The 71,445-nt window shown below is 49.3% G+C and overlaps 1 protein-coding gene across 3 annotated transcripts; it reads right to left on the minus strand.

The window, feature by feature from the left end:
• Positions 1-22,377: 22,377 nt before the first annotated feature.
• Positions 22,378-31,965, minus strand: LOC144799552 (SURP and G-patch domain-containing protein 2-like). 3 transcript variants are annotated; one of them, XM_078670920.1, is made up of 11 exons: positions 31,620-31,965; positions 30,960-31,080; positions 29,097-30,488; positions 28,476-28,611; positions 28,189-28,373; positions 27,994-28,105; positions 26,035-26,351; positions 25,636-25,694; positions 23,574-23,623; positions 23,184-23,273; positions 22,378-22,564 (listed from the first exon to the last, which is right to left on the minus strand). In XM_078670920.1, exons 2-10 carry the CDS (start codon positions 31,063-31,065, stop codon positions 23,210-23,212), a joined length of 2,421 nt encoding a protein of 806 aa, XP_078527046.1. In that variant the 5' UTR covers positions 31,066-31,080; positions 31,620-31,965; the 3' UTR covers positions 22,378-22,564; positions 23,184-23,209. The 3 variants fall into 3 exon arrangements, 2 of the variants coding, with proteins under 2 accessions (XP_078527046.1, XP_078527047.1); XM_078670921.1 differs by having other exon boundaries at positions 30,960-31,077; positions 31,620-31,781; XR_013603834.1 differs by lacking the exon at positions 25,636-25,694 and having other exon boundaries at positions 31,620-31,791.
• Between the last annotated feature and the right edge of the window lie 39,480 nt (positions 31,966-71,445).

The following is a 71,445-nucleotide window of genomic DNA, read 5'->3' on the forward strand; positions in this document are numbered from 1 at the left end:
AGTCAGGACTTGATTCACCAACCTCTGGAAGGTGGCAGTGGCATTCTTTAACCCAAAAGGCATCACAGTAAACTGATAGTGCCCATCAGGGGTGGAGAATGCTGTTTTCTCTTTGGCTCCTGGGACCATGCCAATTTGCCAGTACCCTGCAGTTAAGTCAAAGGTGCTTAGGAATTTGGCTGCCCCTAGTTTGTCAATCAACTCATCTGCTCTTGGAATGGGGTGAGCATCTGTCTTGGTGACAGAGTTGATCCCTCTATAGTCCACACAGCACCTCAACTCTCTCTTTCCACCCTGTTGATGAGGTTTGGGGACTAGAACCACTGGGCTATCTCAGGGGCTCTCAGAGGGTTCTATCACCCCTAGCACCAGGATCTTGCTGACTTCAGCTTTGATGCTGTCCTTGACTTGGTCTGATTGTCGATAGATTTTGTTTTTGACAGGGTTACTGTCCCCAGTGTCCACATCATGGGTACACCAGCTGGTCAGACCAGGAGTCAAGGAAAAGATGCTAGCAAACTGTTGCCAGACTTGCTTGCAGTCAGTCTGCTGTTGGGGAGAGAGGGTGTCTGAAAAGACAACTCCATCCACCGACCCATCTTTTGGGCTGGAGGAGAGGAGGTCACGGAGAGGTTCACTCTCTGCTTCCTGTTCCTCATCAGTCACCATCAGCATGGTGAGGTCAGCCCTGTCATTGTAGAGTTTGAGGCAGTTCACATGGATATCCCTCTTGGGTGTCCTGCTGGTGCCCAGGTCCACTAAGTGACCTCACTCTTTTTCTCCAGGATAGGGTAAGGGCCCTCCATCTGTCTTGGAGAGCCCTTGGTGCCACTGGCTCCAAAACCCACATTTGTTGCCCAGGGTGAAATTCAACCATGGCAGCTTTTTGGTCATACCAGTGCTTCTGCAGCTCCTGGCTGGCCTCAAATTCTTAGATACTGTGAGAAGTTGGCCTGATGTGCAGTGCTCACTATTCTAGTGATCACTATATATCAGTCCAAACAACCCTTATTGATGATTGGTTGTAAGTCAACCTTATAGACCAGCTATCCTAGTAGCATGGATACGAGCAGTCTAAGGCTAAGACTCTAGAGGGCGTGTTAAGCCAGCTGTTTTACCATCACATTACCCCTTGAACACCCAGTGAAAGGACACCACACAAGTGTTATGAAAATAAACAATGTATTTATTAGAATCACAACAACCCTGTACTCTTTATGAGGACAGGGTGCTAAGCACACAACAAAACTCTTACGAAAATACTTTTAAGTTAGCACGTTACACGAATGCCCGAGGGGCACGAAAAACCATATACTTTCAAAGTGGAATGCGAATTACTAGCAGGTAAGTAACGATTCTCAGAGGCTTTGGGATCGCTAGGACTGGACTACTGAACCTTTAGATTACTAGCAGGAGGCCTAGGGAACTCGGGTGCAGAGTGTGCACTCTCACGCGGGATGCGGGACAAAGTCTATGGAAGCTAGAAAAAGGCAAAGTTAGTGTTCACGGGCGAACCCGACCGGGTAGGAAGAAAACGACAGTGGATCCTGACCCTAGGATAGTGAGGCTATGCTGGGACACCGAAGTGCCGAAGTTACCTAGCCCAGGGGCTGCAGCTGCATAGGTCTGAAAAGACGTCGGGGATCTCGTTGCCGGACCAGGAGCCTGGAAGAAGGAAGTTGCTGGCAGGCGACCAGTGAAGGAAAGTTCGTTGGATCCAAGCCTGGATCGAGGAAGAAGAAACCTGAAAGCAGAGGGGACCAAGTTCTTGAATCACTAGCCAGTGATTAAGTGGGCACCAGGATGGCACCGGGCGAAGTCACCGCAGTCAGGTGAGTGGGCGCTGCTGGGCTCTGCAGTCTCTCGGACCAGGAGGCGTTGTCGGCGACCAGGATGGAGGTGCGAGCTGTCCCACGGAGGATGAAGTCGTTGGCGTCGAAGTTACCCAGGATTGGGCAACAAGCCTTGGCTAATTCAAGCCCACGCGGTGGACCCAAAATGGCGTCTTGAGTGGACCAGGAGGGTCCGGGGTGCTCCTCTTCTGGGAGGGAGCAAGGGCCAGTCTGGAGCAACCAGACCAGCAGCAGAAATGTCGTCGGGCGTCGTCAGGGAGGCCACAAGCCAACGGGCTAGTAGCCAAACAACGCGGTGAGCAGCGGAAAGCAGAAGGGCCCCACGCAGATCGTGGAGATGCTGGGGGGCTGCTCTTCGGTGCTGGAGCTGCTCAGGGTGGGGGCTTCTCGGACCCCAAAGCACTCACCAGGAATTCACTCGGCGGGCTTGCTGGAAAGAAGTCGTGCAGTCTTGCAGATGGCCGGTCCCTTGAGGTCTCGTCGCACCCACGGTTCTCAGCTGGGCTGTAGAGGTGGGTAGAGGTCAGAGGTGCCAGGGAAGCCGGTTCTCGTCGAGCTGGGCAGTCGGATTCCGGAGGAAGGACTTGCAGCAGACCGCAGTGTTCTTAGATGGTGCCTGCGGATGCAGGGTGACTACTCCTTAGTCACAAGGGAGAAATCTTAGGAAGAAGTCTTGAGTTCCTTTCGCAGAAAGTAGTTTCAGGATTCAAAGATGATCTGATTTGGAAGGGGGCCAGTCTCTACCTTTATCCTGTAAAAAGGGGCTGGCACGCGACTAAGTCCTGCCCTATGGGTGGGACTAGGAGGGGGGTGGTTACACCCACTTCCTTGGCGGGCTTTTCCCCAGCACAGGGTCTGGAGTGACCCTGGAACTGGTTCAAGCCGGCCTATGCACAGTGAGCACCGGGGTGCTACTTGCAGTCACCTTCCTCTAAAGCCCTGCCTACCTACAATACACAAAACCCTGTCTGGGACGGTGCTGGCACCGCCCCTGGCAGGAAACCCTTTGTCCTTGTCTCCTGCTCTGGGAGGACTCCCAGCAGCAGGAGGGCAGACTTGTGTCTCGGTGGCAGCATCCATTTTGTGGATGCTAAGGCTCTGTCTGACTTTTAACCGGGTTATAGGTTACAGGCATGTCGTGTCCCTCTAGAAGGGTGGAATGCTAACCCCGTCGCCAGAATTGGCGAGGGGTTAGTATTCCAATTCGTATGACACCTTACTCGACATGTTTTGATAAAGCGATACCAGAGTTGGCACATAACCGCGAGGATTATAATGCACTTAAGAGTATATGGTATGCGATATCATGGAAACGGCTAAGGGATAGATCCCGAAAGCCGCAGACAGGCTCAGCTCATGCCAGAGCACCATCTCACACGATTCCAAGCACTCTGCCTTCAGGATTGTTAAGGCCTGCCATAGGAGTGACTGATAGGAGATCTGTGTGTCCATTTTAGGGTTAGATATAGGTATACTATATCTAAAGCAAAGGGTGAGTACACCACCTTGCCCCAGCTGTCGTGCAGCCAGTTGTGTCAGTTTTAGTTAGTCAATCCAGGGGTGGCATAATACATGCTTCAGCCCCTGGGAGACTTCTGGGTGCACCTCAGCCCTGGGTACAGGGACTTGGAGAGGGCCCAGTGCCAATTCAGTACCTGAGTACAATTTGGATAGAGAGAACAGCTAGGCTGTGGGTCTGATTAGCAGGCCCACAGCCAGGGAAAGTCGTAAACCAGTGCAGCAAAAAGCAAAAATCTGGGTGATCATAGGATTGCAGACCCTACTCTCCTACATGACCCCCCCCCAAACTTTGGGACAATAAGCTAACCTTGACCAGGTGAGTCTTCTTGCTCTAAGTGGAAATACCTGGAGAGCCCATCAGCATTGCTGTGATCAGTCCCAGGTCTATGCTCCACTGTAAAATCCATCCCCTGTAGGGAAATGGACCACCTAAGCAGTTTGGGGTTTTCACCCTTCATCTGATTTAGCCACAAGAGGGGCTTATGGTCTGTCTGAATGGTGAAGTGAGTGCCAAACAAGTAGGCCCTCAGCTTCTTCAGGGCCCAGACCACAGCAAAGGCCACCCTCTCAATAGCTGACCAATTTTTCTCTCTGGGTGTCAACCTCCTACTAATGAAAGCAATAGGCTGATCATTACCATCAAAATTCAGTTGAGACAGAACAGCTCCCACACCCAACTCAGAAGCATCTGTTTGGACAATGAATGGCTTGGAGTAATCTGGACTCTTGAGGATAGGTGCTGTGCACATGGCCTGCTTTAGGTCATTGAATGCTTTCTGACAGCTTGCTGTCCACTGAACTTTCTTTGGCATCTTTTTGCTTGTCAGGTCATTAAGGGGGGTCACTATGGACCCATAATTTCTGACAAACTTCCTATAGTACCCAGTCAGGCCCAAGAAAGCTCGAACCTGAGTCTGGGTGATTGGAGGAGTCCAGTCCTTGATGGCCTGTATCTTACTCTCCAGTGGCTGAACCTGGCCTCCACCTACAAGGTGGCCCAGGTATACAACCTGTGACTGCCCTATCTGGCACTTGGTGGCCTTGATAGTGAGGCCTGCCTTTTGCAGGGCCTCTAACACTTTCCTCAGGTGGACCAGGTGATCCTCCCAGGTGGAGCTAAAGACAGCAATATCGTCAAGATAAGCTGCACAGAAGTCATCCAGCCCAGTGAGGACTTGATTCACCAACCTTTGGAAGGTGGCAGGTGCATTTTTCAGTCCAAAGGGCATTACCACAAATTGATAATGCCCTCCAGGGGTAGAAAATGCTGTCTTAGGTTTGGCTTCCTCAGCTAACCTGATTTGCCAATACCCAGCTGTCAAATCAAATGTGCTTAAGAAGTTGGCAGAAGCCAATCTATCTATAAGCTCATCTGCTCTTGGTATTGGGTGGGCATCAGTCTTAGTGACTGCATTGAGGCCTCTGTAGTCTACGCAAAACCTCATCTCTCTCTTACCACCCTGGGTGTGAGGCTTTGGCACTAGAACTACTGGGCTAGCCCAAGGGCTATCTGAGGGCTCAATGACTCCCAGTTCCAACATTTTCTGCACTTCAGTTTTTATGCAGTCTCTAACATGATCAGGCTGTCTGTAGATTTTACTCTTGACAGGCAGACTGTCTCCAGTGTCAACATCATGGGTACACCAATCAGTTTGGCTGGGTGTCAGAGAGAACATATGTCGAAAGGATTGCAGAACTTGCCTGCAATCCTGTTGCTGATGTTCAGTGAGGCTGCCACAAAAGACAACACCATCAACTGACCCATCATCAGGATTCTGAGTGAGCAGGTCTGGGAGAGGGTCACTCTCTTCCTCCTGTCCCTCATCTGTGGCCATGAGCAAGCTCATGTCCTTCCTGTCAACATATGCCTTGAGCCTGTTAACATGGAGCACTCTGAGAGGGCTCCTGGGAGTTCCAAGGTCCACCAAGTAGGTAACCTCTCCCTTTTGCTCAATGATGGTGTGGGGCCCAGACCATTTGTCTTTCAGAGCTGCTGGGGCCACTGGCTCCAGCACCCACACCTTCTGTCCTGGCTGGTACACAGTCAGTACAGCCTTTTGGTCATGCCAAGCTTTTTGAAGTTCCTGGCTGGCCTCAAGGTTTTTAGATGCCTTTTCCATATACTCAGCCATCCTGGAGCGGAGACCAAGTACATAGTCCACTATGTTGGTTGCAGGCTTTTTGAGAGGTCTCTCCCATCCTTCCTTCACCAAACACAGGGGTCCCCTTACAGGATGCCCATACAGAAGCTCAAAAGGGCTGTAGCCAACCCCCTTCTGTGGGACCTCTCTGTAAGCAAACAAGAGGCAGGGGATCAGGACATCCCATCTTCTCCTAAGAGGTTCAGGTAGTCCATGAATCATCCCTTTCAGGGTCCTGTTGAATCTCTCAACAAGCCCATTGCATTGTGGATGATAGGGTGTGGTGAACTTGTAGTTCACACCACACTCTTTCCACATGGCAGTCAGATATCCTGACATGAAGTTTGTACCTCTGTCAGAAACGACCTCCTTAGGGAAACCCACTCTGGAGAACACTCCAACTAGGGCTCTTGCCACTACAGGGGCTGTAGTGGTCCTAAGGGGAATAGCCTCAGGATACCTGGTGGCATGGTCCACCACCACCAGTATAAACTTGTGTCCTGATGCTGTCTGGGGTTCCATTGGACCAACAATGTCAATCCCCACTCTTTCAAAGGGAACCCCCACCACAGGTAGTGGTATGAGGGGGGCCTTTGTTGTGCCACCTGACTTACCACTGGCTTGGCAAGTGACACATGAGCGACAAAACTCCTTGGTGTTCTCATTCATATGGGGCCAGTGAAAGTGTGAGACAAGCCTGTCCCAAGTCTTTGTCTGACCTAAATGACCTGCAAGGGGAATCTCATGGGCCAAGGTGAGAAGGAAACCTCTCAGAGACAAGGGGATGACCAGCCTCCTGGTTGCACCAGGCTTGGGGTCTCTTGACTCAGAGTACAGGAGTCCATCTTCCCAGTATACCCTGTGGGCACCTGTGGCATTCCCTGCAGCCTCAGCAGCAGCCTGCTGTCTGAGGGGTTCAAGGGAAGGGCAGCTCAACTGTTCCTTCCCCAGGTCTGCTCTGGAGGGTCCCCCTGAGCCCAGAAACTCAACTTGATCAAGTTCAAGCTCTTTAGGCTCAGTTTCCCTCAGCTCTGCTAGATCAGCCTCCTCAGAGACTTGATCCTCAACCTGGGGCAAGGGGGAAGGCAAAGCCTTACCCTTACTGCTCTTCTTCTTGGGAGGTGTCTGGTCCATAATTTCAGGATCCAGCACCTGTTCAGTGGGGCATCTTCTGGCCTGTGACCTAGTCACAGCAAGCACATGTGCTGGCAAGCCTAACATCTCCATGTGAGTCCTCTGCTCCACTTCTGACCATTGTGATGACTCCAAATCATTGCCCAACAAACAATCAACTGGGAGGTCTGAACTGACTACAACTTTCTTTTGTCCCTTCACTCCACCCCAGGAGAAAGCTACAATTGCCACACTATGACTAGTAGTGACATTGCTGGCATTGGTCACCAGGAAATCAGTACCTGGCATGATCTGTCCAGGGTCCACAAAGTTAGGTGTCACCATGGTGACACTGGCACAAGTGTCCCTATAGGCCTGAGCCATTTTGCCATTAATCAAAGGTGTCTGCCTGTATTTGCCCAAAGTATTGGGACTTATTTCAGGGGACATATCCACATCCCCTGTACAGACAAGGACAGCCTGAGTGAGTGTGCCAACTAAGTTGTCAGACCCCTCAGTACCCAAGGTTAACCCAACTAATGCCTTGGGAGTGACACTACCACTACTGACTGTACTAGGGGGTGCAGTTGCTTTAGGAGCTGTAGTGGTAGGAGTTTGTCCTCCTCCTCTTTTGGTGCACTCACTAAACCAGTGAGATTTACTTTTGCAGTACTGGCACCACCTTTTGGACTGGCCTTCTTGAGCCTTCTTCTTCTGGGAAGCCTGACCCCCACCCTCTTTGGTTTGTTGGGGACCTGGTGAAGACTTCTGGTCATTTTGCTCATTCTTGACATTACCCTTCTGGTCTGCTTTCTTCTGACCACCCTGGTTCTGGTTCTGGTTCTGCTTGATCCTTGTCCTGACCCATTTGTCTGCCTTCTTTCCCAATTCTTGGGGAGAGGTCAGATCTGAATCAACAAGGTGCTGGTGCAGCAACTGGTTCTGACAATTGTTCAAAATTTGTTCTCTCATCATTAGATTATACAATCCTGTGTAATCTGTAACCTTGCTACCCAGCAACCAGCCCTCCAAAGCCTTAGTGGCACAATCCACAAAATCAGACCAGTCCTGAGACTGAGTTTTCTGGGTGTCTCTGAACAGCAACCTGTACTGCTCAGTGGTTAAACCAAACCCATCAACCAGTGTATTCTTCAGGACCTGGTAATTGTTAGCATCCTCCACTCTTGTAGTGAGGAGCTTATCTCTACCTTTACCATCAAAGGAGAGCCACAGTATAGCTGCCCACTGACTCTGGGGAATGTTCTGCACAGTGCAGGCCCTCTCCAGAGCAGCCATCCATTTCTGGATGTCATCCCCTTGCTTAAAGGGGGGCACTATTTTAGTCAGGTGTTTAGTATCTAAACCCTTCTCTCTATCTCTTGGGAGATTGCTGCCACCAGTGGGAGCTAGCCCACTCATCTGCTGCTCTCTTGCCAGGGCAAGCTTCTCTTTGGCCAGGGCAATTTCTTCCCTTTCAATCCTCAGTTCAGCTTGTCTCATCCTAGCCTCATGCTCCTTTCTCTGAGGGGAAGTAAATCTCCTCTGTGGAGGATTCCTTCTCCCCTGAGAAGAGGCATTAGAGTGCAGAGATCTATTGGAGTCCCTAGAAAGAGATCTATCTCTCCTAACTCAGTTAGGCCCACTTCGGGTTAGTACTGGGGGGCCCCCAGATCCTAGCCCAAGTAAGTCTAAGTTGGTCCTAGTTAGCCTTCTGACTACCTCAAGACCCTTGTCTACCTCATCCCCAGAGAGTACCTCCTCATCCTCCTCCTCAACTGCTGAATCAGTGTTGGGGAGGTCTGGATCCCCAGAGGTTCCCTCTAAGGCTGGCATGCTCTCATGTAACTGAGAGAGCTTTCTGGCATCATACGTCTCTAAGAGACCTATCAGAAAGGGAAGGGTGGGGTTAGACCCCTGCTTCAGTTTCCTGGAGACACAGAGTTGCCTCATCTCCTGAAAATTGAGAGCTGCATATCTTGAAGTGACCTGTGGAGGGTCAACACTGACCAGGGGAGTCTCAGTAGAGTCCCCCTGAGTCGACATGCTTTTCTAGTGAGGTGTAAGTGGTGCACTTACCTACACTATATGTTTGCCTACTGATCCCTTGCTAGAGTTGTAGTTTAGGGTGTGCTAGGCCCTAGGAGCTACAACAGCTGGTTCAGTAGAACTCAGAGTATTCTAAGCTAAGTTATATGTACCTTTAGTACTTATGTGATCTTTCACAAGATATTCTTAGGGCATGTGTGGTAAAACAACAGCAAGCTCAAATCCCAACCGCTGCCACCAATGTGAGAAGTTGGCCTGATGTGCAGTGCTCACTATTCTAGTGATCACTATATATCAGTCCAAACAACCCTTATTGATGATTGGTTGTAAGTCAACCTTATAGACCAGCTATCCTAGTAGCATGGATACGAGCAGTCTAAGGCTAAGACTCTAGAGGGCGTGTTAAGCCAGCTGTTTTACCATCACATTACCCCTTGAACACCCAGTGAAAGGACACCACACAAGTGTTATGAAAATAAACAATGTATTTATTAGAATCACAACAACCCTGTACTCTTTATGAGGACAGGGTGCTAAGCACACAACAAAACTCTTACGAAAATACTTTTAAGTTAGCACGTTACACGAATGCCCGAGGGGCACGAAAAACCATATACTTTCAAAGTGGAATGCGAATTACTAGCAGGTAAGTAACGATTCTCAGAGGCTTTGGGATCGCTAGGACTGGACTACTGAACCTTTAGATTACTAGCAGGAGGCCTAGGGAACTCGGGTGCAGAGTGTGCACTCTCACGCGGGATGCGGGACAAAGTCTATGGAAGCTAGAAAAAGGCAAAGTTAGTGTTCACGGGCGAACCCGACCGGGTAGGAAGAAAACGACAGTGGATCCTGACCCTAGGATAGTGAGGCTATGCTGGGACACCGAAGTGCCGAAGTTACCTAGCCCAGGGGCTGCAGCTGCATAGGTCTGAAAAGACGTCGGGGATCTCGTTGCCGGACCAGGAGCCTGGAAGAAGGAAGTTGCTGGCAGGCGACCAGTGAAGGAAAGTTCGTTGGATCCAAGCCTGGATCGAGGAAGAAGAAACCTGAAAGCAGAGGGGACCAAGTTCTTGAATCACTAGCCAGTGATTAAGTGGGCACCAGGATGGCACCGGGCGAAGTCACCGCAGTCAGGTGAGTGGGCGCTGCTGGGCTCTGCAGTCTCTCGGACCAGGAGGCGTTGTCGGCGACCAGGATGGAGGTGCGAGCTGTCCCACGGAGGATGAAGTCGTTGGCGTCGAAGTTACCCAGGATTGGGCAACAAGCCTTGGCTAATTCAAGCCCACGCGGTGGACCCAAAATGGCGTCTTGAGTGGACCAGGAGGGTCCGGGGTGCTCCTCTTCTGGGAGGGAGCAAGGGCCAGTCTGGAGCAACCAGACCAGCAGCAGAAATGTCGTCGGGCGTCGTCAGGGAGGCCACAAGCCAACGGGCTAGTAGCCAAACAACGCGGTGAGCAGCGGAAAGCAGAAGGGCCCCACGCAGATCGTGGAGATGCTGGGGGGCTGCTCTTCGGTGCTGGAGCTGCTCAGGGTGGGGGCTTCTCGGACCCCAAAGCACTCACCAGGAATTCACTCGGCGGGCTTGCTGGAAAGAAGTCGTGCAGTCTTGCAGATGGCCGGTCCCTTGAGGTCTCGTCGCACCCACGGTTCTCAGCTGGGCTGTAGAGGTGGGTAGAGGTCAGAGGTGCCAGGGAAGCCGGTTCTCGTCGAGCTGGGCAGTCGGATTCCGGAGGAAGGACTTGCAGCAGACCGCAGTGTTCTTAGATGGTGCCTGCGGACTACTCCTTAGTCACAAGGGAGAAATCTTAGGAAGAAGTCTTGAGTTCCTTTCGCAGAAAGTAGTTTCAGGATTCAAAGATGATCTGATTTGGAAGGGGGCCAGTCTCTACCTTTATCCTGTAAAAAGGGGCTGGCACGCGACTAAGTCCTGCCCTATGGGTGGGACTAGGAGGGGGGTGGTTACACCCACTTCCTTGGCGGGCTTTTCCCCAGCACAGGGTCTGGAGTGACCCTGGAACTGGTTCAAGCCGGCCTATGCACAGTGAGCACCGGGGTGCTACTTGCAGTCACCTTCCTCTAAAGCCCTGCCTACCTACAATACACAAAACCCTGTCTGGGACGGTGCTGGCACCGCCCCTGGCAGGAAACCCTTTGTCCTTGTCTCCTGCTCTGGGAGGACTCCCAGCAGCAGGAGGGCAGACTTGTGTCTCTGTGGCAGCATCCATTTTGTGGATGCTAAGGCTCTGTCTGACTTTTAACCGGGTTATAGGTTACAGGCATGTCGTGTCCCTCTAGAAGGGTGGAATGCTAACCCCGTCGCCAGAATTGGCGAGGGGTTAGTATTCCAATTCGTATGACACCTTACTCGACATGTTTTGATAAAGCGATACCAGAGTTGGCACATAACCGCGAGGATTATAATGCACTTAAGAGTATATGGTATGCGATATCATGGAAACGGCTAAGGGATAGATCCCGAAAGCCGCAGACAGGCTCAGCTCATGCCAGAGCACCATCTCACACGATTCCAAGCACTCTGCCTTCAGGATTGTTAAGGCCTGCCATAGGAGTGACTGATAGGAGATCTGTGTGTCCATTTTAGGGTTAGATATAGGTATACTATATCTAAAGCAAAGGGTGAGTACACCACCTTGCCCCAGCTGTCGTGCAGCCAGTTGTGTCAGTTTTAGTTAGTCAATCCAGGGGTGGCATAATACATGCTTCAGCCCCTGGGAGACTTCTGGGTGCACCTCAGCCCTGGGTACAGGGACTTGGAGAGGGCCCAGTGCCAATTCAGTACCTGAGTACAATTTGGATAGAGAGAACAGCTAGGCTGTGGGTCTGATTAGCAGGCCCACAGCCAGGGAAAGTCGTAAACCAGTGCAGCAAAAAGCAAAAATCTGGGTGATCATAGGATTGCAGACCCTACTCTCCTACAGATACCTTGTCCATGTACTCAGCCATTCTGGACCTTAGGACAAGCACATAGTTCACAATGTATTGTTTGGGTTCTTGGAGAGGCCTCTCCCAACCCTCCTTTACAAGACAAAGTGGTCCCCTTTCAGGATGATCAAACAGAAGTTCAAAGGGTGAAAACCCCACTCGCTTCTGTGACACCTCCCTATAAGCGAAAAGCAGGCATGGCAACAGGACATCCCATCTCCTTTTGAGTTTTTCAGGGAGCCCCATGATCTTACCTTTCAATGTCTTCTTGAATCTTTCCACAAGACCATTGGTTTGCGGGTGGTATGGAGTAGTGAACTGTACTGCACCCCACACTCCTTCCACATGTGTTTCAGGTAAGCAGACATGAAGTTGGTAACTCTGTCTGAAACCACCTCCTTAGGAAACCCTACCTTGGTGAAGACACCTAGGAGGGCCTTGGCTACTGCAGGGGCTGTAGTAACCCTAAGGGGAATTGCTTCAGGGTACCTAGTAGCATGATCCACTACTACTAGAATTAATTTGTTCCCTGAGGCTGTGGGAAGTTCCAGTGGACCCACAATGTACACACCAACCCTCTCAAAGGGTACCCCTACCACTGGTAGTGGCATCAGGGGGGGGGGGCCTTTGGCTTGCCACCTGTCTTGCCACTGGCCTGACAGGTAACACAGGAGCTCACAAACTCCTTCACTTTTTGGTTCATCTGGGGCCAGTAGAAATGACTAACTAGCCTTTCCCAAGTCTTGGTCTGCCCCAGATGTCCAGCTAGGGGGATGTCATGAGCTTAAGTTAGGAGGAACTCCCTGTACTTCTGTGGCACTACCACCCTCCTGATAGCTCCAGGTTTGGGGTCTCTTGCCTCAGCATACAGTAATCCTTCTTGCCAATAGGCTCTGTGGGTACCACTGACATCTCCCTTTGCTTCTGCAGCTGCTTGCTGCTTCAGGCTCTCAAGAGTAGGGCATTCTCGCTGGCCCTGGCACAGCTCTTCCCTAGTGGGTCCCCCTGGGCCAAGGAGTCCAACCTGGTAAGACTCAAGCTCCATGGGCTCAGTTCCCTCTAGGGTTTCCAAGTCCTCTCCCTGAGGAGAGGGGTCCTGGGAGGTTTGCTGTGTAGAAGCTGGTTCCCCAGTCTTCTTGCTTTTTCTCTTGGTTGGTTGGGCCATATTTTCAGGCTCCAAACCTACTTGTTCACCCTTCTTTTTGCTCTGTGCTCTGCACACACACCAGTCTAGGGATACCCAGCATGGCTGCGTGGGTTACTTGCTCAACCTCAGCCCGTGTTGAGGTTTCCAGATCATTTCCAAGCAGACAGTCAGCTGGCAGTTGTGGAGAGACCACTACCAGTTTCAGGCCAGTAACCTCCCCCCAATTCAATGTCGCCTTAGTGCGCTGGGTGGTAATGCTGTCAGCATTAGTGACTGGGTAAGATTTCCTAATCAGGTATTGCTCTGGGGAAACCAGCATTTCCTTCACCATAGTGATGCTGGCACCTGTATCCCTCAGTGTTTCTACTTTATTTCCATTAATGGAGGGGTATTGTAAATACTTTTTCAAATCAAATCAAATAACTTTATTTCGATTCCACGAAGAAATCATATAAGTATACATCAATATAAAAAATACAAGCAACATTAAAAACCACGGTACATATTTACATGATACTGATTTCCATAAACATTCACAACCGGTTTCTCATAACTAGAGCTGATCTAATAATGGTAGGAGAGTTGATAGAATCCCTTCCTAACAGATAATTGCGTGGGGCTATTGATCTTGGTGAGGGGATAGGTGGGGTACTCGGGTAAAAATCATAAAGATCCAAAACGGCAATGGAGCCATCTTTCTCATGGGGCTGGGAAGATCGTAAATAGGGGACTGTGTGCCTGTCCCTAAATTTAACTAGAATTAGGTCCCCGGGAATTTCTTTAACTGATGACCCCAGCCAGCCCACCCTTCTGACGCTCAGGATGCAACCTTTTTTATTAGGTGGGAGGGGTCTATTTTTTGATAGCCAAAACCAGACTTTGTGAAATAAGTCCTGATGGCTTTCAGGTTTCCCATGGGTAGGTGGAGGTACTCCTGCAAGAACAAGCACAAAGGGTGCTGCTTCTGGAGGTAGATTTATACAAGCTGCTCTATTAAGTTCTGTTCTAGTAGCAGAAGAATTAGATAACACTGGTTTACCAGGAATTTTGGTGGCAATTGGAGATTTTCTCTTAGGTCGTACAGATGTATGGGCGGTTTTAGTAATGGTATTAGGTAAACAGTTGTGGGATTGACTTACAGTTGGCACACTTTTTATAGTGAGAGGCACTTTGGGGACAGTAGGAAAAGTGGAACAGTTAGGTATGACAATCTTTGCAGGTGGAAAAGAATTGGCTTTAATAATAGCCTCTAGGCTTGTCAACCTATCCCCTAAGATGTTGATTTGGTCAAGCATTGGTGATAGTACAGATCTTAACATCAATTCGAAGTGGGGCAGTAGTTGTAGGTGGGGGGATGCAGCTTCGTCCTCCAAAGTTCCAGTGTGCACCTTGGATGGGATAGGATTAATGGCGAGCGATGAGGAATCGGTGCAGAGTTTTTGTATTGTACCTTCTGTTTCGTCGTGCTTCCTTTTTGCACAAAGGCCCTGTGTCAGTCCAAAAACTTGGGTGCTATCCTCCTTGGGTGATGGGGGTGACTCATAAGGTTTGTCTGTGCGGGGGTCAATAGTAGAGCCTTTTACGGGGGAAGGGGCTATAACTGGAATAAAATTTGACCCGCACAAAGCATTTAATTCCTCCCAATAAGACACTTTTTTCTGTCCTGACAGAGGATTGTGGGAGGGTTTGAATTGGATCTAGGAGTTGACGACAGTCATCAGAATCTGTATCACTGATAGTGATTAGGTTCAGATGGCTCTGAGTGAACGTGTCCAATTCCTGGCCTGGGCGACCTTTTTGAAAGAAGATTGGATAGGCCCCCTTGGAAGTCATACTTTATGTAATGTAGCTAAATTAATAAAACAAGATGTCCTTGAATGTTCCACAAACGAGAATGGGCACTGTACCTTCTTTAGCTGAAAAGCCAAGGGGTCTGGCCCGTCCCGGGCCACAGAGGGCCCGCGCTTAGCCCAGACGCTCCCACGCGCGACTCGCGATGCGAGAGGTTCTCCTCAGTTTTACCCGCGCCTCCGGGCGCTCCGCTGACGTCACCCGCCCGCCGGGGCACCTGGGGGATGTAGTCCCTTGCCCTCGCGGCGGTCAGGATACTGGCGCTATGGACACAACAGCCGTTCCCCTCACGGCAATGGGATGCAGCAGCAGGTCCTCCCCAGTGCTTGCCCCTCCTCACTGGCAGCTTTTTTTACAGTTGGGTGGCCACCCAGCTACACTGGCCAACTCCATGTCCCCCAAGGAGACTAGACCAGCTTGAGTGTATTCCCAGATTTGCTCTGGGCATTCTTCTGATCTCATCTGTAGATTTACTGTCCCTGGAGTTTCTGGAATGGGTGTCTTAGGGGCTTTGTTGTAGGGGCAGTTCTTATCTACAGTTATATGTCCCAACTTCTTACAGTTGTTACAATAGGCCATGTTAGGATCAAAGTTGAGGCACATAGGGAGTAGTTGGGGACCCACCCACCTGCACAGGTTTTTGAGGCCCTTTGGAAGACTCAGACTATCTTGGGGATTCTCACCACCTTTCCCCTGGGGAGGTTTTGTGACCACCTTCTTTTGGTCATCCCCAGTGGCTGTCCTTGTCACCCTAGTCTTGACCCAGTGGTCTGCCTTCTTTCCCAATTCTTGGGGAGAAATTAGACCTAGGTCTACCAAATGATGCAACTTTTTATTTATGCAATCACTCAAAATGTGTTCCTTCATAAACAAATTATGAAGTTCAGTAAAATCATGCACATTGTGTCCAGTTAACCAGCCATCCAGTGTCTTTACTGAGTAGTCTAAAAAATCTATCCAGGATTGGGTCTGGGTTTTGTGAGCCCCCCTGAACAGAATTCTATACTCCTCAGTATACCTTCTTCACAAGGTCATAGGACCCTGCATCTGGCCCAGAGAGGGTCAGAAGTCTGTCTCTGCAATTACCAGATAACAGTTCCCACAGAAGTGCCCCCAAGAGAGGTTTCTTTAGTTTTCTGATATCACAAGCCCTCTCAAAGGATCAGAAGATTGCTCTCTGTCCTTGTTATTGGTATTGCTGCCACCAGAGATGGGGGTTAAGCCCATCTCTTTTCTTTCTTTTTCTAGAGCCAGGAGTCTGGTCTCTAGGTCTAATTTCTTCGCCAACTTTGCTAAGAAGTTGTCCTCTTCATGGGGGTTCTCCCCTATGTATTCCCTGGGGCCCAGTCCACCGGTGTGGTTCCCAGGCTCCCAAAGACCCTTTCTTCCCTAGGAATGATGTCTCTGCAATTACCAGATAACAGTTCCCACAGAAGCACCCCCAAGAGAGGTTTCTTTAGTTTTCCGATATCACAAGCCCTCTCAAAGGCTGTGAACCGCTTGGTGATGTAATCACCTTGCTCAAATTTAGGGACAATACCATTGGGGAATTTTAGGATCAGAAGATTGCGCTCTGTCCTTGGTATTGCTGCCACCAGAGATGGGGGCTAAGCCCATCTCTTTGCTTTCTTTTTCTAGAGCCAGGAGTCTGGTCTCTAGGTCTGATTTCTTGGCCAACGTTGCTAAGAAGTGGTCCTCTTCATGGGGGTTCTCCCCTATGTATTCCCTGGGGCCCAGTCCACCGGTGTGGTTCCCAGGCTCCCAAACGTTGACTCTTGGGAGTCCAGGGTACAAAGACCCTTTCTTCCCTAGGAATTACGGGGGTCATCAGCATTATCCTCCTCATCCACTCCTCCTCCCTCTGGCTGGGTATCACCCTGCTCAGAGGGGTGGTATTTTGCATACCCAGCCAGGAGCTACAGGAGACCTTGTTTGGTTGGATGGAGACCTACAGTTATTTATTTGTTTACTTTGCATAGGGCCCTCAATTCCTTGAAGTCCAAGTGCAAGTATGGTGTGAGGTCAAGTTCCTCCACCATGTTTATATTATCTTCAATACTAGCTGGGTTCTTTTGAGACATTCCAACCTGATAGTTCTAACCCTCTACCCTATCTTGCAGTGATTTTTATTTTTCATAAATTCTAATGGGACTTAAGCAAGGCCCTATCAGACTTAGTATTTTTGGAAAAGACCAATTTCAGAATTGTAAAGGCAATTTAGGAGTTCTGTCATGTGATCAGATGGTAACCAAGTAGTCCAACAAATGCAAGTTAGTATCCCACCGCTGATCCACCAATGTGAAAAAGTGGCTCTATATATACACCGGACTAGAATGAAGTACAGTGTGTATAGAGTCCACCAACCCCAGAGGTATAAGAGAGGTTAAAGTCAGTACTGACCTTACTCTCCAAAGTGGTAGCTTGGTCGAGCAGTAAGGCAGTACCACAGGACAGTGTAAAGCATTTGTTGTACACTCAGTCAGCAAAAGGTTTCACACACTCAAGGACTGAACTCCAGGCCAATTGTTTTTATACCTACAGATAGTTTTATTTTTAGAACCAACAGTTATAAAAATATACTTTTCTGGTTAAGAGTACTCTCATATAAATACTTTGCAAGGGAGCAATAAAGTTTGTGCACACAACGATTACAGTATTGGTAGTAAGCAACAAAATCCTAAAACACACTGGCACTGAGCTCAACGGGTTTTCTACATACAAGTAGAGTTGATTACTTTATGGATTACTTTGGTAGTTCCAGGACTAGATCTGTGATTCAGTCCTGGGGTCAGAGCTGGAACCAGGTTAGCAAAACGTTTTAGTTACTGTGGTGAATTTTCATGAATATAAAGCGGTTTTAAAAGTTCACACGTAGAAACTTTTTCAATGTAAATCTGACAATGTTATTCAACGGGAGAAAATTCAAGTTGCAGGTAAAGTACGATGGCGTTACTTTTGTAACCCAGCACTAGTCTTCCAGGGCCAGCACTGGGGGCTTAACTCAAAACAGGTAGGTAACTGCGTTTCAGTATTTCGTATGATTTTTAAAGAATATTTCCAGTTTTCAAAAGTAGACACTTAGAAGGAATTTCATAGAAAAGCAGACAATGGGTTCCTATGGAGAAAATACAGATTACTAGCAAACCTGCTAGGGATTACTTTTGTGGTTCAGTACTGGGCTGAAAAGGTACAGTACTGGCTTCTTCCCTGGTCACAGGTGAGTACTTCGGAATTTGGCTGATTTTATGTGAATATTTCCAGTTTTCAAAACTTCACACTTAGAAAATGAGTCAAAATGAGTCAGTTATCCAATGGCAAATAAGTGAATTACCGGTTTCCAGGGGAGTTCTTGGTTGGGGAAGTTAAGGTTCTGAGTACAAACTCAGAGGTCCCCCAAGGTCAGGTAAGTACAGTTCGTTCAATCCCAGCGGCAGAGGGGCGACAGGGAGCAGAGGTAGGTAGGCCCAATGAGGGAAAGGGGGCCTTCGGTTGGTGGCTGCTGGCTAGCAGGCAACGCGGCTCTGGGATCCTGGTCACTTGCTCGGGGCAAGGGGGGGGGGAAGGAAGTAGGATAGGACAAAGGGGTCAAAGCCAGCAGAACTCTGGCAGCTGGGTGCTTTTGAGCCGTCGGGCGCTCAATGTTATCCAAGGAGGATCTTGAAAAGGGAACAAAGGTTGCAGGCTCAGGGACGGAGACTCTCCAGGGGCGACCAGCACTTCGAGAGGTAAGTTGGGATCTTGGAGCACAGGTAGGTATCCCACAGAGAGGCACACAGGGGGATGTAGGCAGCCGGGTGCAGGGGTGTCTTTGGGTGTCAGAAAAGCTTACACTCAGATGGTCGTGATTGGGGTGGCCCCTAGTTCCGAGTCTGCAGGCGTCGGCTGGTTCGCCGAGGAGGGTTTTTGGGCACTCCCATCGCCGGGGGGATGTCCTTGTGGTCTCGGTTCAGGTTGGCCCGGCACGGGCTCAGCGGGTGCAGAGTGGGCTGGTCCGGAGCTTCCTGGTGGGCACCAGGTGCGTTGTTGCAGCAGAGCCTCTGCTGATGGGAGTCCCAATCGTCGAGAGGGTCAAGGCAGGAAGGTCCTCTGGGTGTCCCAAGTTTGCTATCCACGGGGGTCGCTGGGTTTAGGCAGGAGCAGGTTCCAGTGTTGTCCCGTTAGCAGCTGCACGGCGGGTCTTCTACTGGATCTTTTTTGGTATCGGGATCTGAGGAAGGAAGGTTCAGGAGCCCCCAAATACTACATTTAGGGGCGTTACAGGTAGGCCAGGGACCAAAAGGGTCCCCGTCCTAGGGGGTGAGTACACCCCCTAGCCTGTTCTCCTGTGGGAGGGGGCAGTAGCCTAGCTGGGATTGGGCATGGCTCCCCACCTACAAGATGGCCGGGGCTCGGGGTCGTGCTTCACCTCCTCCACCGGAGGGGTGGAGTTGGCAGCCCCCCCCTTCCTGACAGTTTTCCCCACCAGAGTGGGGGCAGAACTGGCGAGATCCAGTTGCTGGGTACAGCAAATGGTCTGGAGAAGCTCTCTGAGGCCTTTAAAGCTTCCCCCTGTCCATCCTGGGGGAGGAGACATAGCACCGCGCCCAGGGTGTGCATTGTTGCAGGCCCAGGAGAGCCGGGGGCTCTCCATCCAGGGGTCCAGCAACGTCTGCGGTGTGGCAGCCACTCAGCCCAGACAGAGATTGTAGGTTTGGGTTTGAGGGCATCTCCAAGATGCCCTCTGGTGCATTTTACATTAAATCCCACACTGGCATCAGTGCGGGTTAAATGTGCTGAGAAGTTTGGTACCAAACTTGTCAGTCTTCAGTGTAGCCATTATGATGCTGTGGAGTTCGTAATGAGAACCTTCCAGCACCATATACTCTTAATGGCATCACTGCACTTACACCAGAGGCACCGCCCCAGCAGAAAGAATCTACGTATCTCCCCCACCGATCAGACTTGAGAACTCCTGGTGTGACATCAGTAGGGATTAAATACAGGCAGCTGTTGCCAATCTGCCAGATCATACAGCCCTGGGAAAGGAAGGCTTACCCTCTGAGTATTTATTACAAGTAGACCAGGGAGGAAGCACTGGACACCTTACAGGAAGCTGACAACCTCTTTGCTGGGTCTTATCTTCAACAAGGCAGTTATCGCAGTCTTGCCTAAACATTGGAGGGATCCTCTCCTATGAGAAAGTCATCCCACCTTTCATTCATCATGATCAGGTTAGTTTTGTTCCAGGGCAAACTTCTAGAAACCATCTCTGCACACTTGCCCATACCCTATGGACTGCAAAAGATCTGCAGGAAAGATGCAATAGCTCTCTACCTTGACGCGAGAATGGCTCGACAGACCGGAAGGCATTCAACCACATAGACAGGAACTACCTTTTCACCACTATGAAACGCTTTGAGCTCGCCGACAAATTTACCTCAAAGGTCTGCTTACTTTAAAACTGCCCCAAAGCCCAGGTCATCTGCTGAGGGTTTATCTATGAAACACTCTCCCCTGTTTTTCCTGTCCATGGAACCCCTGGTTTCTGTCATTCATCACTCGAGATTAAACTGCATCCCCATAGCAAATGGCTTCTAAAAGTCATCGGTACGCAGACTATATACTACTCCCCCTTCACAAACATACCACCTCTCCGCACTATTAGAACGCTCATAGAACAAAAAAGTGAGATACACGGCTACCCTTTCCGGTGGAAGTCCTCTTGGCTTAAATACCACAAAATGGTAGTCAGAGGCCTGGAGGGATTGGTCAGGTCACGCATGTCCTAGGTATGCTTCCCTTAGTGATACCCCTGCCAACTCTTCGCACTATTGATGCCAGAATTCAGGTCTTCACCTGGGATCAGTAGAACACTACACGTTGGCCCTACAGCTTTCCCAACTATCTTCACCATGGTCGTATTGCCTTGTATTCATTACCCTTGTGAAATAAACAATTATGTTAGGGTCATTCATAAAGAGCATGGCTGCTCCAGCAACAGGGGGACGCAACACTAGCGGACGATTGTCCGGAAGAAATAAGGCTAGGGGAGACATGGGTGGCAGAATTTGTAGAGTGTAAGGGGCACTCGAGGTAGGAGTCACCATGGGTTCGGAGGTACTCCACCTCGAATCTAGTGCATTGTAAATGCATTCTACCCTATTAATGAAGTACATTGACAGTGAATCAAAGTGTTGGAAGATATGCAGTCATTGGTTCCTGTCAGTCTTTCAGAACAGAAAAAAATGGTTTGAGGGGTTGGAGATCGAATTGGCATAGAACGAGGCTTTCGTCTTTTGAACCAATTTGTGATAAGTTTTTATAGCCTTCCTACAGGTATTTTTAGCAGTAGCGTCACAAGTATGCCTACAAGCCTGTACAAGAATTTTATTTTTTCTTTTCTGCCAGTATCTCATACCATGCCTGCGTTTGTGCTTCGCCCGTCAGTTTCTTCAGGATGCAATGGTCAAGCGTGTTAATGCAGCCCCTGAAGGCTGTCGGCTGTCTCCCAATCAGGCCAGTCTGGACGGGACGTATTTAAGGCAGATTTCAGAGTGGGAAACAATTCTAATATCTACTTTAGCCCCTGTAAAACCAATTGGGTACCCACTGGACAACACAATGTATTTTTAGTGCACAATAGAGAACTTCCTACAGCAGCCCTGGGACTGTGGTTAAGAGGTACGAAAGCTTGCCAAATGGGTTACAATTTTACTTCTATTTGGTAATAGAGAAATAGCAGTTAGCAGGGACCCAGGGCACTTGCAGTCAAAAAGCAAAAAGTGAGGTGACCATGCCAAAAATGGGCACTTCCCTATAGGATCATAGGTGGGATTTGGGAATGCACTAAACATTTGCCTGCTTGCACCCTTGACTTTTTTGGGCAGGCTCAAAACCAAATTAAGTACCTTGAACTGGTATTTGCAGCCACTTATGAAACGCAGATCATGTCAAGAATTTGGATGTAGACATCCTTTTAAGTCTTATGTAAGTCACCCTCTTGAAGCAGAGGGACATCCTGCAGCATCAAAATGTGAAAATGATTAGAAAGGATTTATGTCATGGGGCCGGAGGGAGTCATCCTTCATGAGTATTGGAAGTAGGGCCCCTTGCCCTGTAGGTGGGGAGGGCACATTCTGCCGAGAATGCTTGCAGGGTGAAAATTTGGGAAGGTGACAGATTCTAGACAGTATCCACGGTGGGACTACTGCGAAGCCCAACCTGTCTGAAATGATCTTAAACTCTTTGTATGCACCTTCCTTATCCCTGGAGCATCTGTACATACCTGCGCGGCGACTGCTGCTGTCTCCTTAGTAGGAGGCAATTAGGCAGCCTTGGTGCCCCTAGGTGCAGTAGTTTTACCATGCAGCTTTGGTGTGGTCAGTGTCCTTTCATCAAGACGATGTGCCAGAAGGGAGGAATTGGCTTGCTCTGGTCAGCTTCTATAAAATTAAAAGGCAGTGGAGACCCAGAAGGCATAGTCTGGATGCCGAAGCAGAAAGCTGGGCTCAAACAAAACGCAAATGGAGTTGACAGATGTAGAAGTCCAAACTCACTGGTATAAAAAAAAAAAAAAGACAAACCGAGGTGCCCATGCACAATAGCAACCGAGGGAGCAGTTACCAGTACTCTAAATATTCAAGACTTGGGCTTTCACAATTTTTTTTATAACAGTAGATCACAAAGAGTATGCAGAGCATGTGTATCTACAGCAACACATGCACCTGGGCCAAGATGGCCAGTCTGTCAGAAGCACAACACATTCAATTGGACAGACACCAGAAAAATTTAAACTGTCAAGTTTTATTGATACTTGCATCTTTTGGTATTTATATTACAACTACACCTTTTTAATCGTGACAATATATTCCAAGACTTTCAAAAAAATATAAAACCATAACGAAGGGACACGAAGTAAAACACTAAAAACACTGGTGGAAAAATTGCTTGTAGTCTTCATGGAAGAGATCCTGCAAAACAAATTGAAATAGTGCGGTCATATTTTCCATCGCATGAACAGAGTTTAAACCACCCCACGAGGTAACTAGATGCAACTTAGGACTGTAAAAATGGGCAAAGTAGAATCAGTTAGGCGTTATTCATTTGAGGGAATATAAATAAGCTAAATGCCATTGCGTTAGACCCATCTCATGTAACACGCCACCCTCAAAATGGGTCAACTAACTACTGGATTCTAAATGTGGGTTTTCGTCCATGCTGCTACCCTGCTGTTCATCTCAGTCAGCATGCATGTTACACAAACCCTTATTGATGGACCCTACTGGACAGGCCCCTTAAGTGGGGCCTGGGGAGAGGGGTTGGCCTAACGGCTAAGGCGCTCGACCTCGGACCTGGGGAACTTGGTTCGAGTCTCGGTAACGACGCCAAAAAAAACCTGTGATTCTGGGCAAATCACTTAATCTCCCCGTGCCTAAAAAAATGAATGAAAGTAACTGGTGCTATGTAAAGCGCTCTGATAACTGATTCGGGTCAAGTTCGCGCTATATAAAACTCTAAAAAAAAAAAAAAAAGTGAAATGGTCTTTGCATGGGATATGTTGTGCACGGAGTGACAATTCAAGATACCTACATAGTCTGTTTTTAAGCATGTTCGCCTCATTCGGTCGCATCAAGTGAATCTTCGTTGGACTGCTGGTCTTCATCGCCAGAGGTTGCACCGCTGTAGAGTAAGAAATTACGTTAAGCCTCCTATGATGAGCTAGACAAGTTGTTTTAAATATATAATGTTGCTAACTTTACGGAGCTGTTCATGCACTTTTCAGATCATGCAGTACAAACAGCAGTTTAACCTGTTCAGGTTGACATTCCTTACTTCAATGCATGTCAAAATGAGTTGCAGGAGAGAGCACGTCATTCTATCACTATCTCAGTTGCCCGCTCTCCAAGGTCAACCTGGTCTAAAAACCTAAGAAAATCCAATCTCACAGAGCACCAAATGGGACTGTATGGCACTACATACCCCTTGGGAGTTTCCGCAGATCCTTGGTCTTCATCAGCTAGCTTCTGTTTCTATAAAGTCAGAAAACAATCAATGACGTCAAGTATTGCAAAAGCCACCTCCCATAACCGTCATATCTGTGATGATCTAAGATGCATTGCAACAAGGAATGTAGGTAGACTAAAGCAAGTTTGGCAGTCCTCAATGGTTTAGAGCATGAAGTCTTAACTTGAGGCTCAAGCGGCCCAGGTGAAATGTCATGCAACTGAAACCAGTGTCATCTGCAGCTAGGCACAAAGCTTAGCTTTGGTTTCGGTCAGGCTACTGTTCAAAGGATTAAACTTGGGAGAAAGGAAAGTATATGACCATCCTACCAGTACAAGATTGCCAAATCAAACCTCTAAAGCAGGCCTCTACAAAGTGTAGCTCGTGGAGCTATTCGTAACTTCTCTGGGAAGCCCAGGGAACTAAATTAGAAGTGTTTACTTATATTTTATATACCAAAATTGAAAAGGGTATTCAAAAAGAAAATTGGATTATTTTCAGTTTTGAGAAAAATTGATAAATTTCACAAAAATTAAAGCTGATTTTTCAGTGACAAGTGTTGGGGGAATGTTACAAACATTAACTTTGTGCTAGGGACAATAGCTATGGCTTTTATATTATCCATGAGGCGACCTTGCACATCGATAAAGCATTTGTTACACTGCTGCCGGCAACCATGCCTGATGCACTGAGATCATCGCAGCTGGAAATCTTGCTTGCAGTGGCCACTGGCATCTAGTCTGATATGGTTACTATCACACCTCTTTAATAGCTCGGGAGGATTAGTAGCTATTACACAAAATGTTGTAGACCCCTGCTCTACAGAATGGGAGCATAGGCTACCCAGTTAAATGTTGGTCTAGGCAATCGAGGTTGCAGAACATGGTCACTTTAAGGTAGACCAGCCCAAAGTAGAAGAGTATATGGCCAGGCAAAGATACCTTGAAAGCCAACAACCACTGGCTCGGCCTTTTTTTCAGGTTGCCAGGGAAAGCCATTTAAGCCCCCACAACAGAATCTTTTGGCAAAGGTCAGACCTTAACCGCCCAGATATACAAGGTAGCTGCGAGGACTGCAATCTAGACCAACCAAGAGCATGGGTGTGAGCAGAAATGAATAAGCAACAAGGCTTTGGATTCAGTTCTGGACAGCTGGACTGTCAATCTTCGCTCCAAGAAAGGGGTGCTAGTTAGCCGATGAAAAAAAGCTTAAACACCTTGAAAGGACAAACCCCTTGCCATATTTACTGGCCACTTGTCACAAGTGAACCAAACAACGTTGAGCTTGAGCCAGCAGCAAAGCCAAGTTAAGGACACCTGCTTTGCAAAACTCTGAACTCAAGACAGTCTGCATAATTTGGGGTGAATAGTGGTTAGGAGAACAAACTAAATTTTATAACCGACACTGCTGTTTTAAATTCTTAAACTGTCCCTTCCTGACAATAGACGTGGTACCTTGCCAGTTCAGAGTTGCCACAGCATCAAAGAGATGGGTTGGTCACCACGCAGCAAAAACATGGTGCAAGGAGGTCTCCAAACAGCTTTACCAAACTAGTAAGGCCAGACCTAACAAGTTGAGCCAAATTGAGACCTGAAACCAAACCAACATTGCTCGGGTGGCATAATTACCGACAGAACACCGAGCACCTCAAGTACAATAAATAGGATTGGAGTAATTCTGGGAAGCGCGTTTATGCCTGGCGACTCTAGTAAACAAAACATCCTGGGATAAAGTGTGCTCTGACCAGCAGGTGCTGGAGAGAGGCACCCCAATCCAGCGGCTTTCACATTACTTGTTCCTTGTCACTCCTGCAGGGTGCCGTGTTCAAGTAGATGGAACCCAGGTTGCTTGCAGCAGACCAGGTCATCAACTGGTCTCACTGACCCACAGATGTGGACACAGGCCTTACAGAAAGCCTGGACAGTGTGCACAGCAAGAAAGTCGAGAGTCCAAGCACCAGATTAAGTGCAAACTCCAACACGTCGTTTTCTTGCAGTGTTCGACACCCCAGGAGAGGGGTGACCGTTGTGCACCTCACCTTCCTTAGACCTGCTCGTCCTGTTGGCCTTTCATTACCAGTTTTGACCGGGTCATCAGCTAAAATTCAAAATCAGAAGACAGAGTTAAAAGAGCGAAAGGAAAGTGGCAATATTTATAATATATGCGCCGTTATATATCGTCCAGTTGTGCACAAAGTTAAACGCCAATGGAAAAAACACGTGGCTGCAGTATAAAGTTTAAAACGGCACTGTGCAATAAAGCACAATTAAATACAATGTGATCACAAAAGCAGCGTTCTGGAGAACTGCTGGGCTGTTCAAAACACGACACCTATGCGGTTGCCGCATGCTGCCTGCAGGCGAGACCACGGCCCCTGGGGCGAGCCAGTGCACGGTCACCTAATCCTTACCACTTCAGTATCTAGGCCAGTCCTTACCTTTGGGCTCCTCGGGCACACTGGCCTTCTTTGGAGTGGCTGTGCGGGCTTTGGCAGCCCCTCGCTTCCTCTGAGGGAGTGTAGCCGGTGTGGGAGTAGAGACGGTTGTGGATTCACACTCCACTTCCATCACTGCCTCCGACGTTGGGGTTTCAGACTCTTCCTGCTCGGTGTTATTTAGTTCTTCATTGGTGTCATCCAGCATCGCAGCCTCGGAGTCATTGTTCTCCGCTTCTCCACTCTCGGCTGCTTCGCGAAACTCTGTCAGTTTCATCTGGTAAAATTCATGTGCAGGGCTCTCTTTTTTTGATAAGAACCTACAGAAATAAAGAGGAGAGTGTTAAACAAGCACTAAAAGCTAATCAGGCCTAAGATTAGTCAAAATTAAAAAAGCACCGGCAAATCCAGTAGAAAGGCCTATGCAAGAGTTATGGCTTTGCCAGTGTGTTTTAGCACTGTAGTAAGCTCACCAGCATAGCCGCTGCCTGTATGGCCAAATGAGTGGCGTAGGAGGGTAGAATGGCAAAGGGTGGAGTAGTGCCAAGAGTGAACGGGATTAATAGTGTTGTAGCGAGGAATGGGAAACTTAACCTGGAGTAGTGCCCAATCACCCTCTCCATAACGTGAATTTGAAACATCTTAGCATTGGACTTAAGTTATATTACCAAACGAGAGAGCTAAGCTACCTGAAGAAAAATTGGAGACCAAGGACTGAACGCTGCAAACCAAGATAAGCTTAAATACCAAGGTATAGTTAACCCTTCTGTATGGTGACCACCACCGTCATGACAATCAAAACCCGCCTGAGGAAAATCCTCTGGTAAAACACCATCAGCAACAGCCACCTGAGGCAGACTGCACATGAAGAAATCGAAATATGCTGGTGGTGGATTGGCCACACCCTCCACTGGTCTAAATCAAACACCATTAAACAAGCCCTTACCCGGAAGCCTCAAGGGAATAGAAAAGAGGGAAGACCCAGAAACCTGTGATACAAAGGCCTTGAGGCTGCCTGCAATGTAATAGATTAGACCAAGAAAAAGCCAGGACAGGAGGAGGCTGCAACATGACTGGAGAAACACAGGGGAGTTAGGGTTGGGTTAGCCGGGGGGGGCGGGGCACTAGTGCATTAAGCTGGATGCAGATATGTATGCAGTCAGAGAGAAGAGTATGAACTTTCCCTCATTTTAAAAATAATGAAATGAGACAAGCGAGTTGTCAATCCAGTTCGTTTAAGTTGACCTTTAATGGTCCTATTGTTTCCAGAAATTACAAGAATAGTTCTCGATAAAGTAGACTTGAAGAACATCTAAGAGCAGGTTCAAAGAAGCTTGGCAGAAGGACATATATAAAAAAAAATGCTGCAAACCAGACAGTTGTATAAGTAAAAGCCACTGATCCCAATTTGATGCCCTGTGGCAACATTTTGCTTTGGCTGCCTAGGGACCATATCAGGTTATAGTTTTAGTTGACAATTGGGGCAAGGGGGGGATTCTTTCAAGTGCAAGCCATATTAACCAAACAATGGATTATTGGATAAAAAGGCCTGCACTACACATTCAGAGTGGTCTTAGTTGGTTAACAGATATGCAAGACAAGAGTGGATTAAAAAAAATGAAGTCAAGCTCTACAGAGGAACTATTTGGAAAGCTACGAATATTAAATCCATTTTGCCTAGCATTAATAAGGACCTATGACAAAACAAGGGGTATTCTAAGGGTCGAAATAGACGCATAATGGTACTTTTAGCAGGGTTATGTTCAGTGCGAATAAGCATTCAACAGACCAGAGGATGAAACCTGCAACCCAAAAGCCCCTCTGTGCCCGAACACAACTGCCCAGTAAACAGTCACGGGGCTGCTCTGTGTAGGATTCGACCCGGGCTGTATGGGAGGGGGGATATCAAGGCACCCCGCTCCCCAAAAAGGACCCCGCACATGCCTTTCAACGAATACATACCAAAAGTCTGGGTTGGAAGTGAGGCTGTCCATGTTGAAGTCCTCAATATTGGAGCCCAGTTGGAATACGAACCGAGCAAGATTTTCGGCAGTTTGTCTAGTCTTCTCATCAACTAGAATTAAAAACTTTTGTTTAGCATCAGAGAACAATTTAGCAGAAGGAAGATTACAAAGCCATTCAAGATTAAGGACGCACCTCCTTCAAACTGGGGGTCGGTGGTGGGCTTGGATGGGCCGGCAGATTTAGCGGCCAGGGAGACCGCTGCAGCCACCTTCAGCTGCGCCCGCTTGGCCTCCAGCTCCGCCTGCTGGTGGTTCTGCAGCTCCAGCAGCTTGTGGTGGTAGTACTTAAACTCCTGGCTCGTCTCGTCAAACAAAAACCTGCGGGTTGTAAAGTCAGACGATGTCAGAACGCACTCCACCCATGAACTTACCGCAAAAGCGCGCTGCCATCCGCACACGAAGCCGCCAGCGGCTACTTACCACAGGTCAGGCCTTTCCCTCTCTTCCACCTCTTCTTCGCCCTCCATTGCAGCCTTCTTTTTTTCGTCCAAAGTCTTGACAGCGTCCTCCAGCAGGCCGTCTATCATCTCCTTAACCGAGGGCTCGGGGGTCAGATCTGGAAGACAAGCAGCCGGTTGATAAGTCCCAATCACCTCACTCTGATGGTGCAGCGCCTTAGGGGCAGAGGGTGGTACCGGCGCAAACACTGCGGCCTGCATAACATATCTACGCACAGTAGGCACTCGCATCAGGCCAAGCACATCTGTCAATACATTGCAGCAGAGGGGCGCATAACCAGGATATGGGCGCCTCCCTTCATCGAAAACCAGAATTCAGATCAGATGGCAAATGTAGTTGGACGTGTAAGTATCAAAGAAGGTAGGAGGAAGATGCAAAGCGTTTGCCCACCCCTCCAACGTACTTATAAAATATTGCAAAAACATAATAAAGTGGGGTAATGTATTCTAGGAGGATCACTAAAGAACACTATGGGAATTCGAATACAAGATCTTACACCCACCCCCCCCCTTGATGGTTTTGGCAGGTAAGTGTAGTGTGGCATAGCAGCTGCCAAGGAAGAGAACTCTATAGCAAGCATACCTTCCAAGGGCTCCTTGGGCCGGTTGTCCCGGTCCGTCTGCAGGTGCATGGGGTAGCCGCTCTTCTCCAGCCAAGCCTTCAGCTGCGCGATGTACTTCTTGCCGAACAGCGCCGAGTCGTCCATGTTGGGGAAGTCGGAGGGCTTGGGCGCCATCTCCTGCAGGCCGACGTGCTCGAGGATCTTCTCCTGGCGCAGGGAGGAGACGATGGAGTAGGTCTGTCCGAAGAGCACCAGGGACTTACGGCAGAGCGCCACGGCGTTCTCGTAGGCGGTGGAGAGGTCGGTGGCGGCGGCAAAGCCCTGCTTCATGTTCAGCTCGTAGGCGTTGCAGGCCAGCATCAGAGGGTGGGCGCTCTTCAGCACGCACTGCTGGAAGGAGGTCAGGTACTTGTCCAGGGGGTTGATGATGTCCAGGAAGCCCTTCTTGTTCTCTACCAGACCCTTGTCGACCACCAGGCCGAAGAGCTCCTGGTCCACGGTGGGCTTCTTCAAGGCAGGGTGGTTGGGCGCCTTGACGGTCAGGAAGCACTGGTAGCGCAGCTCGGGCCTCATGGCGCACTTGAAGGCGGCCACGGTGTTGCCCATGGTCTGGGTCTGCCGGGATGTGTAGGCTCGGTTCTTCTGGTCGAACTCGCCCGTGTTGACCTTGTTGAAGCCGGACCAGCGCACGATCTTGTTGCCGAGCTTGGAGACCACGTCGGAGCCGGTCATGAGCTCCTTGATCGTATCCTCCCGCTTCGGGCCCGGCTTGCCGTTGACGGCTGCCCCTCTTCCGGCTTTGGCGCCGCGGCCTCTCGCCACAAACGCTCCCCGGCCTCGTACCGTGGTGGCCCCCCGTGCCATGCCTCTGCCAACGATGCCGCCCCGTGCCATGCCTCTGCCAACGAGGCCGCCCCTCGTCAGGCCTCTGTACACAACGCCGCCTCGAGGTGGCCCTCTGCCGACCACGCCGCCCCGGAGAGGCCTCCTGATGGGGGCGCCCCCGCGGGGGGACGAGCCCGGCATACGCTCTGCTGCCGCCGCCTGCTGCTTCCGCTCCAGGTAGGCCAGCCTCCCCCGGGATGCGTGGGGCTCCGGCCTGCCATAGCCCCGCCGTGGCCCGGGGCCGAACTCCTCCCGCCGCGGGGGCGGGCGCCGGTACTCGCGCTCATCCGACCACATGGGCTCCCGGGGCCGCGCGAAGTCGTGCTCCCGCGGGTCGGAGCGGTTGTAGTAGTAGTCGTCGGACCGAAGCGGGCTGCGGGAGCGCCGGGGGTCCGGGTAGTAGGACGGCGGGGATCGCCGGGTCGGGGTGGAGTATGCCGCCGGGTGAGGCTCCGGGGCTCGGTACTCTTCGCGTGGGCTCCGGTAGCGCCCCATATCCTCCTCGTACCGCTGGGTTCGGGACGGCCCTGGGGAGGGGAGAAAATAAGTATGAATCTACAGCAACCACCATCAACTTATACATCTGGAATTTTACTCTTTATATCATCCTTTAGTGACTTTACACCCATGTACATTTGCAATTTCTCTGTATCTTATGTGACTTGTATATACATTCATGTATAACTGACCATTAGTATATGTAGTAGACTATTGTATTTATTACCATTCCTATGAGTTTACCCGTTTAGGTATTGAGTGACCACTTGAACATTAGCATTTTTTTCTCTATCTTTTAGTTGTGGGACTTTACAACTTGAACATTTATCCCCGTTTGTATCTCTTATGTAACTCAAGTAATCCAGAGTCCTTAAGTAACGCAACTGGTTCTCTTATAAAGCGCGGACACCTTCGGGTCATGTTCGCGCTATATAACATGGCATTAAATACTTTCTTTAAAAAAAAAAAAAAATCAATCATTCATCCATCCATGCACTCACCCGAGGAGGAGCGGAAGGGGTCCTCGGTGCTGCTGGGCCGGAAGGTGCCCACCATCTCCTTCATGATGGCCTCGAAGATCTCCCGGGACACCTCTTTGTCCGCCATCTCCTCTGTGATCTTCTGCAACGAGAAAAAGAGCGATGAGAGCCCGGCTCCGGGGAGAGAAGGGGCGCACGGGTGGATGCAGGGCGGGAAGGAGCTGGGGGCCCGGGGTTCAGCACCACGGATAGTGCGGGCTTTCTTTTAAAATAAAACGCGCAAGATCAACCCGTGCGCAGGGGGGCGCGCCGGGACTACAGCCGGAAGGACAAACCGGTGCTTCAGCGGCAGAAAGGGCCTAGGACCACTCGGGGAGGAAACTTAGCCCGCCTCGGCGGCGGTTGGAGCCGGCAGCGCCAGCCCGGGCCCTGGGAGTCGCATGCGCCGGGAGGAGGAGCGGGGCGAGACCGAGGGAAGGGTGTAGGCCCCGCCGCCCACAGAGCTCGACCGAAGGAAGGGTGTAGGCCCCGCCGCCCCCAGAGCGCGGCGGGAGAGGCCTGCGAGGGCGGGCTGAGGTGTCGCCGAGGGCCCCGGCTGCTAGGCCCGGGCGGAGGAGGTGGGCGTCCCGTGGCCGGTGGGGTCAGGGAGGCCCCGGGGGTGCCTGCGGCCCTCGTGCTCACCGTGTGTGTGGTTCGGGCGGTGCCGGGGTGTCGTCGTCGGCGGGCGGGCGTCGGTTGAGGCGGCAGCGGTGATGGCGCAGCTCCGCTCTCGGCTCTTCGGCTCCGAACAAAGGGACGTCGCCTCCTCGCGCAGCGTCTCTTCACAGCGCCTACGTACCCACGTCACCAGGAGGCGCCGAGGGCGCGAGGCAGGAAGATAAAGGGCGGGAAAGAGGCACGTCAGAGTCCGGGAAGGGAGGGACCGCCCAATCACGCCGCAACCTGGGCCTGCAGGGCAAGGAAAGCCAGTCTCGCCCAATCCAGTCCGAAGGGCATGGGGAAAGCGGCTCACAGCGCGCCCAATCACACAGCAGCCAAGCCAGGAGGGCACGTAAAACAGACTCGCAGCGTGACCAATCACACACTAGTCAGCCCGTGGGACAAGGAAACACATGCACAGAGCGTCCAATCACGTTCCAGCCAGGCCCGGGAAACCGATGCACAGCAGAGGCACCCCCCACATGGTCGCACCACCCGAATCCCAATAACTTCAGACCACACAAGTTTTTGTTTTTATGGAAGAATTGAGGCCGCAGTTTATTAGGCATTTCCAACTTACAAGCGATCCTTTACACACCATTATTTTGTCTGGCGAGCCTGTGTCCTTACCCCATCCACTCTGCACTGTGCCCTACATCCAGTGCAGCTACATTCGCCAAGGTGACCTCTCACCGTCCTTAACCCCATTTGCTCTGCACTGTGCCCTACATTCAGTGCAGCTATCCTTGCCCAGGTAACCCATCACCCCTGTGGACGCACCCTTTCCTTTCACTCCGGGCAAGCTTCCGCTTCCAGCCCGACCGTGTAACCTTTTACCCCCGGTTGCCACGCACTACTTGGGTAAGCGTCTGCTTTAACCCAACCGGACGGCCCCTTTTGCTTCCGGTGTCCACTCACTCCCGGGTAACCATTGGGTTCCCACCCGGCCGGGTGACCTTTCACTTCCGGTGTCCACACATTCCTTCCGGGTAAGCGTCTGACCCACCCCCACCCATTTACTCTTCGCTTCCGGTGTGTACCCTTTGTTACCTGGGCACGCCGATGTGCTTCCCGCCCGTCCAACCTGCTTTCCTGTTCCCCCATCCATCTCTGCGAGGTGACCCGGTAATCGGTCTCCCCACTTCCCCCATGCCACAGGCTCCGCCCTCTGTTCCGTAATTAATCGTTTACTTCCGGTTCACCTGAACCCAGGGGAGCTCGGGGAGCTTGCCAGTGACCCCCTGATTCCTGACGGCCCTGTTTGCGGTCTGTGCCCGCTTCACAGCCTGCTTTTGTATTCCTCTTGGATCGCTTTGTACGTCCTGCCTGCTATTCCTTCCTCCGACCAAAGGACCTCTTGCAAGTCCACTATGCCTCTGCGACAAATCTAACCACCTTGGCTAGCCCCCCCGAACTCTTGTTTTTTCACGGGTGGGTCGGTGGGCGGGTCTTCTCCTGACACAATTCCCCGGAGAAAGAGGGCCTTGCGCCCGGTGCCCACCTTTAAGTACCCCTACCCCTGCCACATTCCTAACCCTAGATTTACAGCTGAGCTGGCCCAGCCCATTCTCTGGTGGGCCCGCTCTTTCTCCTTCCTTATCTCCAGCCAATCCTTATTGGTGCCCGGGCTCTGCTTCCCGGGGGAGGCCTCCACTGAGGCACCCGGTCCAGCCACTGTCCCCCTCCCCCTGGGGAGTGGGGGGCTGAACTAAGGGGCAAAGTGGTCTCCTCTGGAAGATTAAGCTAATTCTTCCAAAACAATATTTCCAAGAATATTCTTTCTGTGTCAAACGTAGCGGCCCTTTAAACACAAAAGTACCAGAGAACACTACAACTCCAAGTAGTATGAGCCTTCATTGAAGCATACCATAGCCAGGAAGGTGGGAGATTTAAAATAAAAATCGGGAGAATAAAAATTCCAGATTGGCTTCTATTGTAGAAAATGCAATTTCAGACGGAGACAGCTTTAATAAAGCCAATTTTGCTTGAAAAACCAGTCTCCCCTGGGGCTCCCAAGGTGGCCGGGTGGAAGAAAGGCCTGGACTTTTACATGGGACTGGAACGGCCGGTGTTCGAAGCCAGAGGCTGCCCTACAAAACATTATAAAATATGGAAGAGATGGGCGGACTACAGGGGATTGTGGTTGGAGCCCCCACCGCCGCCAAGGGGCGAGGAGGGGCAGATGTAGAAGGCATATTGAGGCTCGGTTATATCCATGTATGACTGTACATTTACCTATAACAGAGGTGGGGAGACGGAGTGTTGCAGGACGGGGGGGGGGGGGTTGGATAGTTGGGGGGGGGTGGAGTGTAGAGGGCATTTTCCATTAAATGTATCGCACAAGGGGGAGGAGCCTAGCTCGCGACCGTGATGGCCGCGCTTTAGCTCGGCTCCGTTCGCCCGCCTGGGTTTTCACATTTATCCTGCTGTAATCCTGCCCCGGGAAGCCCTGTTTTCTGAGTGGTGGTGCTACGACGCTTTGCAGGCACTTACCTCTTGTTCCGGTTATCCTGGCTGCTGTAGATCCGGTGCAGTGCCCCCGATTGTGCTGGGGTGTTGGAGGCGGACTGGCCTGGATCTTCTTGCCGGCTCCCGGGCCAGACGGAGCCTGCGGATCTGCCCTCCGGGGCGCGGAGGAGGTGGTCGGAGGGCCGTTGTTCGTGTGGGCCGGAGGTCCTTCCTGGCCGATTCCTGTGGGGAGGAGGCCTATGGTGGAGGCGCTGCCTTCCGTGGTCGAAGCTCCTTGTGTGTCCGGCTTGCTCTCCCTTTGTTCTCCGGTCCGGCCATTTTGATTTTGCCGCCCGGACTCGGAGAACGGGACCGGCGGCGTTGGGTGGCCGGCGAATCCCTTTCTTCTGGTGGCCCCCCTTCCTGCCCGGGGTGCTCTGCTGCCGGTCAGCGGGACTTTGTTTGCCTTACTGCCGCCTCGGCGGAGATTTACAGCCGCGCTGCCTTGTCGGACTCTCAAAATGGCGGCCGACCCCGAGTGTCTTGACCGGGCCTGGGCGAGCGCTGGGGGCCCGCCGCATGGCCCGGGTGCCCGATACTGTGAATGTTTTCCTACACTTAAGGAGTTACTGGACACCCTGCTCTCCTGGCGGCTCTGTGTGACCGCGCCTATCCTAGCTTCGGAGATGGTTCCTCACGGCGGGCCTCCTGAGCCCCCACGGCCAGACGTGATTGTGCCGCCGCGGGGTGCGGCTGGAATTATCCTGGCGAAATTGGCCCCGGCTCCGACCGCGTCTGCTGCTGTACGGAACTTGATGGCGCCTCCTCCTCCTGCGCTACCTTCGTTCTCTCGGGCCCGGGAGCTGGATTTTACTTGGCCTGGCCTTCATGACTCTCCCGCTTCCTTTCGGTCGCTGCTGCCCGGCGATGTCTCCTGTGCTGGCCCAGATGGGTCGGTTCTTCTGGACATATCCTTGGACTTGTGCCTGCATCGTTTGCTACACTTCGTGACTTTCCTGGATCGTCCGTGTTCCACTTTACGTGCCTTTTCCGGACTGCCGTTGGATCTTCCTGCTGTCTGTCTCCTGTTCTTCGTAACCTGGTCCTCGCTGGATCGGACCGTTTCCACTTTGGACAAACAAGGACAGGGCTAATGTATATTGGCATCTGAGTGCGGTAGTCTTGCACTGGTTTGGATGGTCAACCTGTCCCGGTATGGTTCTGTGTGATTGACTGGTGCCCCTGGACTCTAACCCGATGTTCTTTGGCTTCCCGGAGACTTGGCTCCTCGACTCAGGCGGGTGGCTGGGTGCGTTTACTCCTGTCTCCCGGCCCTCCCCCGTGTATGTGTATGTCTGTGTGTGTTTCCCATCCCTCGTTTCCTTCTCTTCCCTTCCCATTTTTGTCTTTGTTTCCGACTTAACTTTGCTCCGCTATATTTCGGGTTCTAATTAGGGCGACAGGCACGCTGCGGGGGGGTAGGCCGTAGCCTTCTGCAGGGGTGCAGGGTGGGCTTTAGGGGTGGGTTGGGGGGGGTCTGTCCGTATTGGGGGGTCTTTTTCCTCCCTTATTTCCTCTCTTTTTTGTTCTATGGCTCTTGTGTGTTCACTTTTTCCGGGACTCCGTCTCCTCCTGTATCCCCCTGGGGAGTTTCTGTGACTTTCGTATTCCGGTATGTATCTGATTGTAGCTCGTTGGGTAATTCGGTATCGATTTTTGCTATGTCGCTTGCCGGACTCTATTATCCTGCTTTCACTCCGGGGGGTGCGTGGTTTGGTGGGAGTCCCTTCTTTCGTTCCCTTTTTCCCCTCCCCTTTTTCCTCCTTTATGGGGGTCCTTTTATTTTGTTGGGATGCGTATCGTATTGTCTTTTATTATGTGGGCCTTTTTTATCATGTCTCCTCGTTCTGGGTGAGGGCGGCGACGGGTAGGTGCGGTTTGATTGATGCCATTGTCGTTTCTTTATATTCCGATTACGTTTATACTCTTTGATAGCTATGTTGGTATGGCCTCTTTTGTCATTCTGTGACCGTAAGATGGCGGCTTGCCGCGGCCCCTCCCTGGTTGTTTTTTTGCACGGCCCATGTTTCTTCTGTTTCCCCACCCCGCATTAGAAAATTAACCTTTTATTGTCCTGTTCTTGCTGATTGCTCGATGCTCCTATTGTTTCTCCTGTGCTCCTGGTGACATATCCTGTTGATAATTTGTTTTTCATTTACTACGTTGTCTACCATGTGGTGGCCAGCCCTCGTGGGTTGTAGGCCCGTATTTGTGAGCTTTCTTTGTACAATAAAGGTTTTCAAAAAAAAAAAAAAATGTATCGCACAACATGAATCGTGGTTCGGAGCACTGTGGATGTTTATTTCTGCGATTCAATAAAACCAGTTTTGAAGAAAAAAAAATGAAAAAAAATCAGTCTCCCGCCTGAAAATTGTATTGAATTGTAATTGCATTTATATAGCGCTTACTACTGTGCAGCCCCCCTTGCACATATGACAGGAGGCAAGGTGAGGGTTAATTCTCTTTATTCCCCGGAGCGCCGGGACAACACCGCTTAACTGATCGCGGTCGGCGCCTAACTAAAATGGCCGCCTTCCGCTCGCGCTCCCTTCCGGTTCCGGTCTCTAAACACTAAAACCGTCACCACATATCTCCCCCCCTTTATATAAACACATTCACAATAACTGTTTGTCTTACTAGTAGTCCATCTCAAAGTCTTTGAACCTCTCCGGCATTCTGGTAACTCTTCCTGCTCTCGTTGCAGTCGCTCTTTCACGTTGCTCTCTTCCTTGTCCTTCTGCGTCGCGACCCTCGGTCCTTGTCTTCTCACCATAGACTCCAGTCCCTTTTTCTTCCCTTCCTCTTTGACTTCCGCCATTCTCTTCGCCTGTGTCTCTGACTTCCTTGTCCTCTCTGCCTGCTCTATCTTCCACTTGCTGCATGCCTTCTTCTACTTCCCCTTTTATCCGTCCATCACTTCCTTCCTCGCTTCTCTCTACGTCCTCTATGTCCTCGTCTGTTTCTGCTCCCCAGTTCAAGATCTTGCTGCACTTCGCCATCCTGTCCTGTCCTGTGGCCATACTTTTCCATCGCTGAGGAGAGCAGATCTGGCATACGGTTCTAGAACTTGCAGAGGTGGAGTAAATTTGCTTTCTCCTTTTCTTTTAAGGGTGGCTACCTTCACTCTTACCCAATCGCCTTTTTCTAATGTCGCTCCTTGGAAGCTGTGTCTCTTGTTGAAATGTACTGTGTATGTCTCCTGTGCTCTTTCCAGGTTTCGCTTGACCACGGCTGGCGACCATTTGCTCTGCACGACCATCTTCCTCCACACTGCATTGTCCTTTGTGAAAGGTTCTCTCCCTCTTAGTACCTTGAAAGGGCTGTATCCCGTGATTCCTGGTGTGATGCGGTAGGCTCATAACATCTTCGGTAGTTCTCTCTCCCAGTCTAATCCGTCGTTTATGGCTGCCTGAATGGTGCCCATGATCACCCTGTTGAAACGTTCAACTTGTCCATTCCCTGCAGGGTGATAAATTGGCGTGTGTTTGACCTCTATGCCATTTCTTGATACAAACGCCTCCCATTTCGCCGATGTAAATTGTGGCCCATTGTCGCATGTGATCACCTTCGGGATTCCTTCCTTGATGAACGTGCTTCTCAAAAATGTAATCACTGCCTCTGTATCCACTGTTTCTTTTACTTCCACCTCAGGCCATTTGGAGTACTTGTCAATCAACACAATTGCATACTTTTGTATTCCCTCCGTGTTGAGGACGGGTCCCATGATGTCGACGGACACCATCTCCCATGGTCCCTCAGGTATTGGGAACCTTCCCAACGGGGGTCTCAGCACGCGCTGGGATTTGTCCGCTTTGGCACAAGACTCGCATTGCCTCACGAACCGTTCAACTTGGGAGTCGATGGCTGGCCACCAGTACATTTGCCTAGCCAATGCTTTAGTCTTTGTGATGCCCTGATGTCCTTCATTCAACTGCCAGCATCTCTTTCTCAATGACGCTAAACTTTTCTTCGTTCGGCGCCAAGGACCTCAAAGCGAAGCTGATGGTATTCATCTCGCCCCTCTCTGATTTCTGCATCAGCGCTGCTCTCAAGCCTCTGTCGCTTGCATCGGTGGTGAGAACAGAGTCCGCTTCAGGATCGAATCCTTTCAACGGTATGGTGTCACTCAGTTCCTGTTTCAACTTGTCAAATTCTTCCTGCTCTCCCTCGTTCCATTGGAATCCATTTCTCTCCTTGAGTAATTGACGCATGCAGTGAGTTTTGGTGGCGAAGTTGGGAATGAATTTGCTATAGTACTCAGCCATTCCCAGGAATGACCTGACATCCTCCTTCTTCCTCGGGGCTGGCGCGTCCAGGATGGCTTGCATGTTGGCTCTCTTTGGCTCAATGCCTCTTTCACTCACTTCGTGTCCGAGGTACGTCACTGACGGTACCCCGAATTTGCATTTGGTCCACTCCGCAGTCAGCCCGTTTTCCTGCAGTGTGCGAAGTACCTGGTGCAGCTTCTCGTTATGTTCTTGCTTGGACGTTCCCATGACCAGAATGTAATCTTGGAAGAATTGGACTCCGTCCACCTTCTTGAAGAGTCTGTGCATGAGGTTTTGAAACACTGCGGCTGCAGATGCCAATCCGAATGGCATTCTGACAAATTTGTAGCAACCGAAAGGCGTGATAAAGGACGTAAGATGACTGCAGGAGGGATGCAGCTTCACCTGGTGATAGGCCGAGGATAAGTCCAAAGTGGAGAACCACTTGATGCCCTTCGTTTTGGTTAACATTTCGTTGATGCGGGGTAGGGGAAAATTGTCGACCATGATGTTTTTGTTCAGTTCTCTGAGATCGATGCACAGTCTCACCTTCCCGTTTGGTTTCTGGGCCACCACCAAGGGCGAGAGCCACTCCGAGATTTCAATTGCCTGTATCACCCCACTTTTTTCTAGTCTATCCAGCTCGGCTTGGACTGCCTCCCGGCACCTGAACGGAATGTTGCTCACTTTGTGTATGACTGGCATTGCTCCTTCCTTCAACTTGATGAGGTGTTTGAACTTGACCAATTCACCTATTTGTCCATTGAACACCTTAGGGTACTCCCTGCGCCAAGCCTCGTTGTCGCAGTTTTGTTCCATGTCCATCAACATTATTTTCTCTATTCCACCTGGTTTCAGTTGTATTCCTAATGCTCCTTGGTCCTTCCAACTCAATACTGACGGCCCCTTTTCTGCAACGTACAGTTTGCACCTGGCATGCCGCCCTCTAAACTCGAAAAGCAGAGGACAGTATCCTAACATGGGTATCTTCTGCCCCGTGTATGTGACTGGCCGTAAGTCCATAGGTTGTAACTCTTCCTTATTTGTTTTTGCGAATTCTTTTTCCCACACTTGCTTTTGGATTATGGTGATGGGAGCTCCACTGTCCGCTATCATTTCTATGGGCACTCCTCCTATATGCATGTTCAGCCTGGGTTTGTCCGACTCCGTGCACCCCACATCCAGTATCTGGGCGTCAATGTAGAGGAATTCTTCCAGTTCTTCCTCTTCTGTTTGGTTCGCTTCATCTTCTTGTTGTTCATAGTCCACGTACCTGACCATTGCGCCCTTGGGCTTGCGCTGGCATACTTTTTCGTAGTGTCCGAAGATATTGCAGTATTTGCATTTAGCCCTGAACGCCGGACACGCTTTGTCGTTTCCCAGGTGCGCTGTGCTCCCACATCTGTAGCAGCTTGGTCTTCCCCCTCTGCCTGTCCTTTGGTTTGTTCCCACAGGTTGCGGGCCCCTTTTATTGTCTTGGTACCTCGTTGTGTCTTTCTGCTTGGTCTTCTTCCCTTTATAGTTCGTCATGACTCTGCAGACCGTCTGTGTGCTACCTGTATCCTTCCGGGCCGCTTGCGCGCATCGTTTGGACATCTCCGCCTTCTTGACCACGGCCCAAACTTCTTTCAAGGGTGCATCACCATTAACCCATAACTTCTCCTGGACATGCGTACTCGACGTGTGCATTATGATTTGGTCCCGTATCAACTCGTCATGGAGGGGACCAAATTTGCAGGTGAGAGCGAGTTTCTGAAGTGCGGCTACATATTCGTCGACAGTCTCACCTCCTGCTTGTTTCCTGTGGAAGAAACTGTCTGTCGATGGCCACGCACACCACGGGTCTGTAGTGCGCATCAAGGTCTTCAATGGCATGTTTGAAAACATCTGTGTCGGTGTCAGCTCTCTGCACCTTGACAATGGTGTCGTACACTCTGATGCCCTCTGGGCCCAAGTTGTGCAATAAGATTTTCTTTCTTCTTTTGCTCGAATACGCAGCTCCACTTTGTTCTTCTAGTGCCTCTAAGTAGTTCTGGAAATACCTTTTCCAATCCTCCCAGGGCATAGCAGGCTCCCCTCTCAATGGAAGAAAGGGCACCATCTGCGTGAGAGAGGTGGATTGCGACACCATCCTCCTATTCACCCTGTGGTCTGCTGGGGCTGGGAACCCTCTGTTGGGTGGGCTGCCTGGTGCTAGTCTCGTGTCTACGTCCTCTTCGCTGCGTTCGCTGCTGGTCGCACCTCCTGACGCCTCAGCTGTAGCTTGTGGAGATCGGGACCTTTCCCCACCTTCCTCAACAGACCCTCCGCTTCGGGCTCGCAGCTCCGCCAGCGTGGCACGGTGGGAAGTGCGCTGTGGTCCCCTGCAGCCTTGCCTAATGTTGCGAGGAGAGACACAGCTTATTTCTACTTGTGTCCCCTTTGCGCCCTGCCTTCTGCTTACTTGGCGCTCTGTGCGTGGTCAGAGCCCTTGTGGCCGTCTTCGACGTCCGTTGGTGCTGCCTGGTATGTGGCGGCAGACAGGGAGAAAGGTCTCTGCAGCAACCGCCGCATGTGCTGTCCGCTGCCGCGCTCCGGGATAGTGTAGCGTCTCTCTCTCTGGCGGGACGCGCTCACCAATGTGCGCACGATTTCCTTGTTGCGCCGGCGGCCGCCGACGAGCGCCGCCTCAAACTTGGTGCCGCGGGTGATCACCACACCTCATCGCCATTGTTGAGCCCCCCTTGCACATATGACAGGAGTCAAGGTGAGGGTTAATTCTCTTTATTCCCCGGAGCGCCGGGACAACACCGCTTAACTGATCGCGGTCGGCGCCTAACTAAAATGGCCGCCTTCCGCTTCCGCTCGCGCTCCCTTCCGGTTCCGGTCTCTAAACACTAGACCGTCACCACAACTACCCCTGACGAGGCGTCGAAGCGCTTTTTTCGGCAGGTAGCACGCTACTCCAAGACCCATAAAAGATTAGTGTTGAATTAGTATTGTGAAACATGCAAGTAAATTAACTCTTGCAAATGGAGAAGGTTGCTGAGTGGCATTCATTTTCCAGGGCATCGAAAGGAGACCTATTGAAAGGAATGGCCTTTCCTGGCAAAAATATTTGAAAGGTTTGCTACTTATCCAAGGTCGATAGGGTGGACACAAAATTTCCCAATTCTTTCACAAACGGACCACCAAATAAGTTCCTACGGGCAAGATTTAAGGTCCACCTTAATCAAAAGTGACTTGCATCAAGAGCAGTTTTCTTTGCTAACCATGCAAACCATACTCTGCGCCCACCCTGACACTATTTCTGCAAACATATGTGTACCAGAGGCTGTGGCTCTCAAGGTTACCCAGCGGGTCCAGCAAATTATCTTGAACAGGCCCTCTTCTAACAAACAATGCTCTTTTGGGGTCTTTCGTGTACTTCCAAAGAGGAGTTAGCCTAACGGCTAAGGCGCTCGACCTCGGACCTGGGGATCTGGGTTCGAGTCTCGGTAACGACGCCAAACCTCCTGTGATTCTGGGCAAATCACTTAATCTCCCTGTGCCTAAAAATGAAAGTGTGTGTCCTCATGTAAAAAACGTAACTTGTGCTATGTAAAGCGCTCTGATACCTGATTCGGTTCGGGTCTAGTTCGGGCTATATAAAACTCTAAAAATAAAATTAAAAAAAATGCACATTTTAGGGTCAGTGTCAGGAGTAGCTGTCACTTAGCCCTCCAATAATAGTCTGGGATATTCTGCTTTCAAACTTCCCTGACCTCATTCTCTAGGATTGTCTGATTTTGTTGGTGACATACTCTTGCTCCGAGGATGCCAGGCGATAAAATTTGTTGGGTGCACACATATCCAAATTGATCACCACTTCTTCTGGCACGTCTTCAGGTGCTGGTCCAGGATGCTAGAGTCTGCTTTACCCTGGTTCCATGCCTAAGGATCTATCTTTGTCATCTGGACTGTCCTCCCTTGTATTAAAAAAAAAAGTGATCCTATTTTAGGATCTCTATGGTCTGACTGTTACCAGATGTTATGGAGTATTCAGCCTCTCGAGAGGGTAGGGATTTAAAAGCGTACGCACAGTTATGGAAGGCTTTGCACAATTCTGTGTCAGGAAGCGGAGGCGAGGATTATGCTAGTCCTTTCTCCATTTTATTGGACAGCAAGTTAAAAGTAAAGAAAAACAACAACCATGAACTACCCGGCCCAACATGCTCAGCGGTAGTCATGGTAACACAGTAACCAATAGCAGTCCATGCCACAGCATAAAGGTATCCCAATGCGATAGTCCTTCCTCTTTCTCTATTGCTGCCCCGTCAAGATAAGACCCGTTATTTTTCCTCTCAAACTTTTCTTGTGGCGTGGCAGTAGTTGGTTTAATTGGTGACAGCTTGCTATTTAGTTGACTTGTTTCAAGTGTTTTTCCTGCTGTGCAGGGTTGTTTCAATTTATTGCAGCGCCTCGGTAGGCTTTTGCCGAGCGTCTCAGGTTCGCGCGTGCGCGGTCTGTGGCGTAGTTGTATAACGCGCTGACAGACTTGTCTCCACAGCGCTTGGTGCGCGCTTGTGATAATAATGCGCAGAGGCTTAGCGCTTCGTTTTTCTTCCTGTGCCTCGTTTCCCCACACTGACGCTGCATTGTTGTGGCAGGAATATAATATTTCATAAAAACAACTTTTTTGATATAGTTGTTTAGGGCAGTTTATTTCTCTACTCATATTGGTGTATTTATTTATTTATTTTTAATTATATTTTTCTACTGCCTTTGTGGGAACCTGTGTGGGGAATCCCCCTATAATTAGTTTGGGGTGTATTTTTGTATGGGTGCCCATTCTTCTGCGGAAATGCAGACTCGTCAGGACCATGACTATGTGGCTGTCAATGATGAGGTGCCACAGTAGCCCCAATTGCGCCCTCCTGTAGAGGTGGACAGGCTCCTGTCAACGGCTATTGCCCAGGCGCTAGCACCTCTGCCGGACAGCGTCGATAAGCTGTCTGCCCATGTTTTTAAGTCTGGTGGCATTCTAGGGGACAGTGGGGCTGGGCCCAGTGGTGTTTTCCATGTGCCACCACGCACGGCCAAAAAGCGTGACGCGGGGCACCTGGAGGGTTTCAGCAAGCTCGCTGAGGTCTTCCACAAGAGTGCGCGCATGCTAAGAAGCGCACCCTACCGGGGGCAAGACTCGCCCGGAGATATCGGTGGTGATACCACCCAAGACCTTGACCCGGAGGAAGGGTTTCCCCTAGAGGGAGATGATGACGAGGATGGTTTCTGTGATGACGATGATGATGAGTCCTCTGAGGATGTTACTGACGTTGGCAGGTCTTGGCGCCCTAAGTCCAGTATATCAGATTTTAGTGATGGTGAGCCGGTTCCTCCAGATATGTTCGACCCTACCACAATTTTCAGACCCCGTTCTGCTGAGTGGATTCCAGTGAAGTCTACTGCGGACTATGTTGCCGCCAAGCTTCGCCAACGGCTCCCACAAGACGTGCGTTTGCGTCTACGTTCAGAGTGCCCGAGACCTTCTCTCCCTAACAGGGTGGCAAATACTCCTGAAATAGATCCAAAACTTTGCACTTTCTTTGCAAAATATATCAAGGATCCCAAGAAAGGGATTGACAGGTCTTGGAAGGCATGTCAGGACAAATTGTTGGACGTGGTTGGTCCTCTAACAAAGATTATCGAGCTTGCGCAGAGGTCCAAGGAGACTGATATGCCTCTATCTGTTGATGACGTTGCAGGTTGGGCACAGCGGGCTATGTGCCTGTTGGGGAATGCCAACTGTGCCCTTTCTGCAGAACGTCGCCGTTCTCTTTTACTTAAGATAGACCCCAAGCATGGCGAATTGTCTTCCTCGGAGGCAGGTCCTGTGGCCCAAGGTACCTTGTTTGGAGACCTTTTTGTGAAAGAACTTGGGAAGTTCGTGGCTACCTTCTCCGCTTTAGACAAGGCGCAGGCCTCTATGAATTTTTTTTTCCCCAAAAAGGTTTTTGGCGGGGCCGGCAGAGGCAGGGGTCGCTCTTCCGGCCGCCAATTCCAGCAAGGCTCCAATAAGGGTCAAGCCCGAAGGAACAATGGATGGAACGCTGGAAGGCAGGGTTCCTTCTATCCGTCCCGCGGAGGCAGAGGCCAGGGCAGAGGACGTGGAGGAAACCCATCTACCTCCAAAGGATACAACGGTAAGCGTTTCCATTCTCTCTCTGGTTCGTCTGGGGGGAAGGATTGCTTTGTTTCATCAGGCCTGGTCTGATCTAACTTCAGATTCCTGGGTTCTGGAGACTGTTCAGGGGTTCCACATAGAGTTTTACGGCTCCCCTGTCCAGCACTCTCGACCTCGTCCTTTGGTTTTTTCAACCGCAGAACAAGAACTCATAGACTTGGAAGTTCAGGGTATGCTTCTAAAAGGTGCCATCATTCCCTCTTGTCTACATCCAAACGGGTTTCTCAGCAACATTTTTCTAGTCGAAAAGAAAGAGAAAGGCTTCAGACCTGTCATCAACCTTCGATCCTTCAACGAATGGTTGATTTACCGGCACTTCAAGATGGAGGGCATCCATCTTCTGAGGGATCTTCTTCTTCAGAGCGACCTCAAAGATGCTTATCTTTCAGTTCCAATCTTCCCTCTGCATTGTCGTTTCCTCCAGTTTCTTTGGAGGGATCAAGTCTACGAGTTTCGAACTCTCCCCTTTGGGCTTTCCTCAGCTCCGTGGTGCTTTACCAAACTCCTGCGCCCGGTAGTCGAGCATCTCCGCACCATGGGGATCCGTCTAATAATTTACCTGGATGATATTCTTTTGATGAATCAGTCCAGAGATCTCCTCCTTCAACATTTACAGACCACCATATCTCTTCTTCAATCCCTGGGGTTCATTATCAATGCCCAGAAATCGGACCTAGTCCCTTGTCTAGACATGACATTCCTAGGCTTTGTGATCAGAACAAAGGACGAGACTTTACATCTCCCTCCTCAGAAAATGTCCAAATTCAAGAAAGAGATTCGCAAGGTCCTTCGTCGCGACCGCATCTCCCTCCGTCAGTTGGCCAGGATTGTGGGCTTACTGTCCTCATCGATCCAGGTGATTTTTCCGGGCCCTCTTCATTACAGGGCTCTCCAGAGACTAAAGGCGTTTCATCTCCGCAAGGGTCTCACTTATTCGGAACTCATCTCCTTAACAACGGAAGCCAGGTCGGAACTCCTTTGGTGGCTGGATCACATGGATGCTTGGAACGGGAGGGCGATTTTCGGCTCCCGTCCAGATCTTGTAATCGAATCAGATGCCAGTCGCCAGGGCTGGGGAGCCCGATGCGGCTCCCTCTCGGTGGGAGGCAGATGGACGGAGGAGGAATTACACCTCCACATCAACTGGTTGGAACTCCTAGCAGGTTCTTTTGCCATCCGATCATTCACCACGACCAAGGTCTCTTGTTGTGTTCTTCTCCGGATGGACAATACAACAGCGGTCAGATATATCAATCGACTGGGCGGCACTCATTCCAAAGTCCTAGCGGATCTTGCAAAGGACTTTTGGAATTATTGCCTTCTACGTCAGATTTCGGTTACGGCAGAATATCTCCCTGGAGATCTGAACTCGGTGGCGGACTGGCAATCCCGGAATTTTCGGGATGCCAGCGATTGGAAACTGGATCAATCTGTGTTTCAGAAGATCTTGGATCTTTGGGGCCTTCCTGTGCTGGACCTTTTTGCGTCCAGGTGGAACGCCCAGCTTCCCCGCTTTTATAGCTGGAAACCGGATCCGGTTGCGGAAGCAGTAGATGCCTTCCAGCAGGACTGGTCCCTGTATCCAGCTTATGCGTTTCCCCGTTCCTGTTAATTCAGAGAGTAGCAGCCCAGGTGCGCAGACAGCAGGCTTCTCTGATCTTGGTAACCCCAATATGGAGAGCTCAGTGTTGGTTCCCGTCCCTTCTGGAATTATCTTGGGACAGACTGCTTCGGTTGCCATCATTCGACCTCATTCTGACAGATCCCCTGGGTCATCCTCATCCTCTGGTTCTCCAAGGCCATCTACGTCTCATGGCCTGGAGGATTTCAGGGGACGTTGGTCTAACGACACTCTTTCGAGAGACGCTGAACTCCTCATTCAGCGAGCCTGGGCCCCTTCTACCACTAAACGATATCGATCAGCCTGGAACAGATGGGTTCGTTGGTGTGTGGCAAAACACCTGGATCCCGTGGGCTCCGCTGTCACTGATGTGGTAAATTTTCTTGCTGATCTTTTCCATAAGAATCTTGCTTACTGTACTATCAATTCCTTTAGATGAGCTATCTCCGCTGGTCATGCCCTTGTCGATGGTTCTCCTGTTGGAGAGCATCCTTGGGTTTGCAAACTCCTCAAAGGTATTCGTGTTTCTCGTCCCCCGGAGCCTCGCTACTCAGGGTTATGGGAGGTTAATGTAGTTTTGCGTTTTCTCTTATCCTGGCAAGATAATCAGTACCTTTCTCGTAAAGAACTTTCGGCTAAATTGGCTATTCTCCTCTGTCTAATATCTTGCAAAAGGGTTTCTGATGTGCGGGCCCTTGATATTTCCGCCAGAGTCTTTCCTCCGGAAGGGGTTACTTTTACAATTTCTAGGAGAACTAAGTGTAATACCAGGTCAGTATCATATCCAGCCTTTCCAGATTCTCCTTTGCTGTGTGTTGTTCGTTGCCTCAAGACTTATGAAGATGTGACTCTGGAGGTTCGTCCTCCGGGCGAAAGACAATTGCTTCTTGCTATTAAGAAACCATTCAAGGCGGTTTCATCTCCTACCATTGCCAGATGGGTCAGGTGGATCATGTCTGAGGCTGGGATTAATGTTACCAACTTCGGCGCTCATTCCACTAGAGGCGCAATGGCATCCAAGGCTGTCCAAGTTGGGGGCAGGTTGGAGGACATTATGAATGCAGCGGATTAGTCTTCGGATTCAACTTTCAAAAAGTTTTATTTTAAGCCAATCCATGAGGCTGCTTCTCTAGTGGTGAGTAAGCTGTGAACAAGCATAATCCTCGCCTCCGCTTCCTGACATAGAATGAGAAATTTCCTAGTTCACACAAAGTAAAGTTTCAATTCTATTAAGGATGCGGAGGCGAGGATTATCCCACCCTGGCTTGTCTAGCCTTCCCACCCTGGACTGTGCTTTCCAGCGATTGTTTCTTCGTTTAAGAGAAGTATTTACTTTTCAGTGTTTCATGTATATATATGACTATACTGCTTCTGCATAATGTTTACTTGCATCTCTTCCAGTGTTTTCTTTGCATTTAACCACATGTCATGTGATGCTGATGTATTCCACATCGTACTGGACGAGATATTACTTTTTTCTCTCTTCCCTATGCTCCGACCAGAAAACGGACTAGAGGGTAGAGGAGTTCTTTCCAGCAGCAGCATCGAAAGAGGAAGGACTATCGCATTGGGATACCTTTATGCTGTGGCATGGACTCCTATTGGTTACTATGTTACCATGACTACCGCTGAGCATGTTGGGCCGGGTAGTTCATGGTTGTTGTTTTTCTTTACTTTTAACTTGCTGTCCAATAAAATGGAGAAAGGACTAGCATAATCCTCGCCTCCGCGTCCTTAATAGAATTGAAACTTTCCTTTGTGCGAACTAGGACATTTCTCATTCTTCAAGCCTTCCAGGTGCCCCACTTCAGCTTGTTCAGAACGTGCCTGCGTTCCTGGTAAATAAACCACTCCACAAGACGTTCGGGGATTATACACGCTAGACATGAGAAGCTGATCATTAAAAAGCTTGAGCGCCTCTGAAATAGCTAAGGATAGAGCCCTGTCACCCACTTTTGTTAGGCTCTGCCCTGCAAGGTGCATTCCTCATCTTCCCCACTGTATTGATAATATTCATGGTCTCTAAAGGACTGCATCTCGTAAGAATTAACACAAAAAATATATATGTTTTATTAAAGTAGGGTATTGATTTACTTATGCCTCACTATGTACTGTTTTCCCTTTTTTTATGTCTGGGCAGCCCCACGTACTAGTGCTCACTAGAAATAAGCACAGTATACCCTATTAAGGATTTTGCACAGACTGGAAGGCGGTGAGAGGGCGGAATCATGATTGGCCACCCTCGCGCAGGCAGGCATGCTCCTTGCATCAGATTCAAGTGTGTAGTGCATGCTAAGAAAGTTCCAACACACAGTCGAAAAGCACCACCTAAGGCAGTGGTCTTCAAACTGTGGGGGCGCAGAGTCATTTGAAGGGATTCGTCAGTCCACGTCCCCCAGTGGCAAGCAGAAGCCCTAGAACGCACTCACTAGTTGTTTTCATTAGTGCAGTTTGTAGCCTATTTCTGTCATTGTGCATTTGTGGCCTAATTTTTAAAGGCAGATGGGCTTGTACTGAGAATGGCTTGGACTCCTGTAAGTAGCAGCAGGGAGACTGAGCATTGTGCACTTTACTATTCTTTTTTTAACTGTCTGGATGGGAGTCGTAAGTTGGGGCTGGTTATGGTTTTAAAAAAAGACACCCCAGTGGTAGTTTGTAGAAGTGTTTTGTATGGCCATTTGAAGATGAGTTTTACATTGGGTTTTTAGCAGGTTTGTTGGTGCTATGAAAAGGTGTACTGAATGATGTCTTACAAAGTGGGCTCTGGATGGGGCTTGGTAAAGGATGTCTGAATTGTGCTTTCTAGAACAGGGCCAGAGTACTGCTTTTACAGGTGGGATCTGTGTGGTGCTTTTCAGAGAAAGTCGGGGAAGGGTTTGCAGAGGGGGCTTTCTAGAGGACATCTTATTGAGAACTCTGGAGAAGGAGTCTGGTTGCCCTGTCACGTACCACGCATCAGTGGTTAGACAAACATTTTTGCGCTGGTGTCCGCATCACAGCACTAAATTGCATTAGTCACTCAATTTTTTGTATTGGTCGGTTCATTAAGGGGTAGTAGGTTAGTGAACCTTCCATTGCAGATGTTTTTAACATTTTCTAGAACTTTGTTATGCTCCTCACTGCTTAAAAGTGTGTAATTTCTGAGATCTAGCTCTTTCCATGCCCTTCATTGCTTGTTTTTGCTCATGTGAAAGTCTTACTGTAAGTGTCGCACATTTGGTCATTGAATGTCGCTTCTAAGCACACTGAAACCATGAAAATGTGACAAAAAAGCATTCTGAAAACTTGGCAGCTATGATGACCTGGGTGTGAATTTTCAGGGCTTTCAGGATAGGATGTTGTAAGTACAGATAAGGACAGTGCTTCGCAGAGAAGATCTGAATGGGGCTTTGGTAAGAGGACCTGGACGGACCTTTTGCCCAGTGGAATTTTCAATATACTGACAATTTACTTAGCCTTCTTGCTCTTGCCTCGATCGTATGTATGAGGGGAGGCCTTTCCCCAAACATTTTGCTCGGGGGAAGGGGGGGGGGGGGCTTAGCATAACAAAGGTTGAAGACCACTGACCTAAGGTATTCTACGTGGGTTTAGAAACCGCATCCATTAGGTATCCCAAACAGGGGCCACTGGGCTGTTATCAGTCGAGCAAGCATCACCCTATGAGTCAAAAATATAAGTATATGTGTCTTACAATAAACAAGATAAGTTAAGGAAATAAGGGATTGTTTCTCACTTAACTGATGAACTGTAAAGGAACGGATGTCATACCTGGATATATGAATCCGTTTTACATGATTGATGGACTATGTAGTTATTTTTTTTCTTGTTGCTCCCATGTGTTAATGGGAAATGTAGATTTGTATCCATTAAAGGAATTAACTTGTGAACAACTGCTTGTGAAGAAACACATTATTCTCACATCTAGTCCTGACACAGGAATCATACTTCCTATTTTCTCTGCTTACAATGAAATGTTATATCAAAATGCACTTGTTGAAAACAAGAGGAACACTATCTATATCAGTAATCAAGACCAACAAACATTACAACAAAAACCTAGAATCCTTTGGGTCAACATCTTTGACTTCATGTCCCCAGTCTGTTTATATACTCCATCACTAATATGAAAACAAGTTACTTACCTGTAACTTTGGTTCCCCAGTATTGGTAACTTTCATAGATTCCCATGCTTTGTATCATTCCCCGTCGTCGGAATGGGAGTCTCGGTAGTATAAAAACCATAGAAACAAAAGAGAAGCCTAGGCCTCATCTCATTTTGTATTCTATCCACCTCCTTTTGTAAAAAGAGACCAAACTTTTGCCAGGACCAATCAGAGCAGCCTCACCCTCTAGAACCTTCCTGAGAGAGCTCAGAGCCTCAGATTTTCGTAGCCGTTGTGCAAACCGCCACTAACTCTGTAAAAAGACTGAGCTTTCCCAGGGGAGGCGGGCGGGCGCATGGGAATCTATGAAAGTTACCAATACTGGGGAACCAAAGTTACAGGTAAGTAACTTGTTTTCTTGCCCCAGTATTGGAACTTTCATAGATTCCCATGCTTTGTATCAGATTAGCTAGCAGTACAGCACCATGAACACATTTTGTAAATACATGGCATCACATAACCATAGAAAAATACATAAAGTACAGTAAAAACAAACAAAATGTGCTCACCAGGATGGAGGGATCGTAGGGAAAGCTCACCTCTCAATGAAACAGATTCCGCAGGACTGCCTGACCAACAGCCGCATCATCTCGTCCTGCAGATTCCAGGCAGTAGTGTTTCGTGAAGGTATGAGTACTGCTCCACGTTGCTGCCCTGCAGATGTCCTTAATGGCAACTCCCGAAAAGAGAGCCACAGATGAAGCCACCGACCTCGTGGAATGTGCACGGACTCTGCCGTCCAGCGGCTTGCCCACTTCCTGATGACAGAATTGAATCGCACTGGAGATCCAGCGGGAAATGCCAGTCTTTGTCAAAGGCAACCCCTTACGAGGTGCACTGTAGGACACAAACAACTGAGTAGACTTCCGAAAGGGACGTGTGCGCTCCAAGTAAAACTTTAAGCACCGTTGAATGTCCAAAGAATGGAGCGTACGCTCCGCAGGCGTAGAAGGATGTGGAAAGAAGGTTTTCAGAATCACCGGTTCATTCAAGTGGAACTCAGATGGCACTTTCGGGATGAATTTGGGATTAGTCCGAAGAACCAGACCTTGTTTTGTAAATTGCAGGAATGGATGCACTATGGAGAGTGCCTGAAGCTCACTCACTCGTGTAGCTGATGTTAGAGCTAAGAGGAGTGCTAGTTTCCAGGAGAGGAACTTTAAGTCTGCCTTGTGAACCGGCTCGAACGGAGCTTTCATGAGTTGAGCCAAGACAAGGTTGAGCTGCCACACTGGTGGAGGAGGACGAACTGGCGGATACATCCGGAATAGGCCCTTCAAGAATTGTTTAACCACCCTAGAGGACCATAAGGAAGGACCTGCCGAACTGCGTCGAAACCTTGATATGGCCGCTAGATGCACCTTTACTGATGAATGTGCCAAACCAGACTTAGCCAGAGATAGCAAATACGGCAACAACTGATGAGGTTGGGAAGTGTAAGGATGGAGACCTTCCCGTTGACACCACAAGCAGAATCTCTTCCATTTTGCCGTGTACGTCTTGTTGGTACTTGGTGCTCTGGCTTGAGCCAAGACCTCTCTGCATTCTTGAGACAAAGCTAGATGACTGAATTATCTGTGTTCAGGAGCCACGCCGTCAAGTGGAGGGATCTCGGATCCGGGTGGAAAACCTGTCCCTGACTCCTGGACAAGAGGGACGGAATGGGCTTCAACTGAATTGGAGGAGCTTGGGAGAGCCGCAACAGTTCTGTGTACCAGAATTGTCTGGGCCACGCTGGAGCAATTAGAATCATCCTGCAGAAAAGACACAAGGTTGTCAACAGTTCCACTCCATAAAAGGAATATATCATCTATATACCGGAGAAACAGTTTTCCATGTTGATGCCAGCTATTATGACTCAAAATGTGGGTCTCTTCAAATGTTCTCATATATATGTTAGCGTAGCAAGGAGCTGCCGAATTTCCCATGGCGGTGCCATTGAGTTGGAGAATCCATTTGTCCAGGACAGTGAAATAACTATGGTAGAGGGTGAACATTGTCAGTTGCATGAGTGGAACTGTTGACAACCTTGTGTCTTTTCTCGAGACATGGAATACATTCAATGAAAGGATCCGGTTTACATGGGAATACAGTGAGAAATGTGTCCATTATCTGGATGTAGAAATCCACAAAGAACTTGATGAGTGGCATACAACTATCTTTAGAAAATCTACCGACAGGAATTCCACCCTGCATTACACGAGTTTCCACCGTTTAGGGTTAAAAAATAATCTTCCCTATGCCCAATTGCTTCGTATCAAACGGATTGTTTCCAATGACAATGAGAGCAAGAAACAAATGAAAATGACTTTGGAAAGATTGAAAGCGCGGGGATATCCCACCCCCATATTGGATCTAGCAATTGAAAGAACGGAAAAAACCAGCAGGAATGATCTTCTGCAACTGAAACCTAAGAAACATGCTGACCGGATGGTCGTAGTTTCCAAACACTCGATGATATCCAACAAATTTCAACATATCATTCGCAAACATTGGCCCATCTTGGCAATGGAACCAGACTTCAATGGACTTTTCAGTCAACCACCCATGTTTGCATTTACTCGAGGCAGAAATGTCAAGGAAATCCTTAATCAACCGAAGTCTACCATGATTATGTCCACTTACACAGGACTCAAACCTTGCTATAATTGCAGCAATTGCAATAATTGCATTACTGGCAACACCACACGCCATCCCATGAAAGGACACACGATCAAATTGCGAGTCAACGCCACTTGCAACAGTGGCAACGTCATTTACATGTTGAAGTGCCCTTGTGGCAAATGTTACATTGGACATACTGAACGCAAAATCCGTGTTCGAATTTTGGAACACAAAAGTAACATACGCACCCACAACCAAAAATCTAGTGTGGCTAACAACTTCCATGAATAGAGACACAGTGTGGCACAATTGAAATTTTTGATTTTGGAACAAGTCAAAGTGACACGCAACAACAAAAACACATTGCTCAAACGTGAAAACTTTTGGATCCGATTCATGTCCACCATGGTGCCCGATGGGTTAAATGACCGGATGGAATTTTTATGTTGTTTGTAATGCATATATGTCTTCTGGTTGAATTCACATTGTTTTTACACACAGCCACTTTTCTTTTTACTTTAATGTTTTTCATGTATATTATATGATGAATTAGGACTCTTAGATAGTGGTTAGCCCTCTTTAAGGAGTTCTGAATTTCACGGGGTAGTTTATCTGTTTACACTCTTTTTGGTGTCTGAACGGCAAGTCCGCTTTCTATCTCTAGTCTCGTAGGCTTTTGTTTATGTCTATGCCCTTCCGCATTGCACTCTATTGACTACCCGTCTGCAAAGCCGGCCTTTTCCCGGTCTATGCTTTCCCTCGCGGAACCGATTATATCGTAGCACAAGTAAGTTACCCCCATGGGGAACCCGTCATCTTCTGGACGGGGCTTATGTCCATACGCACTATACTCACCCTGTCAGAACTTCGTGCAATATAGGTGATTCACATTGTTTGTACTCCATGCCGCTAGGGCATTCGCATGCAGCACGGGATTATTCTTTCTTTGTGCACCAGTGATTTAGAGGCTTGTTCACAGGTTCGGTGATGGTTTTCTTGTAATGCTTTATTCGATTTAACTACTCATGTTTCCTATGTTTTCCGTTTACTGAGGGATCTATGACCTCACATATGATTCTTTGGTGATTCTTACGTTGGGGATTTTTTCTGAATCATGTTTTTTTCGAGTATGGGTGTATCTACACATATGTATATAACTACCACGCTAGTGAGTATGCATTGCATTTATGAGAACTGTGTATTTGAACATCATTTATTTGGATTGTTTTTGTAGAGTAATCCCCTGAAGAAGGGCGGTGCCCGAAATGCATCGGGATGTGTTAACATCACTGAATAACTGTTTCAAATTAACAAGGATATGATATCGAATATTCTAATACTTGATTGGTGAATCAACCAACGTTGAAAAATAAAATGATATGAACATCTGAAGGATTTCTTTCGCATATCACAAGAATAACTTTGGGATTTAACCAATAAGACCTGACTGGTCTTCCATGTAGTGCTCGGAGTCGCTTTCTCCTTGTTGAGAGGGCTTTGCATTAGATCATAGGCCTACAAACATAAAGAGGCTAATCAGATATGTAGCAGGCCGCTGTGCTTCCAAACATATCTGACAGTGCCTCCTTTGGCTTGGCCAGGTTATCAATTACTTATAAAATTGGAGAAATAAACCCAGTACAATGATTTTGTCCTTATGAATGCGTTAGATTATGTTGGCTACGAATGCACAGAAACTAGTCGACTATAACTTGGTAGGTCATCCACTGGGAATGATAATGTCTGAGTGATGACCTCAATATTAGTTCTCAAGTGCGCCGTTATGCAAAGATTTAATAAACAAGCAGTGTCCTGCCATGTATAACAATGGAACCATTGGTGTATCCCACCCAGATCATTTCTTTTTTTAATTCACTTAGGGTAATGAGCATAGGAGTTAAATAAAACCTTAACACTGCTATACCTTGTTTTGAGTTAAGATCTGATGTGTTGCACTAATTGGTTAAATAGCCCACTTAAGATTCGTGATCGAAATCAGTGTTGCCCCATCACTATAAACCAACTAATCATGTGATAATCATCTTTTCATATGTGGTTCTCCCTCTCACAGTTTCGGAAAAAGGAATAACAATGCTTACTTGGAGCCAGTTAGGCGTGTGGACATAACATGTTAGGTTATGCCACCATTTGAGGATACATTTCTATTACATTTCTGCTTTGCCATGTTCAGTTTGGTATGTGAGGGGCAGAACACCTTATATATGTTTGAGGGGTGGAGAGTAGGACCGCTGATATTTTTGGATAGCGGCGGATATAGTTTAAATTACCAGAGGTCCATGTATCACCAGGAACCTGCTTCAATTCATCTCCTTTTAGGTATGAACCCACTGTATTGTGGTAATGTCCACAAAACTCAAAACAATAAAAATACACAATTTAAGAACCATGGTACAAAATGGATAACACCGCCATACACATTTAAAGATGCAGCAACAGGTCTTTATTAGAAGTCGTAAGATAACACAGGGAATTGAAAATTCTTTTTTTTTCTTTAATGTTTTTATTGATACAGTTTCTGAAAACACAGTATGGTGCAGAATTTAGAATTTTCACAGCCTGGGGGGCAAAAAATCTGGATTTTATTAAAGACACGGAGGCCAGGATTATGCAAATTTCCTTTATTGCACAGCTCACAGCAGCAAAAATGAAGAGATCTAGAACTTCAGAAAACATTCTAAGATACTATAAAGTCCGTGAGCACGTAGTCTTCTCCCTTCTTTGTGTAGCGAACAAGATAACTTCCAAATACTTTACGAACAAGATAACTTTAAAATCCTTTTCAAAAAATGTCCTTTAGATAAGACATCTCAAAGGACTCTGAAGCCAATTAATCTGAAAGAAAAAAGAAGATTATAATATATTCTCAGGGTGGGATCAATGTGGAGGGATAATCCTGGCCTCCGTGTGATTTTTTGCCCACCAGGCTGTGAAAAATCTACATTTTATGGCATGACATGGAGGCCAACATTATGCAAGTTCAAAGTGTGTTCAACACATTAACGATAACATTTGTTACAGGTTTAAAATAGCAACTTTTTAAAATGCATTCATTCGACCAGTCTGCGGCCCTAAGTATATCCTGAAGGCTACCACCCAAAACAAAGGTTTTGAAGCAGAAGCCCCTCTAAGGGAATGAGCACCAAATATGGAGACCTCAATTCCAGCTTCTTTCATAACATCCTTAACCCATCTAGCCAAGGTGGGGGAGGAAACCGCTCTATGAGGGGAACTGTGAGATATCAGTAACTGATCAACAGAACTTCTTAATCCCAATGTTCTCTTTTCGTATTCCTTCAAACACTTCACAACACACAAGCTTTCGTTCTGCGGAAAGGAGAGATAGAAGACAGAAGATGACATAGTTTTAGTCCTTTTCTTTAGGAAGAAACAAACCCCCTCAGGTGATAAGCCCTACTAGACACATCTAAGGCTTTCACGTCCGATGTTCGTCTGCAGGATACGAGACACAATAAGACAGTGAGTTTATAGGAGAGTCTTTTTAAAGAGAGGGAAGAATTTTCACCCCATCCGGTGATTAATCCAAGGACATCCCTCAGGTCCCATAAGGCGGAATATTTAGGTAAAGGAGGGTTTAAAACACGCATACTTAGCATGAGCTTCTTTGTTAGCAAGCTCTGGCCTACCGACGTACCGTCTACTAGGCAATGACCAGCAGCAATTGCCGATCTATAGACGTTAACAGTACGATAAGCCAGGCCTGAAGCGAAGATTTCTGACAAGAAATTAATACCTTGAATTAGACCGACAGAAATGGGATTGTAATTCCGTCGAACACACCAACAAACCCATTTATGCCAAGCCAGTCTGTAAGCTTTCCTTGTGCCCAAGACTCTGATATGAGTCTGAAAGCGTTCTCCGAAAGCCCTGGGAGGCGCCACTATCTCCTGAAATACTCCAAGCCATCAGAGACAGGAGGACCTGAGATACAAGGGGATGGGGATCTCCGTGAGGACCCGCCAATACCAGCTCGAAGGTAGGAATGAGGATTGGGAAGTCTACGCTCATTTCCATCAGAATGGGAAACCAGGCCTGGGATCTCCAAAGGGAGGTTATTACTACTACTGCATCCTTGTTCCTCCGAACCTGGAGAAGAAATCGTGGGAGCATGTAATGTAATGTAAAAATTATTTATAAAGCGCTCATACACCACTGGTTTCATGGCGCTATAGAACGGATAAGCAAAGGTGGGGAGCAAGGTGCAGGTGTTTAGTCATCATACGCTTGCCGGAACAAGTGAGTTTTTAACAGTTTCCTGAAGGATGTATAACAGGAGGTGGACCTGAGTGCATATGGAAGGGAATTCCATAGCCTGGGTGCCAAAAAAGAAAACCCAAGGCCGCCATGTTTCTTCCGCTTGAAAGAGGGAACGGAAAGAAGGTTATGGTGCAGGGAGCAGAGGTTACGAGAAGGGACATAACGGTGAATCCTAGATGTTACAAAGGCAGGGCCATGGCCGGTTAATGATTTAAAAATAGTGCAGCCAAGTTTAAAAATACTGCGTTTTGCCACCGGGAGCCAATGGAGCTTTTTCAGCAGGGGGAGACGTGTTGATGTTTAGGTTGACGGAAAACAAGTCTCGCCGCTTGATTCTGCACCAGTTGTAATTGGCGGAGCTGGTAGTCTGGAATGCCAACGTAAAGGACGTTGGCATAGTCAAGGCGGGAGGTGACCAATGCCATGATGACTAATATAAGGGCCTCAGAGGTCAGAAACCTGCAAATTTTCCGAATTCTCCGGAGATGGAAAAAACACGACGAAGTGACTGCATTGATCTGAGGTGTTAGAGAAAGGTCCTTGCTGATGATTACCCCTAAGCTCTTTACGGAGTCAGCAGGGGAGGGAGCGGAGCCCCAAGAAGGTGGCCAAAAGTTGGGGTTCCAAGGATTAAGAGAGCCTCCAGTTAAGACCAGCTCCGTTTTGTCGGGGTTAAGTTTCAATTGGCTTTGGCACATCCCTTTGCCAATAAAAGTCATAGTAGACTGAAAGTCGGCGATGGATGTGGATGAAGAATCAAGATTGAAGACCATTTGAATGTCATCAGCGTAATTGAGGATAGTGCCTGAGTTATTACGTAGGGATCTAATCAGGGGTTGCATGTACAGGTTAAATAAATGTGACGATAAAGCAGACCCCTGTGGGACCCCACCAGTTAGTTTCTCAGGAGTGGCTGAGAAGGTGGATAGGTGGACAGCCTGGGAGCGATGAAGTAAGAAGGATCTGATCCACTCCAGAGCCATGCCCTGGATGCCGGCGCTGCCGACACGGTCGATCAGAAGATCATGATCGACCGTGTCGAAAGCAGCCGACAGATCCAGAAGCACAAGGGCCTGGGGGATGTTGTGATCAGCTCCCCTCCTGAGCTCGTCCATCACAGCGACAATAACAGCCTCAGTAGAGTGTGCCGGCCGAAAACCCGCCTGCTGGGGATCTAGGAATTGGGAGGACTCAATAAAGGAACTGAGACAATTGGTCACGTGGGCCTCTAAGATTTTACGGAGGAAAGGGAGCAGGGAGATGGGGCGGAAATTACTCAGTACTAGGGGGTCAGCATTGGGCTTTTGGAGAATGGGTACCACTGCAGCACATTTGAAGGAGTCAGGAACAATACCTGTGGTCAAAGAACTGTTAAGTAGTGTAAGTGGAGGGTCGGGACAGGCTCGAAAGGCTTCTTTTAAAATCTGGGGGGGCAGCAGTCATTCGGGGAGCCAGAGCTTACTCTATGCAAGAGGGCCAAGAATTCTGACTTAGAGATCGGGGGAATGTGATCTAACACTAGTGGATTTCTACAAGTGATAGCGGGGACCAAGGATGGAGTAAAAAGCAGGATATTATTTTTAATGACAGCAATTTTTTCGATGAAAAAAGCGTTTAATGAGTCGCACAGAGCCTGTGAGGGGGCCGGTTTGGCCAGTACCCGGTCTGTTCTGAGTAAGCTCATTAACGATAGAGAAGAAATCTTTGGATTTGGACGAGGAATTAATAATTTTTTGAGAGAAGTATGTCATTTTAGTTTGTAAAATAGAATTTTTATAATGTTTTAGTAAAGTGATATAAATGGTTTTCTCCTCAAGGGTGTAATGACGCCGACAGCGGCGTTCGGCCTGCCGCAGGGCCAATTTCTCCTTTTTTAATTCCTCTGAAAACCAACGCTGAGCGTCATGAGGGCGCTTGGTTTTAATTCTTTTCATTGGAGCACCTTTGTCGCACGCTGATTCCAACCAGTTAGCAATACTAGATGCTTGGGCAGAGGTAGAGGGCAGTTCATTAGGGGCGGAGGAGATCAAGAGACTATGAAATTCGCTCTGGTCAGCTCGTATCCAGTTTCGGGCTAAAAAATTGTTAACAGGGGTTGGAGGGACAAAAGGGGTCTGAGTAATGACAAAAGAGATGAAAGAGTGGTCAGACCAAGGGCACGGGGAAATAATAGGGGAGGTAATTGTAATATTAGAGGTCCAAGCTTGATCCAGGATATGCCCCTTGATGTGGGTGGCTTTATTAATGTTTTGGGAGAAATTTAGGCCGGTCAGCAGATCCGAGAATTCAACCGAAAGGTTGCTTTCACGTGGGTCTAAAGGCCAGTAGTTAAAATCGCCGATGACGATGATTCTGGCATGGTTGATAGCAAGTTGAGAAATCAGTTCTCCAAAAAGCTGAGGAAATAAGGGCATGTGATCAGGGGGTCGATAGAAGAGGGCACAAATAAAGGCAAACTTTGGGGAAGTGAATTGTAGAATTCGAAGGAAGGCTGACCCTTTCTAAGATGGTGAATTTGTGCTTTTGATGGATAAAGGCTGCAACTCCGCCTCCTGTTTTACCCTGGGAGCGATTAGATTGGAGTATATAGTACCCATTGGGGATTGCGGCAAGAATATCAGGTGCGGAGTCGTCCGTCAGCCAAGTTTCTGACAAGAGAAGAATGTCAATAGTACCAGCGTCGAGTAGTTGGAAAATCTCCAATTGATGTTTCACCATCGAGCGTGTATTGAGATAGGTAACGGCCAGAGGGGCTAAGACCGGGGCAGTCGATGTAGGGGGGCAGGGAGGGATCTCAGGGAACCTAACAGAAGATGATCGTATCTGTTGGCTAGGACGGGTAGATTTGGAAACATAGATACCAGAGTTAAGTGCAGCCCGGCTGTCCAGAGGGTTCATAGGACCCTCGTGTTGTAAAGTGTAGTAATTGTTGTAAGTAGTGTAATAAGCATTATAGCTGGCCCCTGGGCCCGGCCTGGCGCGGACGGGCGAGACGGGCTTGCCTTAGGCGCCCGCTGCGCACGTCTGCTGCGCATCCTACTAAGCTCCAAATTAAATAGCCCGCAGGGGGAAAGGGGAGGAGCGCTAACCCCCGGAAGTGAGGGAGGAGGCCGGAAGTGGTGTTGCCGGTAGAGCGACCCTCCGCTCAATCGGCACTATGCCGCGGCGGACCGGGGTCTACAGCAAAGTAGTTACAGGTAAGTTTTGTTTAAAAACAGATACACACACAGCTTTAAAAGAAATCACAAGTTACTTGCAGAGCAAAATAATGACACGAGCGCAATGCGCGTCAAGCGGCCACAATCGCCGCGTCCGTTTGCAGAGCGCCGCCAGGGGCTTCTAGTTATAGCCTGGCTCCAAACAGTCTGGAGCGCTAACCCCCGGAAGTGAGGGAGGAGGCCGGAAGTGGTGTTGCCGGTAGAGCGACCCTCCGCTCAATCGGCACTATGCCGCGGCGGACCGGGGTCTACAGCAAAGTAATGACACGAGCGCAATGCGCGTCAAGCGGCCACAATCGCCGCGTCCGTTTGCAGAGCGCCGCCAGGGGCTTCTAGTCATAGCCTGGCTCCAAGCAGTCTGGAGCGCTAACCCCCAGAAGTGAGGGAGGAGGCCGGAAGTGGTGTTGCCGGTAGAGCGACCCTCCGCTCAATCGGCACTATGCCGCGGCGGACCGGGGTCTACAGCAAAGTAGTTACAGGTAAGTTTTGTTTAAAAACAGATACACACACAGCTTTAAAAGAAATCACAAGTTACTTGCAGAGCAAAATAATGACACGAGCGCAATGCGCGTCAAGCGGCCACAATCGCCGCGCCCGAGCATGGCAAAAGGAGGGAAGGAATAAGGGTTCATACCAACCCAGTCTTGCAGGAAAGCATCTATCCCCAAGACCTGAGGGTCCGGCCTCCAACTGAAGAATTTCGGCAGTTGTGTGTTGAGTCTGTCTGCAAACAGATCTATTCTAAAGGGTCCCCATAAGGATTGAATGGAATGGAAAACCTGTCTGTCCAGTTTCTCGAATCTTAGAAATTTCTGGAAACCCAGTCTGCTACCCCGTTGCTCAGGACCGGAATGTGTTCCGCAACCACTGAGATGCCCTTGTTGAGGCAGTAGGTCCAGAAATTCTTGGCCAGGTCCGAGAGACCTTTGGAGTGAGGACCCTCCCATCTTGTTCACGTATCTCACAGCGGAAACGTTGTCCATGCGAAGCATGACAGAACATTTGATCCTATCCTCGGTAAAGCTCTGGATTGCAAAGGATCCTGCCAGTAGTTCTAGGCAGTTGATATGTAGCTCTTTCTCTTGGGAAGCCCAAAGACCTCCTGTTGAAGAGTCGCCGCACGTGGCACCCCAACCCTCTAAGCTCGCATCCAAATCTATTATGAGGCCTGGTTCCTCCCCAAAGATGGCTCTGCCGTTCCAGGCTTCTGCATTCCTCAACCACCAGAGTATCTCTTTTCTGGAATCTGGGTCCAGGTACACGATCTGAGAGTAGGAAGGATTGTTCCTCAGGGCTAATGCCTTGAGTCTCTGAAGGGCCCGGTAATATAGAGGGCCCGGATATATGGCCTGGATAGTGGAGGACAGGTGTAGGAAGGTTGACCCCTGACTATGGTTGCCCCCAACTTTTTGCCTGGTGTTTTGCTGGTTTTCTGACTTAGTTGACCTGGGGCCCTGCTATTCAGGACCCCAGGCCTACTGCTCTCTCTGTAAAATGGATTCCATGTACCTTAGGTACCTATCTAAATTGGATACTGAGTCACCTTACCAGTCCCTGTACAGTGTACCTTAGGTACCCAGGGCATAGGTGTACCCAGGGCCTACCAGGGGCTGCAGCATGTATTATGCCACCCCTGGCTGGCCATCCAAATCTGACACAACTGGCTGCTTGACAGCTGGGGCAAGGTGGTGTAATCACCCTTTGCTTTAGATATAGTATACCTATATCTAACCCTAAAATGGACACACAGATCTCCTATCAGTCACTCCTATGGCAGGCCTTAACAATCCTGAAGGCAGAGTGCTTGGAATCGTGTGAGATGGTGCTCTGGCATGAGCTGAGCCTGTCTGCGGCTTTCGGGATCCATCCCTTAGCCGTTTCCATGATATCGCATACCATATACTCTTAAGTGCATTATAATCCTCGCGGTTATGTGCCAACTCTGGTATCGCTTTATCAAAACATGTCGAGTAAGGTGTCATACGAGTTGGAATACTAACCCCTCGCCAATTCTGGCGACGGGGTTAGCATTCCACCCTTCTAGAGGGACACGACATGTATGTAACCCCTAACCCCGGTTAAAGTCAGACAGAGCCTTAGCATCCACAAAATGGATGCTGCCACCGAGACACAAGTCTGCCCTCCTGCTGCTGGGAGTCCTCCCAGAGCAGGAGATAAGGACAAAGGGTTTCCTGCCAGGGGCGGTGCCAGCACCGTCCCAGACAGGGTTTTGTGTATTGTAGGTAGGCAGGGCTTTAGAGGAAGGTGACTGCACGTGGCACCCCGGTGCTCACTGTGCATAGGCTGGCTGGAACCAGTTCCAGGGTCACTCCAGACCCTGTGCTGGGGAAAAGCCCGCCAAGGAAGTGGGTGTAACCACCCCCCTCCTAGTCCCACCCATAGGGCAGGACTTAGTCGCGTGCCAGCCCCCTTTTACAGGATAAAGGTAGAGACTGGCCCCCTTCCAAATCAGATCATCTTTGGAATCAAGACACGACTTTCTGCGAAAGGACTTCAAGATTTCCTTCTTCAAGATTCTCCCTTGTGACTAAGGAGTAGTCACCCTGCATCCGCAGGCACCATCTAAAGAACACTGCGGTCTGCTGTAAGTCCTTCCTCCGGAATCCGACTGCCCAGCTCGACGAGAACCGGCTCCCTGGCACCTCTGACCTCTACCCACCTCTACAGCACAGCTGAGAACCGTGGGTGCGACGAGACCTCGAGGGACCGGCCATCGCCAAGACTGCACGACTTCTGCACAGCAAGCCCACCGAGTAATTTCCTGGTGAGTGCTTTGGGGTCCGAGAAGCCCCCACCCTGAGCAGCTCCAGCACCGAAGAGCAGCCCCCCAGCATCTCCACGATCGGCGTGGGGCCCTTCTGCCTTCTGCTGCTCACCGCGTTGTTTGGCGACTAGCCCGTTGGCTTGTGGCCTTCCTGACGACGCCCGACGACATTTCTGCTGCTGGTCTGGTTGCTCCAGACTGGCCCTTGCTCCCTCCCAGAAGAGGAGCACCCTGGACCCTCCTGGTCCACTCAAGACGCCATTTTGAGTCCACCGCGTGGGCTTGAATTAGCCAAGGCTTGTTGCCCAATCCTGGGTAACTTCGACGCCAACGACTTCATCCTTCGTGGGACAGCTCGCACCTCCATCCTGGTCGCCGACAACGCCTCCTGGTCCGAGAGACTGCAGAGCCCAGCAGCGCCCACTCACCTGACTGCGGTGACTTCGCCCGGTGCCATCCTGGTGCCCACTTAATCACTGGCTAGTGATTCAGGAACTTGGTCCCCTCTGCTTTCAGGTTTCCTTCTTCCGTGATCCAGGCTTGGATCCATCGAACTTTTCTTCACTGGTCGCCTGCCAGCAACTTCTTCCTTCCAGGCTCCTGGTCCGGCAACGAGATCCCCGACGTCTTTCAGACCTATGCAGCTGCAGCCCCTGGGCTAGGTAACTTCGGCACTCCGGTGTCCCAGCATAGCCTCACTATCCAAGGGTCAGGATCCACTGTCGTTTTCTCCCTACCAGGTCGGGTTCGCCCGTGAACACTAACTTTGTGAATTCTAGCTTCCATAGACTTTGTCCCGCATCCCGCGTGAGAGTGCACACTCTGCACCCGAGTCCCCTGGGCCTCCTAGTAGTAATCTAACGATTCCCTAGTCCAGTCCTAGCGATTCCAAAGCCTATTAGAACTGTTACTTACCTGCTAGTAATTCGCATTCCACTTTTAGCGTATATGGTTTTTCGTGCCCCTCGGGCATTTGTGTAACGTGCTAACTTAAAAGTATTTTCGTAAGAGTTTTGTTGTGTGCTTAGCACCCTGTCCTCATAAAGAGTACAGGGTTGTTGTGATTCTAATAAATACATTGTTTATTTTCATAACACTTGTGTGGTGTCCTTTCACTGGGTGTTCAAGGGGTAATGTGATGGTAAAACAGCTGGCTTAACACGCCCTCTAGAGTCTTAGCCTTAGACTGCTCGTATCCATGCTACTAGGATAGCTGGTCTATAAGGTTGACTTACAACCAATCATCAATAAGGGTTGTTTGGACTGATATATAGTGATCACTAGAATAGTGTTTACAACAAGGGGTGGTGATGGACAGAGTCTCTGAATTAAGCAGAGTACTCTCACCCAGTCAAGAGATCAGGGCTAGATCCAACACCGTTTTTTAGCTCATTGCACCATCCCAGTTTCAGAACCTGGCTGTATGCAAATTAGTCTGTCCCTGGCCCAGTGCATCATGGGAACAGGGCAGACCAGACTACAAAAGCCAATTCTTACACTGGGAAGGAAACAAGCTTCCGGGGACCGGTTTCTGCCATTTCAGGCGTCTTCGGCCCGGCTTGCTTGAATCCTGATGGTGCAATGAGCAAGGGACTCACATCTGAGTATACCCTTCCACGCTTAGGGTGGACAAAATTATTTACAACAAGGGGTGGTGATGGACAGAGTCTCTGAATTAAGCAGAGTACTCTCACCCAGTCAAGAGATCAGGGCTAGATCCAACACCGTTTTTTAGCTCATTGCACCATCCCAGTTTCAGAACCTGGCTGTATGCAAATTAGTCTGTCCCTGGCCCAGTGCATCATGGGAACAGGGCAGACCAGACTACAAAAGCCAATTCTTACACTGGGAAGGAAACAAGCTTCCGGGGACCGGTTTCTGCCATTTCAGGCGTCTTCGGCCCGGCTTGCTTGAATCCTGATGGTGCAATGAGCAAGGGACTCACATCTGAGTATACCCTTCCACGCTTAGGGTGGACAAAATTATTTACAACAAGGGGTGGTGATGGACAGAGTCTCTGAATTAAGCAGAGTACTCTCACCCAGTCAAGAGATCAGGGCTAGATCCAACACCGTTTTTTAGCTCATTGCACCATCCCAGTTTCAGAACCTGGCTGTATGCAAATTAGTCTGTCCCTGGCCCAGTGCATCATGGGAACAGGGCAGACCAGACTACAAAAGCCAATTCTTACACTGGGAAGGAAACAAGCTTCCGGGGACCGGTTTCTGCCATTTCAGGCGTCTTCGGCCCGGCTTGCTTGAATCCTGATGGTGCAATGAGCAAGGGACTCACATCTGAGTATACCCTTCCACGCTTAGGGTGGACAAAATTATTTACAACAAGGGGTGGTGATGGACAGAGTCTCTGAATTAAGCAGAGTACTCTCACCCAGTCAAGAGATCAGGGCTAGATCCAACACCGTTTTTTAGCTCATTGCACCATCCCAGTTTCAGAACCTGGCTGTATGCAAATTAGTCTGTCCCTGGCCCAGTGCATCATGGGAACAGGGCAGACCAGACTACAAAAGCCAATTCTTACACTGGGAAGGAAACAAGCTTCCGGGGACCGGTTTCTGCCATTTCAGGCGTCTTCGGCCCGGCTTGCTTGAATCCTGATGGTGCAATGAGCAAGGGACTCACATCTGAGTATACCCTTCCACGCTTAGGGTGGACAAAATTATTTACAACAAGGGGTGGTGATGGACAGAGTCTCTGAATTAAGCAGAGTACTCTCACCCAGTCAAGAGATCAGGGCTAGATCCAACACCGTTTTTTAGCTCATTGCACCATCCCAGTTTCAGAACCTGGCTGTATGCAAATTAGTCTGTCCCTGGCCCAGTGCATCATGGGAACAGGGCAGACCAGACTACAAAAGCCAATTCTTACACTGGGAAGGAAACAAGCTTCCGGGGACCGGTTTCTGCCATTTCAGGCGTCTTCGGCCCGGCTTGCTTGAATCTAGCCCTGATCTCTTGACTGGGTGAGAGTTTTCTGCTTAATTCAGAGACTCTGTCCATCACCACCCCTTGTTGTAAATTATTTTGTCCACCCTAAGCGTGGAAGGGTATGCTCAGACATGAGTCCCTTGCTCACTGCACCATCAGGATTCAAGCAAGCCGGGCCGAAGAGGCTGAAATGCCAGAAACCGGTCCCCGGTAGCTTGTTTCCTTTCCAGTGTAAGAATTGGCTTTGTAGTTTGGTTTGCCCTGTTCCCATCATGCACTGGGACAGGAACAGACTAATTTGCATACAGCCAGGTTCTGAAACTGGGATGATGCAGTGAGCTAAAAAACGGTGTTGGATCTAGCCCTGATCTCTTGACTGGGTGAGAGTTTTCTGCTTAATTCAGAGACTCTGTCCATCACCACCCCTTGTTGTAAATTATTTTGTCCACCCTAAGCGTGGAAGGGTATGCTCAGACATGAGTCCCTTGCTCACTGCACCATCAGGATTCAAGCAAGCCGGGCCGAAGAGGCTGAAATGCCAGAAACCGGTCCCCGGTAGCTTGTTTCCTTTCCAGTGTAAGAATTGGCTTTGTAGTTTGGTTTGCCCTGTTCCCATCATGCACTGGGACAGGAACAGACTAATTTGCATACAGCCAGGTTCTGAAACTGGGATGATGCAGTGAGCTAAAAAACGGTGTTGGATCTAGCCCTGATCTCTTGACTGGGTGAGAGTTTTCTGCTTAATTCAGAGACTCTGTCCATCACCACCCCTTGTTGTAAATTATTTTGTCCACCCTAAGCGTGGAAGGGTATGCTCAGACATGAGTCCCTTGCTCACTGCACCATCAGGATTCAAGCAAGCCGGGCCGAAGAGGCTGAAATGCCAGAAACCGGTCCCCGGTAGCTTGTTTCCTTTCCAGTGTAAGAATTGGCTTTGTAGTTTGGTTTGCCCTGTTCCCATCATGCACTGGGACAGGAACAGACTAATTTGCATACAGCCAGGTTCTGAAACTGGGATGATGCAGTGAGCTAAAAAACGGTGTTGGATCTAGCCCTGATCTCTTGACTGGGTGAGAGTTTTCTGCTTAATTCAGAGACTCTGTCCATCACCACCCCTTGTTGTAAATCACTAGAATAGTGAGCACTGCACATCAGGCCAACTTCTCACAACAGGAGGCCCAGCACTCTGGCTAAAGACCTGAGAGGGAAGCATTGCTTCCTTAGAATTTTCCTCGGCTCTTTCCTGACTTTCCTGAGTTAATCCCCAGGTAATTTTAATTCTGCTCGGACAGTATCGACTGTAAAACCCAGGAACTGTGTGTCCTGGGCTGGCGTTGTTGATGATTTGAGTTTATGACAAAACCCAAGTGTTCCAAATCTGTGTTTAATAAGGAGCGGGTCGAACATGTATTCCCCAAAGGAGTCAAGGATTCCCACAGTCTTGGATGCCTCTCCTGGTGTGTTCACAATATCACCTTCTTCCTCAGAATCAAAGTCTGAGGAATAGGAAAGATCAATTTCATCCACCTGTTCATCGTCACTGTCAATGGGGATGGGTAATTCGGGGCCTCTATCCTGCCCATCTATTGGGCTCGAGTCCCAATAATTGTCACCGCCAGCGCGTGAAGTCAAGATTGTAGGGTTAAAATGCTTAGCCTTCTTGGTACCCTTGGGAGGGTTGTCAACAATTGCCCTTTTTAGGTCGAAGCACGACCTGCATTCAATGCGAAGCATTGATTGCAGTGCTTCGACAACTATTGTGATCACTTTTTAGGAATGTGGACACGACTCAGACGCGCGCTTTTGCAGTCTCAGTTTTGACCGCGGGAGCGCGCGTCTGAGCCGCGCCTGCGCAGATGAACTCCCAGCCCCTGCTTTCGCGTCGCTCTGCTCGCATGCATTAATGGCACACAGACACAGCCAGCCCCCACCCCTCTGCATGCACACACATACAGGCGCGCGCACACATAGACAGACACACGCAGACAGACACACACACGCAGACAGACACACGCACACACACGCACATACACATACACGCGCGCACCCCCTCCCCCCACACTTACCGGGGTCTTTTCGTGTGTCCCTGTCTCCCTCGGCAGCCTGCGGTTCAGTCTTGACAACAGGCGGGGCTCTCCACGACCACGGGAGCTCCGCTAGTTCACAGGCAAATCTTCCGGCTGATTACAGAAGCGCGGGGCTCCCGTCCGCTTCCTGTTTGCGGCCCCGCCCCCGTCCCAAAACAAGTTTCCTGGCTTCCGTTCTAATCCGGACTGCAGACATAAAGCCCACAGGTAGGTCCCCGGGTTTCCTTTCACGGGTAATACCTTGTCTTCTTCTGTGTGTTATTTTTGTCATCAGATTGGCGTCCGTGCCTTCTTTAGGGAGTGCGCAGTCTGTGTGCTGACCACCACTGCGACTTGCCTTGTTGTACTCCGATTAATCATTTATATGACGTCTAGTTCCCAACAGTCGGCGATGTCTTTGCGTGTTTAGACACAGCAAGTGCATTTGTGCCAATAACGTAACAAACCTGCAACCTTGAATGGACCCTTGTCCCTGGAGCGTTTAGTCTTCAAAGGGCCCATCCCTGAAAAAGAAAACACATCGTGTCAGCACGGAACACGATAGCCGAGCGAGGTAGATGAGCATTCCTGATGAGTGCTGGCTAGAAAGCACAGCGGGTTAAGTTCTTGCTGCAGAAACAGGCATGTAACAAGCTGCTCACAGCTGGAATCCCACTGTGCCCAATTATACTTTTCATACTAAGGAGTGCTGTGATATTGATACTGAGTTAGAAAATAGTAACAAAAGTTTATTAAAGCGCTATGAAACTAATCAACTGCTTTATCAAGCGCTCTACAGAGCCCAGGACAGTATTTTAAACATGGAGATGTCGAGTTCTCATTTTCAACCAGCAGACAATTGTACCTAATCTGGAATCTGTGAAACTGACTATAAAGAAAGCAAGTTCTAGTTTCCCTACTTGGCAACGGGTGACCATGGTTGGGTGTTCTCACTACTCGGTGCTCTTGTAATTTCTGTGCTATTACAATTTATTTCTAAATAGCGTTTCCACTCGATGCCTCAGCAAAGAGGCCACCAATTGAATGAGCAGTATGTGAACTTGCAGTGAGCAGGACCAGTGTGCGTTTTGTTCTGCTGAGATCGGAAGCTCTGATTTCAACAGATTCATAACTCTTTCACAAACACTTAAAGTAACAGACAGATACCGATTAAAAAAAACGCAAGCAGTACACCTAAACAATATATAGCTTGATGCATAGACCCTTAAGCAATAAGGTCAATGGCAAATCCCAAACAGTGTTCTCTGCCTACACCTGAAAGGCCATTCCCGGTTAAGGTAACACAATTCCGAGGGCCTTGCACAGATGTCCGTATACCACGAGTTACACTTGGAGCCACTGTCTTTTTTTTTTTTTTTTTTAAGTCTAAAGCAGTTTGCCTTCTGGGATTTGTAGTTCCACTTTTTACACTGCACAGCGTGGGCCATACATGCGATGTCGCCCATCCCTCCTTTTGTTTTGTATCCACAAGCGCGATGGGAGTTTGTGGGCAGCAGTTTGGACTGTGTTGATGCATATTTAGAAAGCCTGTTGCTCCCTGACTTTGCTGTTGTAGGTGAGCAGTCCCAAGTCCATTTAACCCACTATCTGCTGTATTACAGCAACTAAAAGCTACACATTACCTGTGAGTAACAGAGACCACAGAGCGGAAACCGATTATACTGATGAATGCACCTCACTTTTATTTGATGAATCGTTTTTTCCTGCCCTGGTTATATTTGAGGGGTTAGCGCCTGGATCCCCCATCCACCCCCCCCCCTCCCCCACATTACATTGAATGCGGACGGTTTACACCATGTTAATGGCACGCGGGTGTGTATTGATAGAGTGACAGAGGCAGGCAGGCCTATCACGTGTACTCCTGTGACAGCTTTTCAGTGCTGCTGCGCTGCACTCCGCCCCCTTCATGTCTCTTCCTGACTCAGCACTGCTTGATTCAGGGCTAACTTTATGCGCCAAGCTGGGGTGCTTATAGCTCGTCCCCACTCACACGTGATGTGCAAATCTGCTCTACTTCATGCCCATGCAGACAGCTCCCCCAGAAAGTAATCCCCTGAAGGGATCTTTTTTAAAGCTGCAGGTTTCAAAATCATTCCCAGGAATGACGTGAAATGATATTGTTTTATAAAGCGCACTAAAACCCAAGGTACCAAAGCGCTATTGCGAGACAGACTAATCTACAGAGTCAAACCAACCAAGAAGTAAGGGAACTGTAGTGAGAAAACCAAGTTTCCAAATGCGTTTTAAGGGAGTCCTGCTTCAGAATTGTGAGTGGGCTCTGCCTTTCATCCCTCTGAAGTAGATAAAGCAAGCAGCATGCATTAGAGCCACACCTCCCTCATTTACTGATCTGATTGTTCCCGAACCAGGTTTATTTCGCTTTGCCAACACCCGCCACAATGTTTGGAGCAGGTCTTCGAACCGCATGCACAGAAGACCTCTTTCCCATCCGTCCAGTACATTACAGATGGGACACAATATTTCACGTCCCTTCAGCACCCTCACACACCCTCTCACACCCTCTCATACCCTCACCCACTCTCACACACCCTCACTCACCCTCACACCCCCTCACCCTCACACCCCTCACCCTCACACCCCCATCCTCACCCTCACCCACCCTCACCCACCCTCTCACCCACACACACCATCTCACCCTCACACATCCTCTGACCCTCACATCCCCTCACCATCACATCCCCTCACCCCCCCTCACCCTCCCTCACACACCCTCACTCACCCTCTCACCCTCACACCCCTTCACCCTCACCCCCACACACCCTCACACCCCCACACAACCTCAAAACCCCCTCACACCTCACACACCCTCACCCTCACCCTCACACCCCCTCACACACCCTCACTCACCCACCCTCACATCCTCTCACACCCTCTCACCCTCACACACCCTCGCCCTCACACACCCTCTCACCCTCATGTACCCTCTCACCCTCACACACACCCTCACACCCCCATACCCTCACACCCCCTCATCCTCACACCCCCATACCCTCACACACCCTCACCCACCCTCTCACCCTCACACACCATCTCACCCTCACACATCCTCTGACCCTCACACCCCCTCACCCTCACATCCCCTCACCCTCAC

Source organism: Lissotriton helveticus, chromosome 12 (assembly GCF_964261635.1).
Source record: "Lissotriton helveticus chromosome 12, aLisHel1.1, whole genome shotgun sequence".
NCBI classification, from domain to species: domain Eukaryota; kingdom Metazoa; phylum Chordata; class Amphibia; order Caudata; family Salamandridae; genus Lissotriton; species Lissotriton helveticus.

Coding starts and splice junctions, on each gene's coding strand:
- LOC144799552 (XM_078670920.1), bottom strand. CDS start 31,065: ATGGCGGACAAAGAGGTGTCCCGGGAGATCTTCGAGGCCATCATGAAG. Junction 28,106..28,188: donor CGACCCCCAGTTTGAAGGAG/GTGCGTCCTTAA, acceptor TTTTAATTCTAG/TTGATGAGAAGACTAGACAA. Junction 23,624..25,635: donor GACGAGCAGGTCTAAGGAAG/GTGAGGTGCACA, acceptor CTGACTTTATAG/AAACAGAAGCTAGCTGATGA.